Here is a 72,089-nt window from a genome sequence, read left to right as displayed (position 1 = left end):
CATCAGGATATGCAGGCTATACCCCAGCTCCCTTTGTATCATTGTCTAGAGGGAATTCACAACAGCCCAACTTTCAAACTGACCCAAAATGGGGAATCCAAAAACAGGCAGAGCCACAGAATAGTTTACACAAGAAAATGCCTACTTTCTAAAAGTGGCATTTTCAAACTAACAATCTGAAAACCACCTTCATTAAAATATGTATTTTTAAATTGTGAGTCCAGAGACCCTAACCTCCAATTTTCTATCTGCTCTCAAAGGGAAGCTGCACTCTAAAAATATTTAAAGGCAACCCCCATGTTAACCTATGAGAGAGATAGCCCTTGCAACAGTGAATTTGGCAGTATTTCACTGTTAGGACATGTAAAACTAACCAGTACATGTCCCAGCTTTAGCATACACTGCACCCTGCCCATGGGGCTACTTAGGGCCATCTGCCTTATATGTAGTAAAAGGGAAGGTTTGGGCCTGGCAAGTGGGTATACTTGCCAGGTCGAATTAGGAGTTTAAAGCTGAACACACAGACACTGCAATGGCAGGTCCGAGACAAGTTCACAGGGCTATTCATGTGGGTGGCACAACCAGTGCTGCAGGACCACTAGTAGCATTTGATTTACAAGCCCTGTGCACCTCTAGTGCACTTTAATAGGGACTTACCAGTAAATTAAATATGCCAATCATGAATAACCTAATCACCAATACAATCGTTGTAGGGAGCACTTGCACTTTAGCACTGATTAGCAGAGGTAAATTGTGCAGAGACAATAAACCAGCAAAAACAGAGTACCGTATATCATAAAAACATGAGGTCAGAAGGCAAAAAGACAGGGGAGCCATGCCAAAAAGCTGCCAGGTCTAACACATATTCCCTCCAGCTGAGAGTAGGGGGAACTACTCAACCCCTTGGGGGTTCTTCTCAATAAGGTAGAAGAACTTGGATAGACCATCAGCGTTGGCGTGTTCTGTGCCGGGACGGTGTTCCACCGTAAACTCCATCCCTGTAGGTAAATGGACCACCTCAACCCTCAACAGTTTGGGTTCTCACCCCTCATCTGCCTTAACCATCTGAGGGGCCTGTGGTCGGTCTGATCCAGGAAGTTAGACCCAAAAATCAATTGCACTCCACCTCTGTTCCCTGGGGAGTAGTCTCCTGCTAAGGAAGACCACAGGCTGGTCTAGGCCTTCTTCGTTCAGCTGTGAAAGTACAGCTTCCACACCATGCTCTTAAGCATCTGTCTGTTCCACAAACTTCTGGGAGACATCAGGGGTCAGCAGCACGGGTGCCTCCTTCAGGGTGTCAAACACAGTTTGGCATGCCTCAGCCCAGACCACCTGTCTAGGCTGCTTCTTAGAAGTCAGCTCTGTCAAGGGGGCAACAATGGTGCCATACCCCTTGACAAATCTCTTGTAGTATCCGGTGAGACCTAAAAAGGCTCTCACCTCAGTCTGGTTGTTGGGGGTGCCCAAGCCCAAATGGCACCAATTTTGGGTTTTAGGGGCGCCACGCGGCCTCTTCCTCCCTGGTGTCTCAAGTACACCACTGACCCCTGCTCTATCTGGCACTTACTGGCCTTGATAGTGAGGCTTCCGGCTTGCAGCGCCTTCAACACTTCCCAGAGGTGGTGCAAGTGGTCCTCCCAACTGGAGCTGAACACAGCAATGCCATCATGGTAGGCAGCACTGAAGCTTTCAAGTCCAGCCAGGACCTGAATGACCAACCTCTGGAAGGTGGCAGGGGCATTCTTAAACCCAAAGGGCATGACCCGGAACTAGAATAGCCACTCTGGTGTTGAGAACGCTGACCTTTCCTTCATCCCATCAGTTAAGGCAATCTGCCAGCACCCAGATGTTAAATCAAATGTGCTGAGGAACTTGGCTGCCCCCAACCGATCTATGAGCTCATCAGCTCTGGGGTTGGGGTGGGCATCTGTCTTGGTGACGGCATTGAGCCCCCGGTAGTCCACACAGAACTGGAGTTCTGGTGTGTCACCAGGTGTAGCAAGCGTGGGTACCAAAACCACTGGGATGGACCAGGAGCTGCTGGAGCGCTCAATCACCCCTAAAGCCAACATTTTGGAGACCTTTGTCAGCCAACTGGTAAAACTTGTTTTTCACAGGCAGGCTGACCCCAGTGTCCACATCATGCATGCATAAATGGGTGACAACTGGAGTGAGTGAAATTAGTGCGGCAAAGTGTTCCAGTAACTGGCAACACTCACTCTACTGCTCTAGAGTCAGAGTAGGGGAGAGGACCACGCCTTCTACTGACCCATCCTGTTACTTGGTAGACAAGAGGTCAGGGCGAGGTTCACTCTCCTCTTCCGCCCCAGGATCTGTAGCCAGAAGCATGCTGAACTCAGACTTCTCAAAGTGGGGTTTGAGGCGGTTCACATATAGGACCCTCAAGGGGTTCCTTGGAGTCTGCAAGTCCACTAAGTAAGTGGTGTCACCCTTGTGCTCCTTCACCTCAAATGGCCCTCTCCATTTGTCCTGTAGAGCACACAGGTCTACTGGGGCCAAGACCCAGACTTTCTGGCCATGCTGAAACTCAACCAGAGTGGTTTCTGGTCGTACCAGCGTCTCATGTCCTCCTGGCTTGCCTCTAGGTTCTCTTGTTTGAGCTTCCTGAAGCGTGCGGTTTGGTTTCTGAAGGCCATCATGTAGCTAAACACATCGTGGGATGGCTTCCTAGGAGCTTGCTCCCAGCCCTCTTTCACCAGACTCAGAGGTCCTTTGACCGGTGCCCATACAACAGCTTAAAGGGGCTAAAGCCAACCCACTTCTGTGGTATTTCCCAGTAGGCAAACAGAAGGCATGGTAAGAGGAAGTCCCACTTATAGCTCCTGGAGTCTCACAGACCCCCAATCATGCCTTTCGGGGTTCGGTTGAATCCCTCAACCAAACTGTTACTTTGGGGGTGATAAGGGGTGGTGAACTTGTAATTGACACCACACTCCTTCCACATGGCCTTTATGTACAAGGACATATAGTTGGTGCCCCGGTCAGATCTCACCTTTGTGGGAAATCTCACTCAGGTAAAGATCTCCATCAGTGCCCGGGCAACAATGGGTGCTGTCACAGTCCTCAGAGTAAAGACAGATACAAGGTGGTTGATGCTTACAAATCGCACATCTGAAAACACAAAGCAACAAAGTTAATGTGGAAGAGGCAAAGTTCTGAGGAAGGTGCCAGCCTGGTGTAGATACCCAACCACCATGGGTATCGAAGTGCACAGACCAAAGGAGGATAGCAAAAAGATACCTCCTCTGTGCCGTGCTGTATAGACAAAATGGAAACAAAACAGAACCAGGGCACTCCGAGTAATGAGTCCAAAATGAAGAAAGATGCAGATTTCTTTATTTCCTTATGTTGATAAACATTAAACATCAATGTTCAGAAACAGCAAAACAGCCAACACGTGTTTCGTCCAACATGGACTTTTTCAAGGCTGAAATAAGAGAAAGATGGTATCTCTTACAAATAACAAAAAAACATTATCTAATATGTACAAATTACGTCAAAACGACTGGTTAGTAAACCGTGAATAAAAGGATTATATTACAAAGGTATACGGCCAATTAAGAGTGCCGAGAAGTCTAAGAAAGAGATACTCTCATGCTAGATTGTGCTGAAAAAATATTAGTGTGTAGCCACAGAAAGTTCAGAAGAAAGATCGACGGAAAAGTGAGAAAAAGATATATATATATATACACTGGGTGGTTAGAGTCTAAAGAAAACCCTTTGGAAATACCATAGACGTAGGGAATAGTGAAGAATGAAAATATACAGATTCGTGCTGAAGAGGATACCTTGCCATAATGCCCGAAAAAGAATAATAAAAAATATAATATATATCCAGATCCAACCACTGCACAGAGTATGTGTGCAGAAAGGCCTGTGGTGGAAGTCAAAGAAAATCCCCAAAGAATGTTAAAAAGTGAGTAAACAGATGCCCACTGTGTGTAGGTAGTTACTTATGAACAAAAGACATGATAGAAATTGTTCCGTGCACGGGAGGGAAAGCAAATTAATTCAATCGTACCATAAAGATTGTTGAGAACTGTATATCCAATGTTGTCCCTTAAGGAACAGGGAATGGAGGTCCTCTATGGTAATAGGACTGTGTACATCCACCATCCGAAAGTTAGAGGATGGTGTAATAATAGGGCCCTGATAAGCCCACACCTATAGGACAAGGTAACTAAGAAAAATTAAATTAAAACAACATTAGGGGAGCCCAACCAAATGAACAATAAGTCAAGCAGGAGGATTATCTAGCGAGGATGGATGACCAAAATTGCACAGAAAGTGCACACATAAGGCCAAAGACGTGTAAATGATAAAAAGGTATAATATTATAACAATTATCATGTCTTAAGATTGGAACGCGCATTAAATAAAAGTCGCAAAAACAAGATATACTATAAATATGAAAAAAACTCCATAACCGATGGTCCTAACTATTGGCTATAGGTTCTCAAGCGGAGAAATACCCTGCTTGGTACCTAGCCATTAACGTGTACCCCAAGAGCTGCAGGGAAATTAACGTTAAATCACATAACATAATATGCTTACAAATGGAAATATCCCCTATAATTAGTGCCTACCTAGAATCCCTGCAAGCCATGATGACATGTAGAAAATGTAAGGGTATAGTATTGTGTTTTATTAAGAAAAAATGATGCTAGAAAACACTTAACAGCCAAAAACAGAACGACCCAAAATTATCCCCGTATGTGTGCCCAAATCGTATGTCAACAAAGGGGCTATTGATCGGTCCGTGAAAAAAGGTACTTCCGCGTGCACAAAATCATAACGACAAACCAATGTCCCTTACCTGACCTCTCCCAGTAGCGAGAGGCAGGGAAAACTGTCAGTAGCGGCGATCTGCCCAGGTTTTGCGAGTAAATATTGGGTGCCGCGCCAAGGCTCAAACTCCTGTATTTTATGGCCACTAGGCATAGAGAAAGGACTACGTATAGGAAGAGCATCAGACAATAGAAAAAGAGCCTACACGGCAAAAAAGAGGCGCCATTTTGGGCGTATTAGCTATTGTATTAAAAGAGAGTCTGATCGTAGCCAGAAGGTACGTAACGGGCCAAACAAATGGCTAGATTAGTATCCAAACCCATTGTAACTGAAAATTGAAACAAAAACAAGGGGGCTGGGGCGGAGACCAGCTGATATATATGAAAGAAAAGGAAAAGAGGCGAGTGCGTGTAAAGAAAAAAGGGGACAAAACATGCAAAAGTAAAGAGTCCCAACCAGGGAAGATAGCCATATAGGCAAATGAAAAAAGAACAGATTAATATGCAACAAAAGTGTCCACATACATAAACAGTTATAAACTTAAAAAGAAGGAATATATCCAAGAAAATATGGAAATAGAGCATATTCCCTTCATCTTAATATATGACATGTACAACGGGCGGCCCAAATGGCTAGCCTTGTTTAGGTCTAAATTTGTGACAAAATAGTTGTACATGCTACAGGCCAAAAACAGGACTTTAAACAATCAAACATGTTACAACAAAGTGTTATTAGGTATATTGTACTTCAAACTCTATGCAAGAGGTTTACATCCCAAATCAGAGTGTATATTCAAAAATAAGTGGATGTGCACATCCATCAAGGCACAGCATGTACATGAGACAGAAAGAAGGGAGGGAGAGAGCAGACATTTAAAGAAATACATGCAGATCCTTATGTACATTCAGGCCCATTTCCACAGCCCGTAGTTTGATAATCCATTTGCTTTCAAGGCGTCTCAAGGCCAAAGTCCTGTTGCCCCCTCGCGGTGTTTTGCTTAAAGAGTCAATTCCGTGAATAGTAATATCCACAACTTCCCTACGTCCATGCACTTCATTATAGTGTGTTGCAAATGTGTAGTTAATATTGGATGACCGAATAGCTCTGAGATGTTCCTGTATTCTCTCTTTTAACGGTCATATAGTACTTCCAACATATATGAGCCCACAGGTGCAAACAATACAATACACAACAAAACTTGTATTACAGTTGATAAAGTGTTTGATTTTGTGTGTAATTTGTGTGTTGTATTGAAAACTCGTTGTTTTGTCCTTAATGTAGCCACAGATGCTGCAATGGCCACATCTGAATGTTCCCGGTGGGGGTTTGGGCAGCCAGGTGTCTTTACTAACAGGTGGCAAGAAACTGTGGCATAGATGATCACGTAGGGTAGTTCCTCTCTTGTAAGTGATACTTGGTCTTGTTGTCAAACCGCCCCTCAGTATGTCATCTGTTAATAGTAGGGGCCAGTGTTTGCGCATAGTTTTGAAAATCTGGGAGCTGAGTCCACTATGGTTTATAACAAGAGAGAGTTGTTTGCGTGACTTGTCTTTTTTGGAATTGATGAGGAGGTCACGGCGTTTAATTTTCTTGATCCTGTTGCTAGCCTTTATGAGAGTATTTGGATGAAACCCCCTATGTTTAAAACGTAACTCCATGTTATGTAATTCTTCCTGGAAGACCCGGTCTTCACTACGGTTGCGACGAATCCTAGTGCTTTCCCCATAGGGGATAGATTCAATCTGAGACCTAGGGTGTGAGCTCGTGGCATGCAAGATCGAATTGCATGCTGTGGGTTTCCTGAAAAGTTTGGTACATATTTTGCCATGGTTAATATAGAGTGTAAGATCAAGAAAGTTTATGGAGGACTGGCTGGCTTCATGTGTGAAACTGATGTTAAAGGTATTCGTGTTAAGATGTTGAATGAAGAGCATTAAAGAAGGTGCATCTCCTGACCAGAAAACTAGGATGTCATCAATGTATCTTCCCCAATACAAAATGTGTTGTGTCAAAGTGGAAGGGCAAGTCTGCCACACATGCGTCTTTTCCAAGTACCCCATATACAAGTTCGCATAGGATGGAGAGAATTTGGCCCCCATAGCCACTCCCTTTACTTGCCGATACCAGGACCCATTGTGTATGAAGATGTTATTATCAAGGACAGTGCCAATAAAGTCCAGCAACATGTTGGTATGTTCGAGTAGGGAGGCATCTCTGGTATCAAGGTAGTGTTGAATAGCTAACAAACCCTCTGCTCTAGGGATGCTGGTATATAAAGAAGTGACATCCAGGGTTACTAAGTAGTGACCTTCCGTCCATTCAAAGTCTGCAACCTTACAAAGCAAATCCTTGGTGTCCCTGATATATGAGGGTAAGTTATGAACCAAGGGCTGGAGAAAAATATCAATGTATTCTGACAATTTCTCTGGGGGGGAGCCAATGCCAGAAATTATGGGTCTGCCTGGGGAGAAGGTGCCTGTTTTGTGTATCTTAGGTAAGATATATATACATGGTGAAGTGGGTGTACTGTTGTACAGATATTTAAACTCCATATCTGAAATGAGATCCAGGTTCAGGAATGTTTGCAATTTTTGTTGGATGCATCTATTAACACCCATCATGGGGTTATAGTTAAGTTTCTGATAAGCGGTACTAACCGATAATTGACAATCCAATTCTGAGATGTAGTCTACTCTGTCCATGATAACAATGTTCCCTCCCTTGTCAGCTTCCTTGATTACAAGGTCACTATAGGTCCCAAGAGAGTATAAGGCCTGTTTTTCTGCTTTAGTGATGTTGTGCATGGAGATAGTCTTTTGTCCTAGAAGGTATTGTTCCTCCATCTGATAGAGATCACTAGTCATTTTATTGTAGAAAAAATCAATTGCATAGTCCCTAGGGATAACTGGTGTGAATCTAGAAGTGGTTCTCAGGCCACTAAGTATCCTAGTATTAGAGACTATGTTAAGGTCATCAAGAATCTCCGAGAGAGGTGGGGGGAGACCCTCATTATGCTCAATCGACAGCAGAGTTTGGATGTCCTTAACATCTTTAATAGACATGGAATTTGAGGTATTCGACAGAGCATTAACAACCTGAGACTGAGTATTAGTGTCATAGAAATACTGATATAGTTTACACTTGCGTATGAACTTGAAGAGACTGATATGGAGTTGTGTAAAATCAGGCAGTGCGGTGGGTACAAACCCTAGGCCTTTCTTGAGGATATTGGTTTGGTCAGGATTCAAAATAACTGATGAGATGTTCACAATTGAAATAGTATCAGGGGTATGTCTCAAAGAGGCAGAATCGGCAATCATTGTTGTGAATTGCGGGTTGTCGAATGTGTGGTGACTCCCTCCAGTCTTTTGTTTGCATTTGGATTTGTGTTTACCCCGCCTGATGCTTTTGTGGGTGCTTCCTCCCTCTTCTGTAGTTGTTTTTGGCCCTTTCGATATCTCTCCAGTTCTAATAAAAAAGGTAACCTATGTGTGGGGGAGGGTAATTGTGCTTGTTTCCTCATATCCTCACTAGCACTAATAGAAATACTGGACAGGCCTGTATCGCTAGTCGTCATACTGGAAGTGGAAAGGTCTTTTTTTGTTGTAGACTCCCTATTGCTGTCCAATTTGGCATTGTCATATTTACGTGCAAAGGTGAAAACCCTGCCATTTTTATAATCATTATCATCTCTCCTGAGTTTGCGAAGTTTTTTATCTTTAATGTATAGTTGGTGTTTTTGTAGAACCTCCTTGAGGATATTGAAGTTTTTTACTTTGATATCAGGTGAATCTATACCATTGATATCCTTTTCAAGCAGTGCTATATCCTGTAATAGTTTGTCTCTTTTGGCCTTAGCATCACAAATAAGAATGTCCATCATACCGAGTGACTAGGTTATGAGGAGTTGTTCCCATTCTTTTAGTAGGTCAGGGCCCAGATCGTCAAATGAAGAGAACAACCGTGAAAGTTCCTGTTTCTTTAAGCGTTCAAGTTTGATAACAGAGTGACAGCTTCTAGTTACCGGGTGGCATGGTCCACCAAGACCAGGATGAACTTGTTGCGCAGGGCTGTCTTGGGGTCCAGAGGCCCTACAATGTCAATGCCCACTAGCTCGAAAGAGATGCTCACAACAGGAAAGGGTTGGAGGGGGGCTTTGCATTTCCCTCCACTTTTCCTACTTGCTTGGAAAGTCTGACAGGTCCTACAGAACGCATCTGAATTTTTCCTCATTTTGGGCCAGTAGAAGTGGGTGACAAGTCTGTCAAGGTCTGCCCTGTCCCAGTTGACCTGCCAGAGGCACATCATGAGCCAAACCCAGTAAGAAGGCTTTGAAGTGCTGGGGTACCAACATCACACGGACTGCCCCAAGGTCAGCAGCCTTTAGGCTCGCTATACAGGAGACCATTCTCCCAGTACATCAGGTGATCCTTGGGCTCAGTGCCAGCTGCCTGGTCCTCGGCCTGCTGCCTAAGACCTACGAGAGTAGGGCACACCTTCTGCTCTGCGCAGGACTCCTCCCTGGTCAGACCCCATTCTTGCTGCCAATGGGTCAACTCAGGTAGGTCCCCCGGTTCGCCCACATGTTCCCCTATAGCTGCTGGGTTGTCCCACTCGAGGTCAGCCTCCTCCCAGAACATGGGAATTTCTGGGGCGGTTTTCCCACGCCCCTTGCCCTTTCTTTTGGCAGTCACCTTGGCCACTGTTTCAGGCTTCAAGTCTGTCTAATCACCCTGACTGGCTGCTAAGGACAGAGGGGTCACACACGCCCACTCTAGCAACCCCAACATACCCAAGTGCGGCCTGAGCTCCACCTCCTTCCAGGCAGAAGTCTCCAGGACGTTGCCCAACAGCCAGTCACCAGACATGGCGGTACTCACAGCTACCCACAGGGAACCTGAGACCCCCCCACTCAAAGGGAACCTGCTCCACCCTACATTGGCACTTCAAGTTATCCACTGCAACTACTTGATGGAATGCACTGGGGACTATCTGCTCCTCATACACACGGTGACACCGGACTGTGGTCACACTGGCTCCAGGATCTCTGAGAGCCTCTGCCCAATGATGGTTAGCAACTGCCTGTATTTCTTAGTGTTATCAGGCATTATGTTTCGCTGGACCATCTCACCATCTCCTAGTGAGGCAAGGGTCATCTCCGCGGGCTCCCCCACCCACCTGGGACCAACTCCTCCCCAAGCGCTACGCTGGCAAACCCCTTGGCCTGCCCACCAGTGGGTGGTTGTCCACTCGGGACATTTGGTATCCCCCTTCATGTGACCCACCTGGTCACAAGCAAAGCACTTATGGGGTCCCGCTTCAGCAAGCTTTCCTGAAGAGGCCTATGGTTTCTTATCTCCTGGGGAGTGGGAATTTTTACCCGGGTTACTAGATTGGGGCCCTTTGGAGAATTCCTTTTGTTTACCCTTGTCCCTCCCCTCTCCCCGGTCTGCTGCTAGGAACCCTGCCCACCTTTGGTGGAGTCCTCCCCATAAGCCTTCTTGTGGACCCTGGTACTCACCCAGCGGTCCGCCTCCATAGCAAGCTTCCTGGGGTCAGTCAGCTTACTATCAGTCAAGTGCTGGCGCAGCTCAGCAAAACACAGACTAGACAAGTGCTCCCACGCCATCAAGTTGTACAGCCCCTGAAAATCTGTCACATTACTGCCCTTCACCCAACCATTTAGTGCTCTGTAAAACAAATCTACACATCCCAACCAGGTCTGCGACTCTAAACTGATCCCTGTACTTGTCAGGAGTGAGGCCCTACCTGGTGAGAAGGGCTTCCTTCATGTCAGCGTAGGCGAGGTTGTACCCTTTCCCCAAAGCTAGCAAGGTGTCCCTCCCCTCCTCTGTGAAGTGGTTGTACAATCCTGGCCCCCATTTCTTCTAGGGGACCCCATTCATGTGGATGGATGCCTCATATCCCTGAAATCACCTCTGGATGTTGTCTCCTTTCTTGTACTCTCGCCCTACATTCTTAGGAATGTGTATTATTCTCTCTGCCTGCGCTGAGGTATTGCTGCCACCATCATTGCTGGCTCTGCTAATCTGATCCAGCTCCTTTGCTCTAAGCTCATGATCCAAGAGCATTTTCATCTCCATTTTCAACTTCTCCATCTCAATCTGGTGCCTCCTGGCTCACCTCCTGTCCTCCAGCTCCTCTGGAGTCAAGCCTTTAGAACCACCACTGCTGCCTGACCTACGGGCTATTCCCCCCCCACCAGCAGCTTCTGCACCCTCAGCACATCTTCCCTAGGATTTAGCTCCATGGACTCCCCAATATGCTCCTCAGAGTGCCCACTGGCAGTTCTGGCTGCTACCCAGGCCCTCAGGGCCTTTTGTAGCTTCTCCTTCTTGGTGAGGCCTCTGACCTTGACTGTACAATTATTTATATCAGTAGCACCTATTGATCAGCGTTTAAAACATGGATTTGCATAAATTATTCTTAATGGTTTAGAGCAAACACATCAACGTTTTTATGGATTTCAAATTTACCAGCAAATAGCCCTCTAATTGGTCAAACTTCTTAAGCTGGGGGTCACATAACTAAGTGTGGAAACTTTGTTTAATATTGCTTTCATCAGATGCGCAGAGGGTCGCATAACTCCCCTGTCTGCCTTTGGGAGCAGAATTGTTCAGTCCTGATGATGACCCGTGAATGATTTAGGTCTTTACAAAGGGTCGAAACTTTGACTATATTATATGTGGATTAAATAGATAAGGTGACTTCAAGACACCTGGAATAAAGGTGTCTGTTTGAAGTTCACTTTTCTGTGTGTTCTTAAACCACATTTTGTATATATTGTATATAACACTCTGGCACTTTAATATTACACTAATCACTTTCACTGCACCGTTATTTTAGGAGCACCTATTTTTGAAATGTTCAAATTATGTTGTGTATTTTAAAAAATGATGTTATAGTCAAAAGAAATAAAAGAGATATGAACCGTACTAAGGATATTGTATTCAGACATAATTAGTTTTTAAACATTTATAAGTGTCATGGAAGTTTAGACTTTTACTTGCCCTGAGTGACCAAGTTTGCATTTATCATTTAACTACCCAGGACGAAGGGTTATTTGGGTCTGCCTTATTGTGTGCAACAACTTTCTAAATGTGGCATTTTCAAACAAACAATCTAAAAACCAACTTCACTGAAAGATGTAGTTTTAAATTGTGAGTCCAGAGACCCTAAACTCCATGTTTCATCTGCTCTCAAAGGGAAGCTAATATTTATGAATATTTAAAGGCAGCCCCCATGTTAACCTATGAAAGAGATAGGCCTTGCAACAGTGAAAACCGAATTTGGCAGTATTTCACTGTCAGGCCATGTAAAAACACAAAAACGTGCCCCACCTTTAACATACACTGCACCCTGCCCATGGGGCTACATAGGGCCAATATTAGGGCTGCCTTACATGTATGAAAAAAGGATGGTTTGGGCCTGGCAAATGGGCACACTTGCCAGGTCAAATTGGCAGTTTAAAGCTGCACACACAGACACTGCAGTGGCAGGTCTGAGACAAGTTCACAGGGCTGCTCATGTGGGTGGCACAACCAGTGCTGTAGGCCCACTAGTAGCATTTGATTTACAGGCCATGGGCACCTCTAGTACACTTTACTAGGGACTTACTAGCAAATCAAATATGCCAATCATGGATAACCTAATCACCAATACAATCTATATAGCGAGCACTTGCACTTTAGCACTGATTAGCAGTGGTAAAGTGTGCAGGGCAATAAACCAGCAAAAACAGAGTCCAGTATACCATAAAAACAAGAGGTCAGAAGGCAAAAAGACAGGGAAGGCACACCAAAAAGCTGCCAGGTCTAACAGAGGTATATTAAAGGGCCAGGTCTCTTCTTGTCATGGACATACACATTATGCCTGTCCCTTCCTAATAGACATGGGGGGCTTCAATTAGCATAATCTCGGACACTGTGTTTGCTCATCTCAGAAACTAACCACCTCCACACCTATGTTTCAAGAAAATCACTGGAGTGCAAATTGTGTTTTCAAACTCACCTCAAACATGGCAATCATGTAGCTGGTTATCACATGTATGCCATCAAATGGCTGTTTTTTTGTTGAAAGTCATCAGTATGGGTGCCCTCAAAATGCTGTGCCAAATACTTAACCACCTAACTAGAACTAAGCCAGATTCAAATGTTCTCGGAGCTCTTCAAAGGCTAAACACGGATGTATTCAACTTTACATTGACAATGCAGTTACATTCGTGGCTCACAATTGAAGAGGCATACCGCTCAATTTACAACACTAAGTGGAGGAGGAAACCAAAAATCTACTACAACAAGACATAATTAACCCTGTTGAGGGCCCACCAATCTATAATACAATGTGCGGCACACCATTTATGGACACAGTAATATAAATAAAACCCAAAATAAATAATCTTAAAGAAAACAAAGCAACCAATTTAATACAGTTCAAAATGTCCAATCCAATCCAATGGTCAAAATAACATCTTCAAGTATTTGGTAACCCATCCGTGGTAATACAAATCAAGCCGTAATACAATTCAAGCCTGTTGAGGGCCCACATCTACGGCGCCCCTTATTTTGCCTGCTTCCTAACACCATGCCAGTTTCTAAACACCAGGAGGAGGGCAAGAGTCTCATCTGTGTAGACATGCGCCACTCCAATGTGGCAATAAACAATAAAAGTCATACTGCTCCTCTAATTGAAGACATGATTCATCAACTTAATGACACTCATATCTAGACTAAACAAATTATACAATCAACTTAAAGTCGCTGAAGAATCTTGCTGTATCAGCACATTTGCCACACACTGTGGTCTTTTTCATTACACGCGCCTGCATTTTGGCAGTTCGTATGTGTTGAAGAAGACGTTTGCAGCGTTCGAAACTGTTTGCATTACAGAGGCAATAAAGGTCTTCTTTAGAAAATCTCAGGAAGAACACGACTCAAGTTTGCACAAGTCTGCCAAGTAGTTCACGTTAGAAGCCTCACACACAAAATAAAACTAGTGTCACATTGGGGTACTTCCTTCAGCTTTTTGACCATTTCTTCTCAAAGGATGGAAAGCGCCATGATCCCAATAAGATGGCTGTTTTGGTATGTGCAACATGTCAGCTCTTCGATCCTTCTTAGCTTGGCGAACTACTGCATTCGTAATACTCCTGAACCTGTCAATGTTAATGCGGTCGTGAGAGAGCACATGAACACAGGCAGTCCTGTAGGCTGCACTCAGGCTTGCCAATCTGCTTTTGACAGTGCACAACAGAAACTCACATATGCAGAGAATACAGCTTCATATTGCAAAACTTACCAGTCATCTCTAAAGCACTGAGCCAAAAACTGCGCAATTATGGAAATAGGCCACACACCAGTTCCTACATGGATATAGCAAAACTGACACCATTGTTTGTATTCTGGGAATCGCTAACTAACTGCTTTGGACAATTAGCAACAGCAGCTGGCGAAAACAGACATACATAATGGTTGTCCTCATTTGCACAAATAACCTGCTATGTAAACAATGAGTGATAACAGACAGTGGAGGTTTTAGTCTCCAGCTATTTAAACCTGTTGTGGTTGAAGCCGGGCCTCATGAGGTGTGTGGCAGCACATAAATAATTGGGCACACACAGGCAAGTAGTGAGTGGTTTTCCTACAGCGAGGAGCGCGGCACTACTATTCATTCCCCCCACGGCATCATGGCCGGCGCCATGAGTATCATTTCGGGAGGGTTGTAACATGGGAACACCCCTCCTGCCCTGTCACTCAGTGACATTCCTCCTTTACCCTAAACATGAACAAACAATCTAGAAACAGATCAGGTGTGATAACTGTCATGGTCTCTAGTCCTGGCTACAACATTATAGCAGGGGAAAGAGATACAGAGAGAAAGACCGAGAGAGAGAGAGAGATATGAAGAGCAGCAAATAATTCAGTTCAATACAAAGTCCCATATTTATACTTTTTGACCAAACCTGAGTCAAAAAGTTTAACGCCGGCTACCGGCATTCCAACGCTCCAGCCGGGCGTCATATTTAAGGAATGACGGTAGCAGACGCTGCGGCCTGGTTAGCGTAAAAATAAATGACTCTAACCAGGCAGCGGAGGCGTAGGGAAGACTGGGGGTTGTGCGTCAAAGAATGGTCAAGTCAGGTTAGAGTAAAACAAAAATGACTCTAACCTGACTAGTGTAATTTTTTGACGCACAACCCCCATGGAATTGACTCCTGTCTTAGCAAAGACAGGAGTCATGCCCCCCCCCTGCCCAATGGCCATGCCCAGGGGACTTCTGTCCCCTGGGCATGGCCATTGTGCATAGTGGCATGTGAGGGGGCCCAAGTTAGGCCCCCCTATGCCACCTAAATAAAAAAAAATGTACTTACCTCTACCTACCTTAGATGGGTCCCCCCATCCATGGGTGTCCTCCAGGGGTGGGTGAAGCTGGCAGGGGGCGTCCCTGGGGGCAGGGAAGGGCCTCTGTGGACTGCTTCCATGGTCAGAGACCATGGGAATGAGCCCACAGGTCCCTTAACGCCTGCCCTGACCCAGGCGTTAAAAAACGGCGCAAATCCAGCTGGGCGCCATTTTTTAAGGCCTGCCTCCTACTGTGTGCCAAAATGACGCAGGAGAATAAATAAGGCGCACATGCCTTAAAGTCATTTTTTGCACTGGAATACTACCTTGCATGTCATTAACGCAAGGTAGGTTTTCACGTACAGAAAGTGACCACACTCCAAATAAATATGGAGTTAAGTTTGCACCGGATTTGTGTAAAAAAAATGATGCAAATCCGGTGCAAACAAAGTATAAATATGCCCCAAAGTCTTTCAGACAAGAGGACCTTGTAGGACAGGGTCGTAGATGGTACCTCTTGGTTCCTTGACAAGTAACTTCCCTCGTCACATCTCACCCTGCCAGCCGTGGGGGTCTGCTGGAATTAGATGGCACCTCTGGGTCTGGCCTTGAGCAACAAGACCTCCTGGCTGCTTGGGGTAGCACGGCACAGGGAGACGGTTCCGCTGGTCTGGAGTGCTCGTTGGTAAGATAATTTCCTCATCGCTCTCCGTTCCATTTCCTTGGGATGCGGAACCCCGGTCTGTTCACAGGGGATGAGTAGTACTTGAAGAAAGATATATTCCTTGTGATGGCCTCTCCAGCTTTCTGAGGTGTGATCATGGTCCCCCTTATGGACTGTACCTTCCAGGGCTCCCGCTTGAACAGGAGCATAAACTTGCTCCGGGGATGTCTATTTTTTAACATTGGTGGGCCCCTACTGTGGCAGAACATCTTTTCAATCTGCGAGCCCGAGACTAGCGGTCATTCTTCATCTGGTGCTGTTGTAGCATGTCAGCAATGTGTTTGTGTATCGCTGATGGGCCTCCTATTTGGGTAATGACACCACCAACAGGTTGGTTTAAGCACAGGAAGCTGGATCTGACTTGCGTTATTGAATAAGGTGTCAGGCGATATTCTGTGAGAGAAGCATAAAGAGCACACTCCATATTTTGTCAATTGGCCAAAGCAATTCTAAGCATTTTATGCAACATACCCATGAACCGTTCTGCTTCTCCATTCACCTGAGGCCAGCATGGCGTAACCTTCCGGTGATGAATGCCGAGATTGTAGGTACTCTGTGAACTCCTGAATCAAGGATGGAAAGCCATTGGCTGTGCGTAATTCTCTGAGTAACCCATGGGTGACCATAATTTTCTCCAACCTCATTATCATTTGACATGCGGTCATCGAGTCCATGACCTCAAACTCAGGGTACTTTAAAAAAAGTAATCTATTGCAACTAACATGTGTCATCTGTCGGGAAGGCTTCCGAACTCTGCGCTGACTTTCTGCCACGGTAATGGCAGAATGTGCTCAATGATGATGGGTGTTGGCAGCTCTGCTAGGTCAGCAGCTTAGTACAGCGGGCAATGACGAACAGTGCATTCAACCAGGTTGTTTAGACTAAACCTTATACCTTAGCCGGGACTTTGTCTTGACAATCCCTTGATGCACTAGATGGGCAAGGTCAACTACTTGTTGCTGCAGAGACCTGGGAACCACCAGATAAGAGGCTCTCATAAGGCAACATTTAGGAGACACAGCCAGTTCTGTGCGGACAGTGTGCAGGTAGTTTAAAGTCACCCTTGCTTCTTCCAAGCGATATGGGGTTTTGTTGATTAGTGTGCACCATCTTCTTGATGCTACAGCCAGAACAGTCAGCGGGAGACACTCATCAGTAGCCGTGGCCTTGTTATCTCTGTGAGAGAAATTGGTAGTGGCCAGGAATGTTCCACCACTAGCCAAACATACTCTTCCACTTCTGCCTCTAATTCTTCCTTTGAGGTAGCCGGCCATGCATATCGCAACAGATAATCTGCTGGATTCTGGGTTGCAGGGTGATAGACAATGGTGAAGTGATATTACTGAAGTTCCAGGATCCATTTTTTGATTCTTGGAGGGGGTTTTGCAGATGACTCCATGAATAGTGGGATTAGGGGTTTGTGATCCGTATTAATAATGAAAGGCTGGCCATACAAGTATAGGTGGAAGTGACTGCAGCCCCAGTGCGCTGCAATGGCCTCCTTCTCAATGTGAGAATATCATTGCTCAATCTCTGTCAGCCAACGCTGGCGTATGCCACTGGAGCCCATTCTCCATTGTTATGTCTTTGTGACAATACCACCTCTAGGCCCGTGGGGCTTGCATCCACCAACAGTTTTGATTTTCTGGCTGGATCAGATTATACATGGGTTGTGTCAGCAGACAACACTAGCTTTGACACTTAGAAAGCCTTTTCTTGATCTGGTCCCCAATTCCAAACTGTATTAGTCTTTGTTAGTTCTCTTAAAGGGGCTGTGAGGTTGGTCAAATTTAGAATAAATCGCCCACAATACGTGACCATGCCTAAGAAACGTCTCACTCCTGTGATTGCGGTGGGTGCCACTGTAGGAAAGTACCATCTTGCCTGGCATGTTACCCCCATATTTCACTGTATGTATGTTGTTTTAGCCCTTGTGTCACTGGGATCCTGCCAGGCAGGACCCCAGTGCTCATAGTATGTGCCCTGTATGTGTTCCCTGTGTGGTGCCTAACTGTATCACTGAGGCTCTGCTAACCAGAACCTCAGTGTTTATGCTCTCTCTGCTTTCTAAATTTGTCACTGCAGGCTAGTGACTAAATTTACCAATTCTCATTGGCACACTGGTACACCCATATAATTCCCTTGTATATGGTACTGAGGTACCCAGGGTATTGGGGTTCCAGGAGATCCCTATGGGCTGCAGCATTTCTTTTGCCACCCATAGGGAGCTCTGACAATTCTTACACAGGCCTGCCACTGTAGCCTGAGGGAAATAACATCCACATTATTTCACAGCCATTTACCACTGCACATAAGTAACTTATAAGTCACTTATATGAGTCACCTATATGTGTATATATATTTATTTAGTGAAGGTTGGGTGCCAAGTTACTTAGTGTGTGGGCACCCTGGCACTAGCCAAGGTGCCCCCACATCGTCCAGGGCAAATTCCCTGAACTTTGTGATTGCGGGGACACCATTACATGCGTGCACTATACGTAGGTCACTACCTATGTATAGCGTCACAATGGTAACTCCGAACATGGCCATGTAACATGTCTAAGATCATGGAATTGTAACCCCAATACCATTCTGGTATTGGGGGGACAATTCCATGATCCCCCGGGTCTCTAGCACAGAACCTGGGTACTGCCAAACTGTCTTTCCGGGGTTTCCACTGCAGCTGCTGCCAACCCCTCAGACAGGTTTCTGCCCTCCTGGGGTCCAGGCAGCCCTGGCCCAGGAAGGCAGAACAAAGGATTTTCTCTGAGAGAGGATGTTACACCCTCTCCCTTTGGAAATAGGTGTGAAGGGCTGGGAAGGAGTAGCCTCCCCCAGCTTCTGGAAATGCTTTGATGGGCACAGATGGTGCCCATCTCTGCATAAGCCAGTCTACACCGGTTCAGGGATCCCCCAGCCCTGCTCTGGTGCGAAAGTGAACAAAGGAAAGGGGAATGACCACTCCCCTGACCAGTACCTCCCGGGGAAGGTGCCCAGAGCTCCTTCAGTGTGTCCCAGACCTCTGCCATCTTGGGGGCACACTGGACTGCTCTGAGTGTCCAGTGCCAGCAGGTGACGTCAGAGACCCCCTCTGATAGGCTCATACCTTTCTTGGTAGCCAATCCTCCTTTCTTGGTAGCCAAACCTCCTTTTCTGGCTATTTAGGGTCTCTGCTTGGGGAATTCTTCAGATAACGAATGCAAGAGCTCACCAGAGTTCCTCTGCATCTCCCTCTTCGACTTCTACCAAGGATCAACCGCTGACTGCTCCAGGACGCCTGCAAAACCGCAACAAAGTAGCAAGACGACTACCAGCAACATTGTAGCGCCTCGTCCTGCCGGCTTTCTCGACTGTTTCCTGGTGGTGCATGCTCTGGGGGTCGCCTGCCTTCACCCTGCACCAGAAGCACAGAAGAAATCTCCTGTGGGTCGACGGAATCTTCCACCTGCTAACGCAGGCACCAAAAGACTGCATCACCGGTCCTCTGGGTCCCCTCTCATCCTGACGAGCGTGGTCCCTAGAACACAGCAACTCTATCCAAGTGACTCCCACAGTCCAGTGACTCTTCAGTCCAAGTTTGGTGGAGGTAAGTCCTTGCCTCCACACGCTAGACTGCAAACCTGTGTACTGTATGATTTGCAGCTGCTCCGGCTTCTGTGCACTCTTCCAGGATTTCCTTCGTGCACAGCCTAGCCTGGGCCCCCAGCACTCCGTCCTGCAGTGCTCAACCTGCTGAGTTGGCTTCCGACGTTGTGGGACCCTCTTTTGTAACTCTGCGTGGACTCCGGTTCACAAATCTTTGAAGTGCCTGTTCAGGTACTTCTGCGGGTGCTGCCTGCTTCTGTGAGGGCTCTCTGAGTTGCTGAGTGCCCCTTCTGTCTCCTCCTCTAAGGGGCGACATCCTGGTCCTTCCTGGTCCTCAGCAGCACCCAAAAACCTCTACTGCAACCCTTGCAGCTAGCAAGGCTTGTTTGCGGTATTTCTGCGTGGGAACACTTCTGCAAGCTTCATCGCGACGTGCGACATCTTCCATCCAAAGGAGAAGTTCCTAGTCTTTCTTGCAGAACTCCAAGCTTCTTCCACCCGGAGGCAGCTTCCTTGCACCTTCATCCGGGGTTGTCTGGGCTCCTGCCCCCGCCCCGGACACTGTTGCGACTATTGGACTTTGTCCCCTTGCTTTGCAGGTCCTCAGGTCCAGGAATCCGTTTTCAGTGCAGTGCTGGTGTTTGCTGTTCTTGCAGAATCCCCCTATCACGACTATAGTGCTCTTTTGGGGTAGTAGGTGTACTTTAGTCCTACTTTTCAGGGTCTTGGGGTGGGGTATCTTGGACACCCTGACTGTTTTCTTACAGTCCCAGCGACCCTCTACAAGCTCCCATAGGTCTGGGGTCCATTCGTGATTCGCATTCCACGTTTGGAGTATATAGTTTGTGTTGTTACTAGACCTATGTTCACCTATTGCAACCTATTGTAATTCTACACTGTTTGCATTACTTTTCTGACTCTTACTTACCTATTTTGGGTTTGTGCACATATAACTTGTGCATATTACTTACCTTCTTACTGAGGGTACTCACTGGGATACTTATGGCATATTGTCATACTGTATTGTCATACTATTGTGCAACTCTGTGTATTGTGTTTTCTTATGATATTGTGCATATGATTTAAGTGGTATAGTAGGAGCTTTGCATGTCTCCTAGTTCAGCCTACGCTTCTTCGCCATAGCTACCTTCTATCAGTCTAAGCTGCTAGAAACACCTCTATTCTACTAATAAGGGATAACTGGACCTGGCACAATGTGTAAGTACCTTTGGTACCCACTACAAGCCAGGCCAGCCTCCCACAGCCACTGTAGACTGGATATCCAGGATTTTGACTGGGTCAGGTAGAACTACTCTCTGGGAGAATCGTTATGCAGCGAATGCTATTTTCTTTTGGCTTTTGGAGAAAGGCGCACTTTTCTCTGTAAAGCTTAAGACCACTATCATGCAGTCATTGGAATGTGGCTCTCAGGTGGTCCATGTGTTCTAGTGTGGGGACATGAACTAGTATGTCATCACTGACATTGAGAACTCATTTTAGGCCAGCCAGCATGCTCCTGATAGTGTCCTGAAATACCTCTGCAGCACTGGAGACTCCAAAACTGAGGCGCTTGTATCTCCTTAAGCCCACATGGGTGGAGAATGTAGTGATAGCTCAAGACTCTTGATCAAACATTAACTGGTGGTAGCCGTCTCTCAAATCCTTCTTGGAGAACCATTTTGTTATAACCTTGATTAAATGTAATGTCTCTTCCTGTTGTTTATATTGTCGTATAAACTGAGCATCTTAAGAAACTATATTGTAAATAAGTTCTTGAAAAATTGACGTTCAATTTGGGTTATTGGTTGTGCATTAACAAAATGAGTTTACAGCTTCTAGACAGTATGAACTCCCAAATGGTATACTCCAGTGTCTCCATAGAATGTAAAGACAATGGATCAACCGGGAGCTTACCTTGGAATGTTGATGAGGGTTTGCTCGGGCGACTGTTCTGGATGGCAAGTGAGGAGTTCACTGAATAAAGACTACGGGGGTCATTCTGACCTCGGCGGTAAAAGGCCCTTTCCGCCGGTCAGAAGTCCGCCATTATACCGCCGCGGCCGCGGTAAACCGCCACGGTCATTCTGACCTCCAACTGGCAAACCGCCAAAAACCCGACATCCACGGAAGGCCGCCTCATCAGCGGGCAGCGATAAACTGGAGATGACCAAACCTCCACCGTCACGCCAACACAAACACGCCCATGCCATTACGACCCACGAATCCACGCGGCGGTCTTACAACCGCGGTATTCCATTGGCGGTACACACCGCCGCGGTCAAAATACACACACACATACAAAACACAGCCACATTGGACAATTTGAAATACACACACCTGATACACATACACACACCACTCCCACACACCCATCACCATATAAAACACACACCCACATCACCCACAAACCCCTACGACCAGAAATTCTGAGAGAAGGCGCAATACACAGAGAGAGAGCACAGGCATCGCAAACCACAACACACACAGGAACCCAACATCATCACCCACACCACATCTACGCACACATCACCACACACCACCACTCACATCACCACTAACACCACCCCACACCTCATCCACACCACCCCATGGCACCCCAAAGACACCCCAGGTTCTCGGACCAAGAACTCAGGGTCATGGTGGAGGAAATAATAAGGGTAGAGCCCCAGCTCTTCGGCACACAGGTGCAGCACACCACAATAGCCAGGAAGGCGGAGCTATGGCAACGGATCATCGACAGGGTCAACGCTGTGGGACAGCATCCCAGAAATCGGGAAGACATCCGAAAGCGCTGGAACGACCTACGGGGGAAGGTGCGCTCGATGGTCTCAAGACACAACATCGCTGTGCAGAAGACTGGCGGCGGACCCCCACCCACTCCACCCGAATTCACAGCATGGGAGCAAGAGGTCTTCAACATCCTGCATCCTGACGGCCTCGCTTGAGTAGCCGGAGGAATGGACTCTGATAAGTCGAATCTCAACTACTTCACCCCCCCCCAACCACCAGCATGCCAACCCACACCCCCACCCTCACCCCCAACCCCCAGCACACATCCTCCCTGCCAATGTCTCACCAGCACAACCCACCCAACCCAACACCAAACCCTGAATGCAAACACAAACCATGGACACCCATCACCTATGCATGACCACTGCACATACCCATCCCCCCCCACAAACCACCCTTACAACTCCTCCCACAAGGGAATGCCAGCACTGGGGGACAAGGGCACCCACAAATCGCACGCCATGGCACACACAATAGCAATAACCATACTCTTTTACCCCTGCAGGGCCTGAACACCAACACACCGCCACGGAGGGTCCAGATTTGTCCATCCCACCCCCAGAACAGGCCCCCAGTGAGGACAGCAGCTCTGTCGACCTAGAACCTGATGACCAGCCCAGACCATCGGGGACCTCTGGACAGTCGGTTCCCCACACACAGACACAGGCCACAGCAGACCTAACCCCCTCTGGGAATATCAGCACAGCTCCCACCCAGCGGCCCATGCCTCTGTCTCCAGGACGCGTCAATCAGCGGTGTGTCCGCCACTACAGGGCACCCAGGCTGACCCACCACCCCAACAACAACAGGGACCTGGGGGCAGTGGTAGTGGGCACACCGTCCAGGGGACAGAGGCCCGGGGAAACAGGGGAACTGGGAGGGCTGCAGTGCGACAGGGGGGGGAGGACAGGCCCAGGGAACCCACTCTCCAAGAGGCCCTCACCACCATCATGGGAGCATACCACCACTCCCAGGAGACGATGGCGACGGTACTGGCCAGGTTCCAGGAGATCCAGGCACAGCAGGAGGAGCGGTACATGGGGTTCAGCAACGAACTCAGGATCATCGGATCCGCTATGGGGAACATAGTTCTGGCCCTCAACCAGATAGTCACCACATTGCGGGACCATGTGGCACCACAAAGGGCCCCTATCACTAGCCTGGACCACGAACAGCCTACCACCCCAGCCGGCGCTAGTGGACAGGAGGCCCCCACACAACGACAGGCCGCCAGAACCCCACCTCCTGCTGAAGAACAACCACCCCGCAAGAGGAACCTGAGATCAAAAAAAAGAAGACAGAGTAGGATGCCAAGACCCCGCCAGCATAAGATACCCCCTGATGTCATCCCACTGTCCCACATTGTCACCCTGTCCAACCTTAAACAGCCCCTGCTCCATCCTTCCACAGGCATATGGACAATGCACCTGTGAAACTGAGAACTGGACTCTGCCATGGACATTACTCCACCCCCACCCATCACCTTTTGACTATCATGGACCTATATGTAGCACTAAAAATAAATCACTAATTGCACTTCAAAAATCAGGAGTCTGCTTGTATTCTTAAGAAATGTATTACACATAGTTCAATAATGTTCAGTTACATTGTGATGACAACATACCAATGTCAATGAGCTTTAGTCCATGGGCAAACAAAGCTGAAGTCATGCAGTTGGTCAAACAGCTCTGAAAAGGGAAGGGAAAGTCATAATTCAGTGAAAAGGAAATGGTGGGGAACACAGAAAGTAGAAATGCAGGAGGCCAGAAGTAAATGTAAAATGGCGTGGGTGATTCTCACCTGTGTGCTACTGAAAATACTGTTGTATAACTGTGTCCCTGTTGTCCGTGTCGTCCCCGTCGTCTTCCTCCTCTTCACTCTCCACAGGCTCCACAGCTGCTACAACACCACCATCTGGACCATCCTCCTGCAGGAAAGGCACCTGGCGTCGCAATGCAAGATTGTGAAGCATACAACAGGCCACGATGATATGGCACACCTTCTTTGGTGAGTACATTAGGGATCCACCTGTCATATCCAGGCACCTGAACCTGGCCTTCAGGAGCCCTAAGGTCCTTTCTATGATCCTCCTAGTTCGCCCATGGGCCTCATTGTACCGTTCCTCTGCCCTGGTCCGGGGATTCCTCACTGGGGTCAATAGCCAAGGCAGGTTGGGGTAACCAGAGTCACCTATTAGCCACACACGTTGTCTCTGTAGCTGTTCCATCACATAAGGGATGCTGCTATTTCGCATAACATACGCGTCATGCACTGACCCAGGGAACTTGGCATTTACATGGGAGATGTACTGGTCAGCCAAACAGACCACCTGCACATTCATCGAATGGTAATTTTTTCTGTTTCTGTACACCTGCTCATTGTCTTTTGGGGGTACTAAAGCCACATGGGTCCCATCAATGGCACCAATGATGTTGGGGATATGTCCAAGGGCATAGAAATCACCCTTCACAGTGGCCAAATCACCCTCCTCTGGGAAAACAATGTAGCTCCGCATGTATTTCATCAGGGCAGACAACACTCTGGACAAAATCTTAGAAAACATAGGCTGAGACATCCCTGATGACATGGCCACTGTTGTCTGAAAAGACCCACTTGCCAAAAAATGGAGGACTGACAGAACCTGTACCAGAGGGGGAATTCCTGTGGGTTGGCGGATGGGGGACATCAGGGCTGGCTCCAGCTGGGCACACAGTTCATGTATAGTGGCTCGGTCAAGTCAGTATCGAAGTATGATATGGCGTTCTTCCATTGTCGACAGGTCCACCAGCGGTCTGTACACGGGAGGATTCCTCCTTCTCCTCGCAAGTCCCAGCGGACGGTGCCTAGGAAGGACAACATGGAGTACAGAGTCAAGCAACCCACAGGTACGTAACCACAGCTTACACAGTACACGAATCGCTATGCATTGAATGGCTTGTATGAGTGGCAATGCAAGGCCTAGGCCTGTGTGACGCAGTACAAATTAAGCCATGTGGGCCCTTGAAATGGCGGCTGCCTGACCTGAGAAGTGTGACAGTGGGATGTGAGGTCAATGCGCTGGCGTGTCACACCGTGGCGGTAGGCGGTCGAAGACCGCTGTGCGAAGCCGCATTGGTTAACATTGAACCCTATGGGTTTCAGTAGCCAATGACGAGGTGCGCCGGCGGTCGCGGTACGCACCGCGGCGGCACGCACCGCCGCAGGCGTGACCGCCATTTTCTATCTGAATAATCACTCGAGACCTGATCATCCACAGGAGAGGACCTATACTGCAAGTGCTGCTGTGACCTCGGTCTGGAAGAGACAATGGCTGCTGCGACTGGGGAAAGAGCCCCTGCCTTCACTTCTGAAGAGTTGGAGAAACTTGTGGATGCGGTCCTCCCCCAGTATGCGCTACTCTACGGTCCTCCAGACCAATAGGTAAGTACACTGGATGCTTGTGAATGGGCTATGCCTGGGTTGTGTATGGTGGATGTAAGATGGTGGGGTGGGGAGAGAATGAGGAGTGCAAGGCTCGACAGATGAGAGCATGTGCCACATGGCAAGGTTGGGGAGGGGGGGGCATTCACATCTAACATACAGAAAAATTATGATATTTCATATTCCACCCTGTACATGTCAAATAGGTCAGCGCCCATCAGAAAGTCGACATTTGGCGTGCCATCGCCAAGGAAGTCCGGGCCCTGGGGGTCCACAACAGACGGGGCACCCACTGCCGCAAGAGGTGAGAGGACATCCGCCGCGGGACCAGGAAGACCGCCGAGTCTCTGCTGGGAATGGCCTCCCAACGTAGGAGGGGTGCCAGTCGTACCTTGACCCCCCTGATGTCCCGGATCCTGGCGGTGGCCTACCCCGATTTGGATGGGCGCGTGAGGACATCACAGCAGACACAAGGGGGTGAGTACCAGCACATTCTGCTATCTTTACACGCAGTGGAGTCGTCTGGGTGGGGGAGGAGGGCTGTGGGTGACATTAGGCCAGGGCGCTTTCTGTAGTGTAGTCCCCTCCTTTAGGCATGGCCCTGTGCCCCCGCCCCCCACCTCTGTAGGGTGACAAGTACAGCAATCGATGGTCCAGCATCACCCATGTGCGCATTTGTTGTCCATAGACCTGTTGGCCTAGTCACAAGTACTGAGTAGTGTACCCCGATTGCGCGGCTTAGTGCATGAGGCTCCTGTGTCTGTCCTCTCCGCCAACGGTGTTGACAATGCATGCACTCAACCTGTTTTTATTTCTCCCCCCACCCTTTTTCTTTATCGTCTTGTGCATGTGTGCATTAGCATCATCAGGCGGAGGAGAATTGGCATCGGAGCACGAGGGAGCTGCGACTCACAAGGCCCCGGTGGGCCATGGTACAGACACCGAGGCCACCAGTGATACGGAGGGCGAGGGGAGCACCACAACGGGGACCCGTGGTGACACCAGCGACACCGACACGTCCTCGGATGGGAGCTCCCTAGCGGTGGCGGCAACATCCGGGCCCCCCGCCTCTACAGGTACAGCCGCCACCCAGCGCACCAGCTCCGCCCTCCCAGCAGCCCCTCAGCCTTCGCTCCGTGCCCGCTCGCCCAAGAAGGCGGGCATCTCCTTCGCCCCAGGCACCTCAGGCCCTGCCCCAGTTACCCCTGCTGCCCTCAGTGAGGAGGTCATTGACCTCCTACAGACCATCATTGTTGGGCAGTCTACCCTTTTGAATGCCATCCAGGGTGTAGAGAGGGAGGTGCATCGGAGCAATGCATACCTGGAGGGCATTCATTCGGGTCAGGCTGTCCATCAACGATCGTTCAATACTCTGGCCTCAGCACTGACGGCAGCCATTGTCCCTGTTTCCAGCCTCCCTCTTCTGACTGCCTCCACCCTGTCTCTGTCTCCTGTTCCTCAGCCTATCCCATCCACACCATCAGACCAGCCTGCACACACCTCAACACCCAAGGGCAGCTCATCCAGACATAAGCACCACAGATCCCACAAGCATTCACCCAAGCAACACCCAGATGCAGACATGCCAACAGTCACTACCACCTCTGTGTCCCCCTCCTCCTTATCTCCCTCCTTCCTCCCTGTGACGTCTCCACTCACACCTGCATGCACACCACCATCAGCCAGTGCTTCCATCACCACCACACCCTCCAGTACAGTCCGCACACGTGCAGTCACCACCCCCACTGCCATTTACACGTCCCCTGTGTCCTCTCCCACTGTGTCTGTCACCCCCTCTTCCAAGACACACAAACGCAGGCAGCCACCCACCCAACACCCATCCACCTCACGACAGCCTACGTCACAAGCACCTGCACCCAAAGACAGCACACCTGACTCTCCTACAACCACATCCTCTTCCTCCACTCCCATTCCCACTGCACCTACCCTTTACATTGGTCCTAAAAAACGTTACCTCTCTAAACTTAACCTCTTTGCCCCACCTGACCCACCCCCTCCATCTGGTAAGAGTCCCTTGAGCACCTCAGCCCCCACCAGCCCTGCTTCAAGTGTCACCATTGTGCACAGGTTTTGGAGTCCACCCTTTCCCAGCACTGATACATCGGCCAGCAGCAAGGGGACAGCCAGCCCCCCCCCTGGAAAGAGGACCCGTAAAATCAAGGGCCGCCGCGAGAAGACTGACACGGCTGCCCCCAAGGAGCAAAGTCCTGGGCCGTCACCTGCCACAACATCCAGGGGAGGCAAGACCCAGAGAGCCTCATCGAAGGAGGGCAAGGGCAGCAGGGCGGAGAAGTCAGCCAGCAGGGTCGCGGACCAGGAGGGCCCCACAAGCCCCATCCCGGGTGTGACGGAGGACACCCACGGGCCCAGGACTCCGTCACAGAAGGGTCCAGCAACTGCACGGTCGGAGGGCGACTAAGCAGGGAGTCCTGGCCAGGTCTGGCTCCCTTGAATGACTGGACAAGCACCGCTGAAGAGGTCCCCGCCGTGCTGGAATGCACCGCTGAACAGGGCCCCGCCGTGAAGAAAGGCACCGCTGAACAGGGCCCCGCCGTGAAGAAAGGCACCGCTGAACAGGGCCCCGCCGTGAAGAAAGGCACCACTGAACAGGGCCCCGCCGTGAAGAAAGGCACAGCTGAACAGGGCCCCGCCGTGAAGAAAGGCACCGCTGAACAGGGCCCCGGCGTGAAGAAAGGCACCTCTGAACAGGGCCCCGCCGTGCTGGAAGGCACCGCTGAACAGGGCCCCGCCGTGAAGAAAGGCACCGCTAAACAGGGCCCCGCCGTGAAGAAAGGCACCGCTGAACAGGGCCCCGCCGTGCTGGAATGCACTGCTGAACAGGGCCCCGCCGTGAAGAAAGGCACCGCTGAACAGGGCCCCGCCGCAAAGAAAGGCACCACTGAACAGGGCCCCGCCGTGAAGAAAGGCACCGCTGAACAGGGCCCCGCTGTGCTGGAATGCACCGCTGAACAGGGCCCCGCCGTGAAGAAAGGCACCGCTGAACAGGGCCCCGCTGTCTCAAGCACCGCTCCGCTGGGCCCTTCATCTCAAGCACCGCACCGCTGGGCCCTTCATCTCAAGCACCGCTCCGCTGGGCCCTTCATCTCAAGCACCGCTCCGCTGGGCCCTTCATCTCAAGCACCGCTCCGCTGGGCCCTTCATCTCAAGCACCGCACCGCTGGGCCCTTCATCTCAAGCACCGCTCCGCTGGGCCCTTCATCTCAAGCACCGCACCGCTGGGCCCTTCATCTCAAGCACCGCACCGCTGGGCCCTTCATCTCATGCACCGCTCCGCTGGGCCCTTCATCTCAAGCACCGCTCCGCTGGGCCCTTCATCTCAAGCACCGCTCCGCTGGGCCCTTCATCTCAAGCACCGCTCCGCTGGGCCCTTCATCTCAAGCACCGCACCGCTGGGCCCTTCATCTCAAGCACCGCTCCGCTGGGCCCTTCATCTCAAGCACCGCTCCGCTGGTCCCTTCATCTCAAGCTCCGCTCCGCTGGGCCCTTCATCTCAAGCACCGCTCCGCTGGGCCCTTCATCTCAAGCACCGCACCGCTGGGCCCTTCATCTCAAGCACCGCTCCGCTGGGCCCCGCCGTCTCAAGCACCGCTCCGCTGGGCCCTTCATCTCAAGCACCGCTCCGCTGGGCCCTTCATCTGAAGCACCGCTCCGCTGGGCCCTTCATCTCAAGCACTGCACCGCTGGGCCCTTCCTCTCAAGCACCGCTCCGCTGGGCCCTTCCTCTCAAGCACCGCTCCGGTGGGCCCTTCATCTCAAGCACCGCTCCGCTGGGCCCTTCATCTCAAGCACCGCTCCGCTGGGCCCTTCATCTCAAGCACCGCACCGCTGGGCCCTTCATCTCAAGCACCGCTCCGCTGGGCCCTTCATCTCAAGCACCGCTCCGCTGGGCCCTTCGTCTCAAGCACCGCTCCGCTGGGCCCTTCATCTCAAGCACCGCTCCGCTGGGCCCTTCGTCTCAAGCACCGCTCCGCTGGGCCCTTCCTGTCAAGCACCGCTGGCCCATTGACAGTGCCGGTTCTGTCTCGAGCTAGTGTTCACGCTGCACTCTGGGCACCCTGCCTCCTCCAGAACCAGTGGAGACTGTTATCCACTTGTGAGACTGTGGCTTTGCACTCCCCAGGATGGCACAGTGGGCAACCCACCCACTGTAGAGACTTGAGAGACTGTGGCTTTGCACTCCCCAGGATGGGACAGTGGGCATGGTGGCCCCTTCGTGGTTCTGGCGTCGTGGACTCATGTGGCTGAGGTGCCCCCCCTTGCCTTCCCCCTGAGGTGCCTGTCGTTTTGTCATCTGATGCCCCAGCAGTGTTCTCTCCAACGGACTCAGGTCTCCTGTGTGGGCTTTGCCCATGTGTTTGGTGGACATTGGCCCACGGACTGTGGATATTCGAAAAACTGAGCTGGACTTATTGACTTTGTACATAGCTTTCGCACTGTTCATTATTTATGGTTTGATAATTTATTTTGTAAATTTTCCATGACTTCAATGAACCTAATTTTAACATAAATTTAATGTAACATTTTTATTATGTCTTTGCATTTTTCAGGGGGGTTTGGGGGGTGTCACTCAGTTGTTGCTCTGCATTGGTGTGTTGATGGTTGGGGGGGTGTATGTGTGTGCCCGTAACCTTTTCTCCTCCCCCCTCCCCTGTGTCGTAGGTGCAGTACTCACCGTTGTCTTCTGCGCCGGAGTTCGTACTCGTGGTAGATGAGCAGGTAGACAATAGCTGGTAGGATGTTTAATTCGGGCTCCATGCTGTCCTCCGTCCTCATGGAATGCGTAGAGGTGAGCGTTTTCCCGTTCGTAGTCTGTTTCCGCCGTGTTTTTATCGGCGGTGCTCCCGCCCCGGAAAAGGTGGCGGATTGGTGAGTTGTGATAGGGTGGGCGTTACATTGTCTGCCGCCTGCCTGTTGGCGGTGACCGCCGCGCTGTTTGTGTGTCCCGCCGTGGTGGTCGGAGTGTTAAAGTGGCGGTCTGTGTTGGCGGTTCCCGCCAGGGTCAGAATTCCATTTTTTGGACCGCCAGCCTGTTGGCGGGTTGGCCGCCGCTTTAACACCGACCACCAGGGTTGGAATCACCCCCTACGTCTTCTTCTACTACTTCAGCAGTGTTGGTCGTCCTTTATCACAACTTAAATATTGGCGACGAGGATGGGGTGCTGTGCAGGGGACAGTGGAACTCTTCACTCCTGAATTATTTGCCATTTCTGCTTTCCAGGAATCACCTTGAGGCCCCGGTAGTCGCTCTGCAGTGTTGACCATCAAAGGTGTTTTCGGCTCCGGTATTACAAGTCCCTGGGGACTAAAGGAAGCTCTTCGGTGGAAACGGGGAGGTTGTTCGGCCTGATTCGTCTTCCCCGTTAGAGTTCAGATCCAGATTCACCACAGGTTCTTGGTGGTCCACTCCTGTTACGGTCCTGTACATAACCTGGGTCAGAGACGTCCTCTTCCACGTTAGGGTTCAGATCCAGATTCACAACAGGTTCTTGGTGGTCCACAATTCGGTCCATGCTCCAAGTCCTTCCATCCACCAACTTAACTAAATTTTTACGAACATCTATGATTTTCAACGGCCTGGAAAACTTGCTATTCGTACTCCTAGTGGGAACGGGAAGCTTAACCTTGACCCATTGCCCGACCACCCACGACCTGTTCACAGTACTGTGTTTATCATTGTACCACCTTCTGTATTTCTCCTGATTCTGTCTGACACATTCTGGCACAAGTTTTTTAGTAGGACACAGGGCAAGGAAGAGAAAGTATCTAGCTATATCGCATGCTTAAAGGGGTTGGCCACCATCTGTGAATTTGGTAACCTCGAAGACTCATTAGTTAGGGATCAGTTAGTGAGATGCACCAACAATCTCAAAATACAGGAAAAACTCTTGATCCTAAATCCTGCCCTAAAGGAAGCTGTGGATGTTGCAAAGAGTACTGAGCACACAGCAGAATGTATGAAGTTAATCAAACACACTTCTGTAGAAGATGAAGTGAAAGAAACCAGATTGTGTTCCACAGAACCTAAAAAGGAGGATGATGCAAGGGTCCATGAAGTCTTACTTAAAGAAAATAATCCTGAGGGTGGTAAGAACAGATGTTTCAGGTGTGGTAATATTAGACATCTAGCTAACAACCCTGTGTGCCCTGCCCGTTACTGTATATGCCGGAAATGTGGGGCAGGAGGACACTATGCTCGTGTATGTAAGAGTGACAAAAGTCAACCTAATGAAAGGAAAGAGGTCCATAAAGTTGAAGATTCCCAAGATTTACAGGGAAAATTTGTTTTGCAAGTGAAAAATGCAGATGAAGTCAAGCGTGGAAATTAATTATACCCCACTTGTGACATTACCCTGGATGGTGAGCGGGTGAGAGTGTTTGCGGATTCTCGTTCCCCGTTCACATTCATTGATTATAGTGTTTCTGAAAAGAGTTTTCGTGAGAAGTGGTATGTGTTACAACCTGCAGACATTTCTCCTGGGGGGTATAATAACAATCCTATACCATTGAAGGGTATGTTATGTATACAAATAACATTTAAGGACAGGCAAGCCACGGGCAAGGTATACTTTACTTGGAAAGGATCCAATCTGTTAGGCTGGAGACATCAGAGAGAATTAGGCATTAAGCTAGACCCTAACAAGGAAGAACCAGTCCTATTGGTAGATGCTTCTAGTTGTGAGAATGGTGTGTGTAAGGAATTCCCTGAATTATTCAAAGATAAATTGGGATTGTTGAAAGCCTACCAACATAAAAGTGAAGGAAAATGCTGTCCCAGTGGCCCACAAGGTCAGACCAATACTGTATCTGATGCAGGAACCTTTAAGACAAGAGTTAAACAGGCTTGAGCAATTGGGTGTCATTGAACCCACTGAAAGCTTATTATGGCTGGCTCCCATTGTCGTGGCCCGTAAACCTGGTGGCAAGGGGAAATGCGTGTGTGTGAACCTGATGGACCTAAATGCTAGTATTTGGGTGGATAGGTTTCCCTTGTTCAGGATTAACAAAATGTTGAGCACCATGGGCCCAGCCACGTTTTTTAGCATGATAGACTTATCCTCGGCCTACCACCAAGTTGAGATGCATCCATCCTCTCGTTCACTTACCTCCTTCATCACACCGTTTGGCGCTTTTAGATTCTGTAGGATGCCTTTTGGCCTGGCTTCTGGAGCGGCAGTGTTCCATTGTATTATGCAGAGCATTTTGCAAGACATTAACCAAGTGATGTGTTTTCAGGATGATGTACTGATATATGGCATAACTGAAGAACAGCATGATGACACTTTAAGAAAAGTATTCAGGGCACTAGGTCAAGCGGGGATGACGATCAAAAGAGAGAAATGTCAAATCTGTGTGGAATCAGTAGAATATCTGGGTCACAAAATCACTAGAGAGGTGGTCAACCAAAACATGACTTGGCAGTGGCAGTGAAAGAGGCGCCGACACCCACTAACAAGCAGTAGCTCAAATTGTTTTTAGGACTAGCTGAATACATGGCAAAATTTGTGCAGAATTTAGCTATTACTACGGCCCCTATGAGAACTCTGTTAAAGAAAGATGTTTCTTTTGAGTGGACTCAGGAATGCCAATCAGCTTACAATAAGGTGAAGAAGGCAATTGCTAATTCTCCATATTTGGGTAGTTTTGATTCAAAGAAGAAAACGTGGGTAACAACTGATGCTTGTTGCCTAGGTCTTGGGGCAATGCAGTCTCAGAGTGTGGATGGACAGGAAGGAATTGTAGCATTTGCATCTAGATCCCTGAGTGGAGCAGAAATGAACTATTCCACAATAGAAAGAGAAACCCTAGCGTGTTATTGGGCCATCAATCATTTCAAATATTTCTTGTGGGGTTTACCTTTTACGATCAGGACAGATCATAAACCTCTCACCAACATTTTCACCACCAAGGGGAGAGATCATGCCACTCCACGCATAGCCAAGTGGATGATGGGCCTTAAAGGGTACAATTTCGGGTGGAGTATGTTCCTGGAAATAAGAATATTGTAGCTGATTATTTGTCCAGCTCTCCAAGGGAAGGTCTGACAGAGGTGGAGAGTGAGACCCTAGAGTTAGGGAATTATGCACTAGAACCTGTATTGCTAGTGGAACTAACAGGTCTCACAAAAGAGGAATGGGTGGAAGAAACCAGGAAACACTGTGTGTTGTAGTTGCTCAAGGATAAAATAATGAATGGGTGGCCAGATAACCCTAAAGGTATAGAAGATTTGAAGGGGTATTGGGATGTCAGATCGGAGCTGCACATCTCTAATGATATGGTAATGAGAAGTGAGAGAGCAGTACCTCCCTGCATATTGTGGGACAAACTGGTGGGGTTAGCGCACGAAGGGCACTTAGGACGAAGTCTTACAAAAAATAAGTTATGAGCCACATACTGGTTTCCCACAATGGATCGATTAGTGGAGAATGTGGTAAGAGATTGTGTCACGTGTGCCATGAGCGACAAGACAGGAAGGCTTCTTTGTCACCTGTGAGTGTCCCCGCAAAACCTTGGGATAAGCTAGGATTAGACATCTTGGGATCAATTAATCATTTAGGAGGCAGGGGGCGTTATAATGTTGTACTGGTAGACTACCATTCGCATTGGAAAATGACCAAAATTGTGAGTCAAATAACTACCCAGGATGCAATTGACTTCTTGTCGGAAGAATTCATGAGAGAAGGGATTCCCAGCACGATTGTCACCGACAATGGGGTGCAACTCACCTCCGAAGCCATGAAGAAGTTCCTCAAGGGATGGGGTGTTCATCATTTTAGAACTGCTTTGTACAATCCCCGTGCAAAGGGGCTTGTTCAAAGGGCTAATAGAATGATTAAGGAGTGTCTCCAAATGGCATCCGTTTCGGAGGTGTCAGGAGAATCAGCACTAAAACAAATGTTATGGTCTTACCATACTACTCCTAATCTAGTTACAGGTGTGTCACCTTTCCAGTCTCTCAAAGGAAGGCATCCTGGAACCAAACTCAACCCTAATTGGATGAAAGGAGGGGAAATGGTTTGTGAGAAGAGGGAGGAGGTGGAAGAATATGTCTGACAGAATCAGGAGAAATACAGAAGATGGTACAATGATAAACACAGTATTATGAACAGGTCGTGGGTGGTCGGGCTATGGGTCAAGGTCAAGCTTCCCGTTCCCACTATGAGTACAAATAGCAAGTTTTCCAGGCCATTGAGAATCATAGATGTTCGTAAAAATGTAGTTAAGTTGGAGGATGGAAGGATTTGGAGCATGGACCGAATTGTGGACCACCAAGAACCTGTTGTGAATCTGGATCTGAACCCTAACGTGGAAGAGGACGTCTCTGACCCAGGTTATGTACAGGACCGTAACAGGAGTGCCAGGACCATAAAACGTCCACCATGGCACAAGGACCTTGTGTTTAAACATTAAGGAAGGGAGATATGTTATAACCTTGATTACATGTAATGTCTCTTCCTGTTGTTTATATTGTCGTATAAACTGAGCATATTAAGTAACTATATTGTAAATAAGTTCATGAGAAATTGACGTTCAATTTGGGTCATTGTACGTGTATTAACAAAATGAGTTTACAGCTTCTAGACAGTATGAACTCCCAAATGGAACACTCCAGTGTCTCCTTAGAATATAAAGACAATGGATCAACCGAGAGCTTACCTTGGAATGTTGATGAGGGCTTGCTCGGGTGACTGTTCTGGATGGCAAGTGAGGAGTTCACTGAATAAAGACTACGTCTTCTTCTACTACTTCAGCAGTGTTGGTCGTCCTTTATAATACATTTGGACCGACTCACTTCTACCACAATGTCATCCACAGTGGGTGTCAAATGACATTCACGCTTGATGGCCAAATTGGGTAAGCGCATGTTGACGCATATCTGAACCTCCTCATGCTTGATGGCCAAATTGGCTAAGTGCATGTCAATGCAGATACGAACCTCCCCAGGTTGTTTGGGCTTGCACGGTACTACAATTGGGGACACCCATGGAGTCGGACCGTCGACCTTCTCAATTATATCAGCCCCGTTCCATCTTTTTCACCTCCTCTTCTACTTTCAGTCTCAGGTGGAAGGCCTCTCTGCGGTGTTTTAGGGTGACAGATTGGATCGAGTTGTTGACATTGAGATTTAGATGACCTCCGAGGCACCCTATACCATCAAACAAAGATGCAAACTCTGTCACCAGATCCTTCACACTTACCTGGTGCACACTGAAGGTGAAGGGGACACGTTGAAGATGCTCTGCCGTCTGGCAGCTTAGTAACATTCCTGAACCGCCTTTTGTGATGTATACCTTAGCCCGAGTGGAGTGAGCCTTGTGTGTAATCTCTGCTGTGAATACCCCGGCCAATGAGAGTGGAGTTGTCCACCCATATGCAAATACCTATGTGGAGGTAGGGTGCAGGGTAGGCTGCAAGGGAAGTGTCTGCATCACTGACTGCGCCACAATGTTCATGAATGCTACATTGGTAATCAGTGCCTGCACTTGGTGACTAGCCAGCAGCACATTGCATTTAGGGATGCGTTTCCGGGGGTGTCCTCCTGGTTGCATAGCATGTATAACGTGAACCGCTCCTTCAATGTCACCATCATCCATGTCCTCTTTGTCATCTGGAATGTTTGAGGTGTGCAGAACATTGACAGATTTTGCTTTCTGGCTTTTCTGTGACTTTGAGGAACAGCATAGCTTTGCAAAGTGGTTCAGTTTATTGCCAGCCGAGCACCTCTTTCCTTGTGCAGGACATGGTCCTTGGTGTTGGTATGAACCCCCGCACCCATAACATGTTTTGGGCGTTGATTGGTCCTGGTGTGCGTCTTCCTCTTTTCAGGGATTCTGTTGGTAACTGCTTTGACAGGTTCTGTTTTCCCTTGGCGTTTCAACCTTGGATAGTTCTTTATACCTACCCATCATCAGCATGTCTGCCATGTGCATGCCTGGAACCTGAACAATACTTTCTCTCAGCTTTACTGAGGAAAAACCCTGGATGAATTGGGCATTTATTTCATAATTTGCATCAGGTAGCATGCAGGATGGGAGACTGGCTTCCCATGGACAAAGGGAGGAAGGCCACAGTCAGGTGTATTGAGAATACAATCTCACCGGTGTGGTAGGCATAGCTCAGGGAGTCAGGGCACCTCCTTTGTGGGCTGATGCATGTAGAGGGCTCCGACTGGAAAACAAGAGCTGAAGGAGGTGCGTAACTCTAAAGTGACAGCAGGAGGCCGCCTCAGCACTCTGCTAAGACAGTCAGTGTTGCAGAGTTGATGCAGGCGATGGGCTACACATAGTGCAGCTGGAGAACACTGAAGGCTGTGGACCAGCTCGTTGGGCTGTATGTTGAGGAGCACAGAGGTGTGGCTCAGCAGCACATTGGGAGAGGCAGCGTGGTCTGTCCGCCTTGTCCCATTTGTTGCGGTTGAGGCCGGGCCTCCTGAGGTGTGGGGCGGCCTGTAAATAATTGGGCACACACACAGTGCATCGGGAACTTTTATTCATTCCACCCCCATGACATCACGGCCGGCGCCATAAATATCATTTCAGGAAGGTTGTCACACAGGAACACCTCTCCTGCTCCGTCACTCAGTGGGCTTGCCCACCGACATAACATAATAAAACCCACCCTATTTATTATTCTGTGCCCCATTCACAAACAGCCCCTTCAGTTGTGGCCGAGACTTCACAGTTGTGGCGGAGTCTCCTGATTCATGGCAGAATCTCCACATTGCAGTTTCTCATTGCGGACATTCCACCATGAGTGCGTAGCTGTCATTTAATCTACCAAAGGCCCTGGACTGAGGACAGTCATCCTCAGATGAAGCTATATACAACCTTTCTGTCCCACCTGTGCTCGCCAGATGGACCCTGACCATTATTCTCTGTCAGGGACACATCTGCAGACACTGCTGCTGGGGCAAATAACAAGTCATCCGCTTTTGAAAAGGAGCGTGTCAGACACATAGGGCACAATGTCAACATTGTGCTTTTGGGTTTGTGTGTGAAAATGTGTGCATGTGTGCATTAGGGTATGCTCCGGTGCGCATGTCTCTGGTGTGTGCTTGTATCTCGCTGACAGTCTTCTTTTGATTGTCTCCACATCCTGCATGTACATTTGCACACCTGTTGGAGCATATAAGCTAAGCTTGTCTGTAATTGTATGTGTATCTGTGAGTGAACCAGGGTTCTGTGTCTTTATTTCTGTACCTCTCAATGTGCATATATTTTTTCTAAGCATTTGTGTCTAAAATACTAAAGAGTACTTACCTTACCTGTCGGCGCTCATTCAGCGTCTGGGAGCCTGTGCCTTTTCTCCACCCAGCTGTGCACTGCAGCTCAGGTTGGAGACTACTTAGGCCCTGATTTATACTTTTGGTGCAAACGCAGTTTTGCACCAAAATGTTTTGCACCGGTTTGCACCATTTCTGTGTACCAGCCGAGCATCGTATTTATGGAATGGTGGAAGCCGGTGCAAAGGGTAGGCTAGCGTAAAAAAAATGACTTTAGTCGGGTGGGGCTGGCAGTATGGAAGAAGGGGGTTTTGCACCAAAAGATGATGTACGGCAGGTTAGAGTAAAGAAAAATGACTCTAACCTGCCTAGAGTCATTTTCTGATGCAAAAACATCCATACTACATGACTCCTGTCTTACAAAAGACAGGAGTCATGCCCACCACCACAATGGCCAGCACAGGGGACCGGGGTCCCCTGGGCATGGCCATTGCACCCAGTGCCATGTATGGTGGTCCATTTCAGGGCCCGGAATGGCACTTTAAAAAATACAATAAAGTACTTACCTGTACTTACCTATACTTACCTGGGATGGGGTCCTCTATCCTCCGCTGTCCCTCTGGTGTGGGTGGGGTTGTCCCTGGGGACTGGGAAGGGCAGCCACCATGGAAATAGGCCCACATGTCCCTTAACGTCTGCCCTGACCCAGGTGTTAGAAAATGGTGCAAATCTCCCATGCGTGATTTTATCACGGGGGATAAATATGGCGCTACGGTCATAGAGTCATTTTTTGCACAGGAACGCCTACTTTGCATCTCATTGACGCAAAGTAGGTTTCTATGTCCAAAAAATTACTTTAACTCCATAGATTTGGTGCTAGAAGGGTCTAGCGCCAAAGTATAAATATGGAGTTAGTTTTGCACAAAATTTGCGTAAAAAAATGACGGAAATTTGGCGCAAAACAAATATAAATATGCCCCTCAGTGTGCTGTCGGTTTGGCCTTCCCAAGACAGACAGCTAGTCAAACCGACATACGTACTTACAGTGCCCACCACTCCTTCTTCCTGCTGGAGCTGCTGTCCATCAGGATGGCCCTGCTATAAGACTCAGCTCAGTTGCTTGGGTGGCAGCCTGCAGGTCAGATGAAAAGTAAAATGATAATAAAATTGTTTATTATCATTGTATTTTTCATGTTTGAAACTGCTGTCTCTCAGCAGTGGGGCGATGCTCCTCCGCCATAATGGAGGAGCCGCCATTGCTTTTTCATTTCTTTGGAGGACCCTTTGCCATACATGACAAGGGCCACTTAACAGCTATGCACATGGCTGAAAATGTAAAACAAAATCTTTTAATAACAATATAACAAGTTTATGTTTTCCTGCTTTAAATTTTTATGTTTTTTTGGGTGTCCTGTATTCTGTATTGTCCAGTGCATACATACATAAAGGGCCCTGACCCATACCCACCCAGTTAGTAGCTGTGGTCTATTGTGAGTCTAAGATTTTAGGCCTGATTACGAGTTTAGGTGTTATTTATCACACCTGATAAATAATGATACCATGGGGCATGTTATTTATCAAGTGTGATAAATCAAACATATTATGAGTTTGTGGGGAATAACATGCAGGTTTTGGTGTTTAACACACCAAAGTCCACATGGTACTGGTATTACTGTATGATTGTTGTAGGAAAGTACCCTCTTTTGGCATGGTTACCCCCCCATTTTGCTTGATTGACCAGGACCCCAGTGACTGTGCTCTCTCCCTCTAAATATGGTTGCTTAGGACTTCACACACCCCACATTTGGCATACTGGTACCCAAAATATAAGTCCATAGTATGTGGTACCCAAGGACCCAGGGCATTGGGGCACCAGGGGGTCCCCATGGGCTACAGCATGTATCATGTCACCCATGGAAGCCCATGTAAAATGTGGCTGCAGGCCTGTCATTGCAACCTGCATGAAAGGGTGCATGCACCCTTTCAATTCAGGTCACTGCACCAGATCACTGTAAGTCAGGCCCTCCTAGCCCAGAGGGCAGGGAGCAGGTACCTGTGTGTGAGGGCACCTCTGCATGAGTAGAGGTACCCCTACAAACTCCAGCTCCATTTTCCTGGACTTCGTAAGTGCAGGGAAGACATTTTACCTGTGTACTGGACCTGTGTCCAGCTACATAATGGTAGCTCAGAACCTGGGCATGTTTGGTATCAAACATGTTAGAATCATACCCCAATACTGTTGCCAGTACTGGTTGTAGAAGTCCATGCACTCTGGGGGCACCTTAGAGGACCCCCAACTTTGCTCATACCAGTTTGCAGGGTTTTCCCAGGCAGCCCGTGCTGCTGCCTTTCTACAAGCAGGTTTCTGCCCTCCTGCTGCTTGACCAGCTCAAGCCCAGGAAGGCAGAACAGAGGAGTTCCTTTGGGAGAGGGAGGCAACACCCTCTCCCTTTGGAAATAGGTGTTACATGGCTTGGGAGGGGTACCCTCCTTAAGCCACTGGTATGCTTTGAAGGGCACATTTGGTGCCCTCTTTGCATAAACCAGTTTGCACCAGTCCATGGATCCCCGGTCCCTGCTATGGCACGAAACTGCACAATGGAAAGGGGATTAACCACTCCCCTGTCCATCACCACCCCAGTGGTGGTGGTCAGTGCTCCTCCAGGTGGCCACTTGATTCTGCCAACTTGAATCCAAGATGGGCAGAGGCCTCTGGAAGCATCTGAGTGGGGCCAGGACAGGCAGGTGACATCACAGCCCCCTCCTGATATGTGGGCACCCTGCTATATGGCCAATCCCCCTTCTGGGGCTAGTTAGGGTCTCCCTCTTGAGTCGGTCCTCAGATTCGACGTGCAAGATTCCAGCAGATTTCCTCTGCATTGTTTACTTCAACGTCTGGCCACTGGAACTGCAACTGGACCCTCCAAGAACCGACAATCTGCAACTACAACGACGACTCTGCTCCGCAACATTGTTTCTTTGGCTTCTTCCAGCAACTGCAACATTTCCCTGGCTGTGCATCCTCTGAGAATGACAAGTCTTCAGTCTGCACAAAAAGCAAGAAGGAATCTCCCTTGGAGTGAACGAGTCACTCCCCTGCATCCAAAGGCACCAACTGCAACGATGACCGGCTACATGGATCTCCTCTCCTCCAGAGCTGAATGACCCGGCCTCACGGGTGGTAGTCTGGAGTGGTCCTGTTGGTTTTCTCTACTAGCTGTCCAACTTGGAAGACAGAAATCCCTTGCCTTTCCATGCAGAACAGTATCCCCATGCACTGCATCCCTTGCAGCCACTGAGGCTTGTTGGCATCTCCTCCAAGGCATCTTCAGGCTTCTTGTAGCCCCAGCCCCCAGCACTTTCCCCTGTGATGCATAGCCCTCTGTGTGCTTCTCTAGCAACGTGGAACTCCTGTCTAGATGTGCTGCATGGACGTCATCGTGACTCCTGTGCTTGCTGCATGTAGGTCACCTGTGGGGGCTGCCTCCTCTTCCTGTGACTCTCCTCACTGCTAAGCATCACCCAGGACTCCCTTCCATGGGTTGAGTCCGGGTGGACCTTGCTGGTCCCCGACAGCTCTACATTTCTTTTTCAACAACATTTGCCTTTGCAAGGCTTGTTGGTGTTTTTTCCACACCACTGGCTGACTGTAATCCTTTTTCTAAGGTGGAACGTCAACTGCAACACTCCAGAAACTCTTCAGATGCTCCAGTGCTGCACTGCTGATTGTCTTCATTCACCATAGACCTAGTCCTGCATCCACAGATTGGTGGGTAGCGGCTCCTGCAACAGCTGGACACTCCAACATGAACTGGACTTGGTCCCCTTCCTTTACAGGTTTTCCTCTATCAGGATCCACCTTTGGTTTCTTGCAGTCTCGTCTGGGTCTTGCTAAATCATCTTCTGAAGTCCTTTTGGTGGGTTTGGGGAAAACCAGGTACTCACCTCTTTTCTCCAGGTCACTGGGGGGCACTCTGGTACTTACCTTTTGGGGTTCCTAGTTCTTCCAGCTCCCCTCTACCGATTCCACTTCCTTAGGTGGGGGCCCGACTTTCGCATTCCACTTTCTTAGTATATGGGTTGGTTACCCCACAGGGTCTTCAGTACTTACTATTGTTTTCACTGTTTTTCTATAGCCTTTTATGCTAATCACTGACTCCTAATGTGTATATAATAGTGTAGGGAAATGCCCCCCTTGGCATGGTTACCCCCTAACTTTTTGCCTAAGCCAAACCTTAGACTTTGTAAGTGCAGGGTAGCCACAAAGAGTATATGGTCTGGGAGTCTGTCAGTTACAAACTCCACAGTTCCATAATGGCTACACTGAAATCTGGGAAGTTTGGTATCAAACTTCTCAGCAAAATAAATCCACACTGATGCCAGTGTGAGATTTATTGAAAAATGCATCCAGAGGGCATCTTAGAGATGCCCCCTGAATACCAGTCTGACTCCTAGTGCTAGGCTGACCAGTTCCTGCCAGCCTGCCACAACCAGACAAGTTTCTGGACACATGGGGTGAGTGCCTTTGTCATTCTGTGGCCAGGAACAAAGCCTGCACTGGGTGGAGGTGCTTCTCACCTCCTCCTGTATGAACTGTAACACCTGGCGGTGAGCCTCAAAGGCTCATGCCTGTTGTTACAGCACCCCAGGGCATCCCAGCTAGTGGAGATGCCCGCCCCTCTGGACACAGCCCCCACTTTTGACGGCAATTCCAGAGGAGATAATGAGAAAAACAAGGAGGAGTCACCTACCAGTCAGGACAACCCCTAAGATGCCCTGAGCTGAGGTGACCCCTGTCTTTAGAAGTCCTCCATCTTGGTTTTGGAGGATTCCCCCAATAGAAATAGGGATGTACCACCCTTCCTTCAGGGAGGAGGCACAAAGAGGGCGTAGCCACCCTCAAGGACAGTAGCCATTGGCTACTGTCTACCCAGACCTAAACACACCCCTAAATTAAGTATTAAGGGGCGACCCTGAACCCAGGAAATCAGATTTCTGCAACCTACAACAGGAAGAAGGACTGCTGACCTGGAAGCACCGCAGAGACGACGGAGATGACAACTGCCTTTGCCGCAGCCCTACCGGCCTGACTCCAGACTCAAGGAACCTGCACATCGACGCATCCAGCGGGACCAGTGACCTCTGAGGACTCAGAGGACTTCCCTGCACCCAAAGGACCAAGAACTTCCCGAGAACAGCGGCCCTGTTCAGAAATGGCAACAAACTTGCAACAAAGAAGCAACTTTAAAGACACTCTCACTTCCCACCAGAAGCATGAGTCTTCCCCCGGCTCGAGTCCAGGACAACCAACACCGCAGAGAGGACTCCCAGCTGACTCCAACGATGTGGACCCCCTGAGTCGATCTCCCTGCACCCCCACGGCGATGCCTGCATAGAGGATCCAGAGGCTCCCTGTTAGACCTGACAGCCTTAGGGTGGTCACCCCTAACTTTTTGCCTGCCTCTCTCCACTTTTTAGATACTGTTTTTGCTGGTTTTAAGACTCTGCACACTTTACCACTGCTAACTAGTGCTAAAGTGCATATGCTCTCTCCCTTTAAACATGGTAACATTGGATCATACCCAAATGGACTATTTAATTTACTTATAAGTCCCTAGTAAAATGCACTATATGTGCCCAGGGCCTGTAGATTAAATGATACAAGTGGGCCTGCAGCACTGATTGTGCCACCCACTTCAGTAGCTCCTTAACCTTGTCTCAGGCCTGCTATTGCAAGGCCTGGTGGGCAGTTTCACTGCCAATTCCACTTGGCATTTAAAAGTACTTACCAAGCCTAAAACTCCCCTTTTTCTACATATAAGTCACCCCTAAGGTATGCCCTAGGTAACCCATAGGGCAGGGTGCTGTGTAGGCAAAAGGCAGGACATGTACCTGGGTAGTTTACATGTTCTGGTAGTGTAAAGCTCCTAAATCTGTTTTTCTACTGCTGTGAGGCCAGCTCCCTTAATAAGCTAACATTGGGGCTGCCCTCATACATTGTTTGAGTGGTAGCTGCTGATCTGAAAGGAGTAGGAAGGTCATATTTAGTATGGCCAGAATGGTAATATAAAACCCTGCTGGCTGGTGAAGTTGGATTTAATATTACTATTTTAGAAATATCACTTTTAGAAAGTGAGCATTTCTCTGCACTTAAATCTTTCTGTGTTTTACAATCCACGTCTGGCTGGGTTTAGTTGACAACTCCTTGTGCATTCACTCAGACACACCCCAAGCAAAGGGTACTCAGCCTCACTTGCCTAGCTCTGCATTTTTAATGGGTTTTCCTGGGCTGGGAGGGTGGAGGGCCTGCCTTCACACAAAGGACTGCCACACCCCCTACTGGGACCCTGGCAGACAGGATTGAACTGAAAGGGGACCTGGTGCACTTATAAGCCACTTTTTGAAGTCTCCCCCACTTCAAAGGCACATTTGGGTATATAAACAGGGCCTCTGCCCCTACTAACGCAGACACTTCCTGAGAAGAAACTTGAACCAGAACCTGCATCCTGCTAAGGAAAACTGCCTGGCTGTTCAAAGGATTCACCTGTCTGCTTTCTGTGAAGGACTGCTGCCTTCCTGTCGCCCTGCTGCCTTGCTGCTCTCTAGCTGTGGTGAAGAAGTGCTCTCTAAGGGCTTGGATGGAGCTTGCCTCCTGTTCCCTGTAGTCTCAGGACCAAAAAGACTTAGAGGGTCATTCTGACCCTGGCGGCCGGTGGCCGCCAGGGCCACCGACCACGGGAGCACCGCCAACAGGCTGGCGGTGCTCCAACGAGCATTCTGACCGCGGCGGTTCAGCCGCGGAAAGTCAGCGGTCTCCCGCTGACTTTCCGCTGCTCGTGTGAATCCTCCATGGCTGCGGAGCGTGCTCCGCAGCCATGAGGATTCTGACCCCCCCTACCGCCATCCTGTTCATGGCGGGAAAGCCGCCATGAACAGGATGGCGGTAGGGGGGGTCGCGGGGCCCCTGGGGGCCCCTGCCGTGCCCATGCCAATGGCATGGGCACGGCAGGGGCCCCCGTAAGAGGGCCCCGCAAAGTATTTCAGTGTCTGCCTTGCAGACACTGAAATACGCGACGGGTGCCACTGCACCCGTCGCACCTTCCCACTCCGCCGGCTCGATTACGAGCCGGCATCCTCGTGGGAAGGTCGTTTTCCCCTGGGCTGGCGGGCGGTTTTTCAGCAACCGCCCGCCAGCCCAGGGGAAAACTTGTAATACCCGCCGTGGTCTTTTGACCGCGGCGCGGTATTTTGGAGGGCGGCATCCTGGCGGGTGGCCTCCGCCGCCCGCCAGGGTCATAATGAGGCCCTTAATCTCTACAAGAAGGACTTCTTGTGTGGCGAAATTCGATGCAAAGCCTGCTTGAAACGACTCACAGCCTGCACCGCAGTGAAAATTTCATAGCACGCCGAACCGGAACTGCGCTGCCCGACTTTGCAATGAGAAGATTAACGCTGCGCCAGCGTAGCAGCCGGAAAGTCAACGCATGGCCCACTGGATCGACGCACAGCTGAGCCGGAATGAAGCAGCCCGACTTCCAGAGAGGAATCTACGCAGTGCCTGCCGTGCAGTTGAAAAGTTGACGCAATGCCCACCGGATCGACGCAGCTCCACGCATCTTTCCCGGGGTGCCCGAAAACCCCGCAACCCGAAGAGGATCCAAGACTGAGCGAAAAAAATCAATGCACAGCCGTCCCTGCGTGAAAACTAAATGACGCATCGCTGTGTGCGGCCGGAGAAATCGATGCACACCCCTTTGTTTCCACGCATCTCCTCCTCTGAGGTTCTTTGTGGAGAATTTTCACGCAAACCAGGTACTTTGTGCTTGAAAGAGACTTTGGTTGTTTTTAAAAGACTTAAGACACTTTGGGGGTGATTCTGACCCCGGCGGTCTTAGACCGCCGGGGCCAGGGTCGGCGGGAGCACCGCCGACAGGCCGGCGGTGCCCCGCAGGGCATTCTGACCGCGGCGGTAAAGCCGCGGTCAGACCGGCAACACTGGCGGGCTCCCGCCAGTGTACCGCTGCCCTGTTGAATCCTCCAAGGCGGCGCAGCTAGCTGCGCCGCCGAGGGGATTCCGACCCCCCCTACCGCCATCCAGTTCCCGGCGGTCCGCCCGCCGGGAACCGGATGGCGGTAGGGGGGGTCGCGGGGCCCCTGGGGGCCCCTGCAGTGCCCATGCCACTGGCATGGGCACTGCAGGGGCCCCCGTAAGAGGGCCCCTACAAGTATTTCACTGTCTGCTTGGCAGACAGTGAAATACGCGACGGGTGCAAATGCACCCGTCGCACCTTCCCACTCCGCCGGCTCGATTACGAGCCGGCATCCTCGTGGGAAGGTTGTTTTCCCCTGGGCTGGCGGGCGGCCTTTTGGCGGCTGCCCGCCAGCCCAGGGGAAAACTTGAAATACCCGCCGCGGTCTTTTGACCGCGGCGCGGTATTTTGGGGGCGGAATTCTGGCGGGCGGCCTCCGCCGCCCGCCAGAATCAGAATCACCCCCTTTATATCACTTTTCAGTGATATCTCAACATTTCCTTATTGCATTTTAATCATTTTGATCTGCATTTATCCAGATAAATATTATATACTTTTCTAAACACTGTGTGGTGTATTTTTGTGGTGCTATATTGTATTGTATTGTATTGTATTTTATTGTAATCGTATTTATATAGCGCTTACTACCCCTGACGAGGCGTTGAAGTGATTTTCGATGAGTAGCATGCTACTCTGGAACCCAACAAGAATTAGTGATGGATTAGTATCATTAAATAATGAGTGCAGTTTTAGTATTATTATGAGTTAATTTGAGCCGCGGTTTGTTAGTTAGATTGACTGGAGTAATGGAGGGGTGGAGGAGAAAAGAAATCCAGAAGTGTTAATTGGGAGTATACCCTTCATTTACTCAACCCAAAGGCTTGGGGTGAGTAAAGGGGAGTGTGGGGGGAAGAGTATGTGGAAGGGTTAGGGAGAGCATAGTAGCAGGGTGAGATAAATGCAGAAGAATTTAGTAGGGTTGTGTGGGAGGTCACAGTAGTAGAGTGAGGTTTGGTGAGTTAGATGTGGAAGCGGAGGGAAGAGCTTAGGCAGAGTTATTTAGGAGATGAAAGTAGTAGAAGGGATTTGGGATGAGTCAGAGTGAGAATGGAGGATAGTTTGATAGAGACATGACATATGATGATGAGTAGATAAGTGTGATAACATGAGAGCAGGAATTCATAGATATCTAGTATAACAACCCGCCCAGGAGTCATGCAGTAATCCACGAACATGCAGAGAACAGAAACAACATATACACATACATATATATATATATATACATGTGTGTGTGTATATATATATATATACACATACACATATGCACATACAATACATAATTAGAACCATGGGTAAAAAATACTTAGTCAAACAGGTTTAAAGAGTGTGTGTGTATTTTATTGTTATGACATAGTAGCAATACATATATTATAAAGAAACTATAAATAAATAGAAATATACAAATAATCTGAAAAAATATTTATCAACATAGGCATATACAGTTCATAGTTGTTTGAAAATGGTGGTTATGAAGGAAAGAGCCAACTCTTGAGTAGTTTTCTGAAGACAAGAAAGTTATCTGTGGCTCTTATAGTTGGGGGTAATGAATTCCATAGTTTGGCTGCTTGGACAGAGAAGGATGTACCACCTATAGTCTTTTTCTTGTATGGTGGTGTTCTAAGGCGGGGTGCCAATCTTGAGCGGAGGGTTCTTTGTTGGATGTATTTGGTTATTTTCTTTCTGATAAAAAGCGGTCCTGTTCCATGTATAGCTTTGTGGGTGATACAAAGCAGCTTCAAAGTGCATCTTCTGGCAACGGGTAACCAATGTAGTGCTCTCAAGGCAGGGGAGATGTGGGTTTGCGGCTTTATATGTAATAGTAGCCTGGCTGCGGAATTCTGGATACGTTATAGTTTTTTCATAACAGATAGAGATGATCCATGGTAGAGGCTATTGACATAATCAAGTTTGGATAGTACAAGCAAGATAGTAGCTTGCACCTTGTGTGGAAATCCGAGGTGGGGGAAGATGCGTTGTAAAGTCTTCAAGGTGATGAAGCTTGTTCGTGCTAATTTGTCCACTTGGGCATTCATAGTTAACTTGGAATCCATGGTGATTCCTAGGTTTTTAACTTCCTTGGATAATTGAGGAGGTGGTCCGAGATCGTCAGGCCAGATGCACAGAGGGTCATAATTTTTCCAGTCACCACATATGAGTATTTCTGTTTTGGAGGTATTTAGTTTGAGATGGCTCCAGGTCATCCACTGACCAATGGGTCTGAGGCGACTGAAGATTTGTGAGTTTTCAATGTTTTTGGGGCATTCTAATTTAAGTAGTATTTGTGTGTCATCTGCATAGTTGTAGCATGTGAGATGGAAATCATTGATCAGTTCTGGTAAAGATATAATGTAGATGTTGAAAAGCAAAGTCGAGATGATTGACCCTTGGGGGACCCCTGCTTTTGTGAGGTAGGGTTCGGATGAGAAGGGGGGCGAGTGGATGATATTAGATCTTTTTTTAAGATAATCCAGTCGAGAACAATCCCTTGTATGCCGGCTTCGTGGAGTCTTTGAGTTACGGTGTCATGGTCAACCGTATCAAAGGCAGCTGAGAGGTCCAAGAGAAGTAGTGCAGCAACTCCATTTCGGTCGACTGTGATTTTAATATCGTCCCAGATTGCCATGAGTGCCGATTCAGTGCTTCTTCCTGGGCGGAATCCAGTTTGGAAGTCTGAAAGTATAGAATTGTCTTCAATGAATTGTGACATCTGGGCGAATGCTGCTCTTTCTATCAATTTGCCCAGGAAAGGTCCATTTGTGATTGGTCTGTAGTTGTTGGGGTTTTGCAGGTCTAGGTTTGTTTTCTTTAATAAAGGTCGTATGTAGGCCTTTTTCAGGTCTACAGGAAAAGTTCCTGAAGTTAAAGAGTTGTTGATGATTCTTCTTACAGGTGTGGCAGCAGAAGTAGATAGAAGAATGTTCTTGAAGATTTGTGGTGGGCAAGGGTCAGAAGGGCAACCAGAAGGTCTGGTTGCTTTCACCAAATCCATAAATTCATCCTGGGATATTTGTTTGAAGGACTGTAGAGGTTGGGTTGGTTTATTCTTAAAGGGTATTTTAGGAAAGGGGTTGGTGCTGATGGTTTTCTTCTGTTTTAAATAGGAGTCCAATGTGTCTGCCTTGGTTGTGTAGTGAGTTGCCAATTTGTTTGTGAAATCTTGAGTAGTGGGATGACTTCCTTCCATGCATGTCGGTTTTCGAAATTCATTGAGAATTTTATAAAATTCCCTGGTTGTAGATTGAGCATTTTGCATTCTGTCTGAGTAGTATCTTTTTTTTAGCTTTTTTGATTGATGATTTGTATATCCTGTTAAGTTTGTGTAGCTGCAGTTTGTCTTGACTGTTGTTTGTTTTGAGCCAGGTCCGCTGAAACTTTTTGATTTGTTGCTTTATCTTTTTAAGTTCTGTGTTTCTCCAAGGTGTTGGTTTTCTTTTGTCGTGTTTAGTTTTTCTGAGTGGTATTAGGACATCAAAAGCTTCCTGTAGCCACTCATAAAGTTTTGGCACAGAATTAATTGTATCTAGATCTGTGTTTGCTGTTAGTTGTGTTTCTAAGTGATCCAAATTGAGTTTGCTCCATGGTCGATAGGTGTATGTATGTAAGTAGTTGTGGGGTGTGTTGATTTGTGGAGTTGTATATCGGAAAGTTATCATATGGTGGTCTGACCAGGTGATTGGCGTGATGGTATGAATAGTAACTAGTTCAGGCTTAGCAAAAATGACATCTAGGATATGACCAGCGATGTGTGTGGGATTGTGTACAATCTGATGTAGGTTCAATGCGACTGGGCCAGTGGTGATAGCTTTTGGTTGGGGCATATTGGGTTTGTCAAACCAAATGTTTAGATCCCCAAGAATGCATAGATTGGAGTATAGTGTGATAAGGTTTGAGACTGTGTCTAGAAAAGCATCTGGGAAAGTGGAGTTGTTAGGTGGAGGTCTATAAAGGAGGAGAAAGTTACAGGAGGAAGTTGAAGTACGGTGGCATTTGGTAAGGAGGGCTTCACATCCTTGTATGGAGATGTCTGTTTTACTGAGGTTCATTGCCTGTTTGAATATAATAGCTAGTCCACCTCCTCTCTTGCCTATACGGTTTTGAGTGATGGTTTGATATCCTGGAGGAACGGCTTTGTGCAACACTGGTGCCATGTCATCTCCCAACCAGGATTCAGTTATGAATAGTAAGTCAGGTTGTGTGTCTGTGAGCAGGTCGTAGATGTGGTTCTTGTTTTTTTAGAGTGATCGAGCATTTATGAGCTGGCAGTTTAGAAAAGGTGTTTTAGTGGTAGTGTTGTTTTGTTTAGGAGAAGGGTAAGTAGTGTAATGTGAGCTTGAAGCAGGAGTGTTGCTAGTTGTGTTAACTGTTTGAGGCTCACAATAGTCTTGCTTTTCAACATAGTGTTCCTCTTCCAGCAGGTTAAGGAGGCATTTTGTTGGGTCTGTGTGTGTGGGTGGTGGACTTGGTGGCTGAGAGAGCCATGAAGAGTGTACTGTTTTTTGTAGGGTAGTTTTATTATGTAACAGACAAGGGGATGTGAGGTTGCTATGAGTGGCATGTTTTTATTTTGTTTGCGTTTGTTTAGTGTGGATGGAGTATGGGTTAGGGGTGGTGGAGGAGCATGTGGATCATGATGTAAGGCTCTAAATTGTACAATGGAGGAGAGGCGAGTGAATGAAAGTTGCTGGGTTGGGTGTGCTTGTGGTAGGTGTTTGTGAAGAGTGGGGCGGTAGGGGTGAAGATAGGATGGAATTTGTATTCTTTGTGTAGTCCTGGGGGTGGGAGTGGGTATGACGATAAGTGTAATGTACGTTTGTGTTGATTTGATGTGCTGATGTTTGTGGTCGTGTAGTGCTTCTGTTCTTATCTCGTTTTCAGCACTTACATAACATATCAAGAATGCACTTCTGAGTTCAAAGAAGACTTTTATTGTTGTTAATTCTTCCCCAACCGCAAGTTCGTAAGAGACGAATCAATAGATTTCAAGCACACGTTTTAATGAAAACAAAATATATCACAGTTTGCAATATACACAGCAGGTTATATTTGTAAGATATTGAATGCAAAGCAAAACAAATACTTCACCGTGTGAGAAACTATTTACAGCTTCATCTTTCTGGGGTCTGCAAGTTGATGACTCCTGGTCAACTGCGAGAAAGAGATAATCTACCCACACGGGAGGCTGGCAACTGGCGCCAAGTTCCAGTCCGAAGTCAGGCAGATTCGAATCTAATTCTCTGAAGCCCTGAGACATCCATTACAAAGGTGTGCCCCCTCCTCTCAGACTCGGGAAAACTATGCAAGCCTTTGGAGACTGGCCAGATCTCCTAGACTGCTCCTCTTCCCAAGCTCGAGCAGAGAGAAAAACACTCAATGTACCCTCTCTTATCAGGTCTAGTCTACTGTGAGAAGAAAACAGCTTGGTTCATCTTGTGCAAAAACACAGCTTGGAAAAATACAGCTTGGATCCTCAACTGCAATGTCTAACTCCACGTTAAAGGCAATAGGCAGCTAACCTAAATATCAAATGCAATGTCTAATGTCATGTCAAAGCCAATAGGCAGCTGAGCTGAATACAAAATGTAATGTATAATATCATGTCAAAGCCAATAGGCAGCTAAACTGAATACAAAATGCAATGTCTAATATCATGTCAAAGCCAATAGGCAGCTGAACTGAATACAAAATGCAATGTATAATATCATGTCAAAGCCAATAGGCAGCTAAGCTGGATACAAAATGTAATATCTAATAGCATGTCAAAGCCAATAGGCAGCTAAACTGAATACATCATGTCAAAGCCAATAGGCAGAATACAGAATGTAATGGCTAAGGCAATGTCAAAGCCAATAGGCGGCTAAACTGAACAAAACATACAATGTGCTACTGATGAACATTGAACAACTAATATGCGCAGTGGTGAAACACAAAGTCATTGGTCAAACTTAATCAAATAGCAGGACATTCCACCCTTTGACCAATTAATTTTTGTTTCACATATCTCTTGTTTCAAACAAAAACAAAAAACAAAAAACATCAGCACAAAAAAATATTATCAGCAAGTCAGATTTGAATGATAAAAGCAATCCCTGTAAAGCAATAGAAGTGGATTAACATATAGATCTCATAACCTTTCACATCAGATACGTCTACACAGAAAAGACTGAAACATTTGTACTCTGAATGAGATTATAGTGTCTCTAATTCAACAGTGTTAGCAATTTGATGTGGCATGAGTTCTACTCATGTAAAGGTGCACGGTCCACCCGAAAGGTTTGCTGGAAGGTAAGCAAAAGTCAGAGTTCCATACGAAAAAACAGACAGTTAGCTGTTAAGGTTGATTAGTTCCAGTGAAAGAATGCAATCAAACAAGTTGAACTTGAACTGAAGGCGCCATATGCGCAAAATCAATCCATGGTGCTGGCACTTTACTCAGCCAGGTTCAGGTTGGGAGTTTGGTCCCTTCCCCGACCCCACACGCACACACCCGAAGGGGGACCACACAGCACACTCAGGGACAGTGGCGAAACGTGGTAGGATCTGCAAAAGAAACAAGTATGACTTTTCTTGCAAATAACATTTGTCATTTGAAATGTACCCTTCCTCTTTCTTTCCCTGTTTTATAATCAGCAGGACGTTTTTGGGGCCCTTTGTTATATTTTCTGCAGATTCTGGAGGATTATCTGGGACTTTAACCCACACCTCAGCACAGAGGTTTTTATCTGCTGCACCACAGCTTCCCTTTTCTTGCACTGTCAGAAGGGCTGGGGCAGACTCCTTCTTTACCAAACCTCCATTCACTGCACTTTTGACAAGTTGGGCCATTCTGTCTCCAATTTGTATGAATGAATCAGATTCTTTTCTAGGTATCAGCATAATTTCGATTTCTCCTTGGTAATCTGCAGCAATCACTCCCCCTAAAACCTGATCAATTTGCCATTTCTGTTCTGGTAACTTTCCTCTCCCCAACTGCTCTGTGACTGCTTGCATGACAGATTGCTTTTGTGCGTGCTGCACAGTTTTTATCAAATCTAGGGGAATGTGCATCTCTCTCATCTCTGCCCACCTGTAAGTGGCTTTTTCTCCCAGCTGTTCACATTTCTGGGGCACCCACTTAGCCATCCCCACTAAGGCAGAATTCTGGGTGAACACTTCTCTCTCTGAATTTTTCTCCTTAACATCTGCAAGGAAATTGAACCAGTTAGGTGCAAGCCATGTGGAAAACCAGACGGCTAAAGCATTGGCAATGAACCAAGAATCAGTGTAAAAATGACACATCTCACGTAGCTCTTGCTTTAAAATCTGACACAAATTGTACAACGCTGTTCCTTCTCCTGTGCCATAAAACAACATTTCAGTCAATGAATCATTAGTAAAACAAACATGCTTTTTATCTTCAGTGGACACAAATTCAAATGGTGCACTCAATTTCACTAGTGACTCTTTTACCTGTGGTACTCTAGCCCTGTCTTGCATGTACCTGATCCAGTGTACGATTCTAGCTAGGGGCACTATTTTCTTCCCTTGTTCTTGATTTACATGTACATCAGTGTTTGCACTCAATTTCATTGCGCAGAAACCTAAAGTCTGCATTATTTCATTTGCCAAATCACAAGCGTGCAGCTGCATATTATTTTTCACAGTGACCATATACCAAAGTGTTAGGATTTCACTCAGATGAGGGCTATTCTGTTTCCAAAAATCAAACAAGCTAATGAAACTCGGTGTCTCTTGCTTAGTGCAAACAGTAAGAAGCTCTAAAATCTTTCGTTTTACTTCATTTTGCAAGGGTAACTCGTAAATCACATTCTGAGCTCTCTCGTTCTCGTCCGTGTTATCAGTTAAGGAATGCACTTTGACTGCCAAAAAACCTGGCTCACACGGAGGCTCAGAGCAGCTGGAAGCTGTCTTAACCCCCTCATTACTGGAATGGGAAAAGAAAGATTATTCTAAAACAGCATTTGTATAACTTTCAGCATTATCTTGAATTAATGTATTCTGGCTAATTTGCTCACGTAAATTCTCATTTTCATGTTCCAACTGCCTACATTTCTCCTGCATTTCTCTGTAAGCAGATAAAGGTATCCAAACCTTTCTGTCATCATTGCTTCCAAAAGGCACATTTTCTAAATATGCTTCTTCACAACAAAAAATATTTCTCAAAGCACCATCAGGCAGTTTAGCTACACATGCATTTTCAAACATGGTCTGCCGTGCTTCTGTAATTCTCCAAACAACAGAAACCAATCCACAGTTTTTCATATCACCATCGGGCAGTTTAACTACACATGCATTTTCAAACATGGTCTGCCGTGCTTCTGTGATTCTCCAAACAACAAAAAAACAATTTCTGTAATTCTCCAAACAACAAAAACAATTACACTTTTAAAGTGTGCACGTAGAAATCTATTAATTCGTCAACACCCCACTTCTGGTACCAAATGTAGTGCTTCTGTTCTTATCTCGTTTTCAGCACTTACATAACATATCAAGAATGCACTTCTGAGTTCAAAGAAGACTTTTATTGTTGTTAATTCTTCCCCAACCGCAAGTTCGTAAGAGACGAATCAATAGATTTCAAGCACACGTTTTAATGAAAACAAAATATATCACAGTTTGCAATATACACAGCAGGTTATATTTATAAGATATTGAATGCAAAGCAAAACAAATACTTCACTGTGTGAGAAACTATTTACAGCTTCATCTTTCTGGTGTCTGCAAGTTGATGACTCCTGGTCAACTGCAGTAAAGAGATAATCTACCCACCCGGGAGGCTGGCAACTGGCGCCAAGTTCCAGTCCGAAGTCAGGCAGATTCGAATCTAATTCTCTGAAGCCCTGAGACATCCGTTACAAAGGTGTGCCCACTCCTCTCAGACTCGGGAAAACTACGCAAGCCTTTGGAGACTGGCCAGATCTCCTAGACTGCTCCTCTTCCCAAGCTCGAGCAGAGAGAAAAACACTCAATGTACCCTCTCTTATCAGGTCTAGTCTACTGTGAGAAGAAAACAGCTTGGTTCATCTTGTGCAAAAACACAGCTTGGAAAAATACAGCTTGGATCCTCAACTGCAATGTCTAACTCCACGGTGAAGGCAATAGGCAGCTAACCTAAATATCAAATGCAATGTCTAATGTCATGTCAAAGCCAATAGGCAGCTGAGCTGAATACAAAATGTAATGTATAATATCATGTCAAAGCCAATAGGCAGCTAAACTGAATACAAAATGCAATGTCTAATATCATGTCAAAGCCAATAGGCAGCTGAACTGAATACAAAATGCAATGTATAATATCATGTCAAAGCCAATAGGCAGCTAAGCTGGATACAAAATGTAATATCTAATAGCATGTCAAAGCCAATAGGCAGCTAAACTGAATACATCATGTCAAAGCCAATAGGCAGAATACAGAATGTAATGGCTAAGGCAATGTCAAAGCCAATAGGCGGCTAAACTGAACAAAACATACAATGTGCTACTGATGAACATTGAGCAACTAATATGCGCAGTGGTGAAACACAAAGTCATTGGTCAAACTTAATCAAATAGCAGGACAGGTCGGTATTGTTTTTGTGGAATAGTGAGAGGGGATATTGGCGTAGTTGTTTTTGGTGAGGGATTTGTATGTGAGTTAGTGCTGGTAAGTGGAATTTGAGTGTTAGATGGGGTGTTGATGTGTTTTGGAGATGAATGTATGAGGTGTGCAAGAGGTGATGGATGTGTGTCTGGGGAGTTAGTATTAGTTGCGATGACTGGAAGAGGTAATATTTGTAGTGGAGTGAAATGTGGGGATTGTATGGTTGTGTGTACTTGGTGAAGAGAGGGGAAGAGTGTTTGTAGATGATGTGTTTGAAGGCAGGCATTGTTATGATGATAGGTGGTCTGTGTGGAGCAAACAGCGGATAGTGTTGGTTAGTATGAGCAGAGAGTGTGTATCTGGGAGCCTGAGACTGAGAGAAATGTATGCTGTAGTTTTGTATTATGTGGGTGATGGCAGGTTGTGTTAGTGGGAGAGGACAGAGTAGTGTTGGCTGTGAGAATGCAGGTGTTTGACTGTAGTAGTTGTGGGGGATATGTGCATATGTGTTGTATATTATGTATTGTGTTGGGTGATGGGGCAATGCAATCTGTCTGTGGTCAGTTTGTGATGCATGAGTTGGATGTCTTTGTAGAATATGTGTTTGCATGTTGAGGGATGTGTAGGGGCTGAAACCATTCATGGTCAAATGTGAATTGGGCAGCATTTCTGGCCCTAGTCCCTACCTGTCCCGAACAGGCCCAAACAGACAACTGCCCTTTGCCTCGACGCCCAGGCTGAGACGCCCTGAGTCCTAGGCTTTTATAGCCCTACTGGCCAATAAGAAGCTGGTCCTAACCCTAGCCAATCCAATTTCAAGCCCTGGTTCAAACAACTAATGGGAGACCCAGCCCTAATCACCAATTATAGCCCTATTCCTGACCCCCAATCACAGCCCCAGCCCTAAAACCAGCAACCAATCAGGATCCCAGCCCTATCCACCAATCACAGCCCTAGAACCAGCAGCCAATCAGAATATCAGCCCTATCCACTAATCACAGCCCTAGAACCAACAGCCAATCAGAATCTCAGCCCCATCCACCAATCACAGCCCTAGAACCAGCAGCCAATCAGATTCTCAGACCTAAAGCCAACAGCCAATCAGATTTCCAGCCCTAGCCACCAATCATAACTGCAGCCCTGGAGCCAGCAACCAATGAAAGACCATCTCCCAACAACCTGTCACAACAGCATATGCAACAACCAATAGGAACTTATATAAGGAGCAAGTTAACTGAACTCCAGGCCCTGTGGTCAGGGGGAAAGGCAACTGCTGCTCTATTCAGAATCTCCTTGGATACAGACAGACTGAATCCACACTTCCAAGCTAGCAGAGTCTACTTTCCAGGTAAGGGAGAGATTGTTTAAGAAACAAACACTGCAATAGTGCTGGGTGCGCACTCTAAAATTGGGCTTTTTTAAAGGCAAAAATACAGGGGGGTAGACAGTTTTTAAGCACAATTTAAATCACATAAACAGATTAAAACAGTCTCCTAAAAACACACTCTGCAAGATGTATGTAGCCTTTTTACTTGGAAGAGAAAAAAAGGGGGGGCACAAACTAGCAAGGCAATTCACACAGTCACGGCAAAAACAAATTTAAAAAAAAAAAAACCTTTGGAAGAGGCCAGGCTGCCTGAAACACAGAGAGTCAACAGTAAAACAAAAACAGATAGCTGAAACAAACACTTTTGAACAAATAATACTATTTACCCAGAAAAATCTCAGGGCTCCTCACCTAGGTCTTTTTGCAATCCTTGAACACTGGGCTGTATCATGACACAGGGGAGATGCACCGAGGCTCACAAAAAGGAGGTGGCTGTCTTGGGCTTCCCTCCACAAACTTAAGGGGCCAGAGCAGGTGGGGGGGGGGGGGGTCTCAGGTGCAGCAGGGACTCAGGGAGCCAATCAGCTAAGTCCAGTCCCTGTGGTCAGGGGGAAAGGCAACTGCTGCTCTATTCAGAATCTCCTTGGATACAGACAGGCTGAATCCACACTTCCAAGCTAGCAGATTCTACTTTTCAGGTAAGGGAGAGATTGTTTAAGAAACAAACACTGCAATAGTGCTGGGTGCGCACTCTAAAATTGGGCTTTTTTAAAGGCACAAATACAGGGGGGCAGACAGTTTTTAAGCACAATTTAAATCACACAAACAGATTAAAACAGTCATATATTGTGTTATTGTATGATTCATTGCACAAATACTTTACACATTCCTTTCTAAGTTAAGCCTGACTGCTCAGTGCCAAGCTATCCGAGGGTGGGCAAAGGATAATTTGGATTGTGTGTGACTTACCCTGACTAGAGTGAGTGCCCTTGCTTGGACATGGGGTAACCTGACTGCAAACCAAACACCCCATTTCTAACACTCCCCCTGACCGTGACTGCCTGGTAACAAAGGAACCCGACGCCTGGACCAGGCACTGCACCCGCAGCCCCCAGGACCGAGAGGAACCACCTACCCGTGCAGGAGTGACCAGCAGGAGGCCCTCATCCTAGCCCAGTCAGTGGCTGGCCCGAGAAGCACCCCTGTGCCCTGCCTGCATTGCCAGAGTGACCCCCAGGTCCCTCCATTGCTTTCAATAGCAAACCCGATTCCTACTTTGCACACTGCACCCGGCCGCCCCTGTGCCTCTGAGGGTGTGTTTTGTGTGCTTGTGTGTGTCCCCCCCCCAGTGTTCTACAAAAACCTCCATGGTGTGCTCCCGGAGGATGCAGGTACTTAACTGCTAGCAGACTGGAACCGGAGCACCCCTGTTCTTCATAGGCACCTATGTGTTTTGGGCCCTCCTTTGACCTCTGTACCTGACCAGCCCTGTGTTGCTGGTGCTGTGGCTTTGGGGTTGCCTTGAACCCCCAACAGAGGGCTGCCTATGGCCAGGAGACCGACTGTGTAAGCGCTTTACTTACCTGAGAAAACTAACCAAACTTACCTCCCCCAGGAACTGTTGATTTTTGCACTGTGTCCACTTTTAAAATAGCTTATTGCCATTTTAACCAAAACTATGTGTACTACTGTTTTAAATCAAAATTCTATACTTACCTGTGTGAAGTACCTTGCATTTTATGCACTTACCTCAAATCTTGAATCTTGTGGTATTAAAATAAATTAAGAAAATATATTTATCTATATAAAAACCTATTGGCCTGGAGTTAAGTCTTTGAGTGTGTGTTCCTCATTCATTGCCTGTGTGTGTACAACAAATTCTTAACACTACCCTCTGATAAGTCTACTGCTCGACCACAGTACCACAAAATAGAGCATTAGTATTATCTAATTTTGCCACTATCAACCTCCAAGGGGAACCCTTAGACTCTGCGCACACTATCTCTCACTTTGAGATAGTATATACAGAGGCAACTTCCTACAAATAGTGTGTTTACTTACCTCCGTTTGTGGCATTGTCTATACAGTATTTTGGTATTTGTGTTACAATAATAAAGTATCTTTATTTTTGTAACACTGTGAGGTTCTTTCATGTGTGTAGGTGATGTGTGACTACAGTGTTATTGCCTAATCTTTGTATAACTTATAGCTACGTCTTGGCTGCGCATCCACATCTACTTCTAGAGAGCCCTGGCTTCCTAGACACTGTCTACACCTCACTAATAGGGGATACCTGGTATCAGGTAATAACACCACAGGTGCTCACCACACACCAGACCAGCTTCCTACAATTTTCATTGTTAAATTAATGAATGTGTTAAGTACCCTAAAACTCGTGATTACAACCAACATGTAAACAGCATGGGTTCGAATATAATCAGCAAATCATAATCATGGCCTATGAGTATGGCATTTATTTCCACTTGTGCTGGGTAGGACCTTCTTTCCTAATCGATTCAAATGTTTACTGTGATGAGATGCAACTACCAAACAAGTGAAGACAGTGACAGCCACAAATATACCCAAAAATTCAGAGGTTCGACTAACTGGAAGTCATGACAGAAAAACATACAATCGAACATAAAAAGTACGTTCTGTTTTTTAATTCACATTACATTGAAACTATTGGTTAGAAAACTCGTAGTTCTGTATTTTTAAGCCAAATCATATTTCACCCCATACATGGTACTCAGGCCTGTGGCTTTTTCAAGGCACATCTGGGTGGGATTTCCAATGTTTTAGATGTTTCTTCAGAAGGATGGTAGTTGTGCCTTCCTGTCATTATGTTCGAGTTTTCGTATGAACACAGTAGTGATGTAACCTCGATTGCTCGATGGGATTAGGAAAGCGCCTTGTCAAATGCTACTGAGGGCGACGGGGATCGGCGTGTGGAGCGGGGCCGCACCGCGACCAGCGCAGCGGAGCAGTTCGCCATCTGCCTTACAGTGGCAGAGGCCTGATGCGATCTGGTTATTGCTGTGTGCCTTAACTAATGTTTTCACATAGTTTAGTGTGTTCTTGTGAAATCTTTTCCAGTCGGTATTTACATGTATCTCTAAAACAAAGGGTGTCATCAATAATTAACTGTAGTGGAATATGACAAAGGTAACCAAGACTCTCCGAACTCTTTCCTCTTCGAGCTTAACTCTACCTGACTTACCTAAATGATTACTGCGAAGAATGTATTATCTACCAGTGCCAAACAAGAGAAGTCAGTGGCAACGACTATCTTTCTCACTATTCCAGTTCTTATTTGCTGCCTGTTTTGGCTTTGCCAAGGAATGTCTAATTGCAGCGCTAGTACTGGAAACGTGAGCCCGTGATGACCATGTAACAAGTATACAAAATAACACTCAAGCTGGCTGCAGGCCACTATTGGAATTCTCAATGCTTACAGTTCAATTTTAGAAGACCGGAGCAAGAAACAAGAACTGAAAAAGCAAAACTCACTAACTTTGACAGGGCTTTTTTTGTCAATCCCTTCTCCTAAGCATACCTCTTTTAGTTGGAAGATGTGCCCTTCCACCTACATTGTAATCCAGACATTATTTGAAAGCCTGAGCAAACACATCAGAAAATATGGCTCGCTTTCCTGGCGCTAGATGAAAACAAAATTGTGTAATATTTTCAGTATTCTTATGTAACACGGCAATTATCCATCGGTTTGCTTTAATAAGCATGTTGAAATAATTGAGATAGCCTTCGAATAAATTGATGTCTTTAAGTGTTTGCAACTTTAGGTATTGTACGGAAATGGCTCCCTGTTGCAGTTACCCCCCACTTTTTGCCTGATACTGATGCTGACTTGACTGAGAAGTGTGCTGGGACCCTGCTAACCAGGCACTAGCACCAGTGTTCTTTCACCTAAAATGTACCATTGTTTCCACAAATGGCACACCCCTGGCACACAGATAAGTCCCTTGTAAAACGTACTCTAACTACGTGTGGATGTATTGTACTGGGAGAAAACTAGGCGCTCTGGGTAGCGAGGTGAATATCAATGAAGAATGTCGAATCTCGAAATGGTGTACTCTCGAAAGACCACACCCAAAAGGTCTTGATAGATGCTAAAAGCACTATTGCAAATATAAAGTACAAGAGGCACTCATTATAACATGAAAAATAATAGTACTCATGAGTCAGTATACATAGGCAATGTTTTGTCATATATTTCTGAAAATCAATAGGATTATTTCCAACAACATTTCTGCACTCAAAACACACACATCTCCAAAACACCACCACATTGGACAATTCGAAATACACACACCTGATACACATACACACACCACTCCTACACACCCAATACAATATAAAGCACATACCCACATCACCCACAAACCCCTAAGACCACAATTCATGACCGAAGGCCAGAGAGAGACACCACCATCAACAAACTAGCATCCACAGGCACACAACACCATCACCCACACAACTTCCACGCACCTCACACAACACACCACAACAAATCACCACACTTATCACCACACACGCCACCCCACACATCACCTACACCCCCCCATGTCACGGCAAAGACACCCCAGGTTCTCGGAGGAGGAGCTCAGGGTCATGGTGGAGGAAATCGTCCGGGTAGAGCCACAGCTATTTGGATCACAGGTGCAGCACACCTCAATTGCAAGGAAGATGGAGCTATGGCGAACGATAGTCGACAGGGTCAACGCAGTGGGACAACACCCAAGAAATCGGGAGGACATCAGGAAGAGGTGGAACGACCTATGGGGGAAGGTGCGTTCTGTGGTCTCAAGACACCACCGGGTGGTTCAGCGGACTGGCGGCGGACCCCCACCTCCCCACCCACAACTAACAACATGGGAGGAGCAGGTCTTGGCGATTCTGCATCCTGAGGGCCTCGCAGGAGTCGGTGGAGGAATGGACTCTGGTAAGTCAAATCTTAACTATTACATCCCCCACCCTACCTGCATGCCATCACATACCCTCACCCTCGCCCTCACCCCTATCACTCCAACTCCTCACAAATGTACCAATATCACAAACCACACATCCCAACACCAAGCCCTGCATGCAACAACAACGCATGGACACCCATCACTAAAGCATGCCCAATGCACATACCCATACACCCCCCTAAACCATCATCACACAAGCTCACACACAGGAATGCCAGCACTGGGGTACACGGTCACCCACCCATTGCACTCCATGGCACACACAGATGCAATAATCATGCCTTTCCACCCCTGCAGGACCACTACCCAACGTCACCAGACAGGAGGGTCCAGACATGTCCACTCCACCCACAGAAGAGGCCCACAGTGATGACAGCACCTCTGTCCACCTGGATCTAGATGACCAGCCCGGACCATCGGGGGCCTCGGGACAGTCGGTTCCCCTCACACAGGCACAGGCCACCACAGACCTTCCCCCCTCAGGAAACACCAGCACAGCACCCACCCACGGGCCCATACCTCCGTCCCCAGGACACGTCAATCAGCTGTGTGTCCACCACTACAGGGAACCCGGATAACCCACCACCCCAACAACAATAGGGACCCGGGGGCAGTGGCAGTGGGCACACGGTCCAGGGGACTGAGGCCCAGGAACACAGGGGAACTGGGTGGGCTGCTGTGCGACAGGGGGCGGACATGCCAAGGGAACCCACTCTCCACGAGGCCCTCTCCTCCATCATGAGAGCCTACCACCACTCCCAGGAGACAATGGCAACTGTACTGGCCAAGTTTTAGGAGACCCAGCGCATGCAGGAGGAACAGTATTTGGGCTTCAGGGAGGAACTCAGAACCATCAGCTCCACCCTGGGCACCATCGTAGGGGTGCTGAAGGAAGTACTCAACACCAGGAGGGACACTGTGGCACAACAAGGGGCCCCTGACACTAGCATGGATGATGAACTGCCCACCACCTCCGCCGGCGCTACAGGACAGGAGGCACCGCCACAGGACCACCACACCAGCACCACAGCCCCTGCAGACGGAGAACCACCCCGCAAACGGTCCCTGAGATCCAGGAACAAGACAAGCACGATGCCAAGACCCCAGCCAAGAAATTAGACCACCCTGATTGTCATCCCACTGTCCCACTTTGTCACCCTGTCCATAATTAAACTGCCCCAGCTCCACTTCCTATGCCCATATGGGCAATGCACCTGTGAGACTAATAGACTGGACTCTGCCATGGGCACTCCTCCGCCATCACCCCTCACCATTTAACTTCCCCCTCCAATATTTTGAATTTAACTAAACACACCTAAAGCACCAAAAGATCTGGAGTCTGTCTGTGATTTCGAAATAGTGTATTTGAAATTACAGTGACAAAATGTTCTTGAAATTGTAATGTCAACATACCTATGTCACACAGGTCTAGTCCATGAGGATTCTAAGCAGATGAGACACGTTGGGACCCACACCTGTGAAACCGTAAGGGAAAGTGACAACTCAGTGACCATACACTGGGTGAAAACGACAGACAGGATAGAGGTAGAAGTGTAAAAGTACATGTAGTAGGCAGGAATGTATTTTCACCTGTGTTTCACTGGAAATATTGCTGGATCACTGAGTCCCTGTTCTGCATGTCTTCTTCCTCTGCTTCCTCCTCATCACTGTCCACAGGCTCCACAGCTGCCACAACACTGCCACCTGGACCATCCTCCTGCAGAAAAGGCACCTGTTGTTGCAAAGCCAAGTTGTGAAGCATACAGCAGGCCACGATGATCTGGCACACTTTCTTTAGTGAGTTGAATAGGGATCCACCTGTCATATGCAGACACCTGAACCTGGCCTTCAGGAGGCCGAAGGCCTGCTCGATCACCCTCCTAGTTCGCCCATGGGCCTCATTGTAGTGTTCCTCTGCCCTTGTCCTGGGATTCCTCACTGGGGTCAGTAGCCATGACAGGTTGGGGTAACCAGAGTCACCTAATAGCCACACACAGTGCCTCTGGAGTTGACCCATCACATAAGGGATGCTGCTATTCTGCAGGATGTAGGCGTCATGCACTGAGCCAGGGAGCATGGCATTTACATGGGAGATGTACTGGTCTGCCAAACATACGATCTGTACATTCATGGAATGATAACTCTTCTGGTTCCTGTACACCTGTTCACTCCTGTGGGAGGGGACCAAAGCCACATGGGTCCCATCAATGGCACCTATGATGTTGGGGATATGTCCAAGGGCATAGAAGTCACCTTTCACTGTAGGCAAATCCTCCACCTGAGGGAAAACGATGTAGCTCCGCATGTGTTTCAGCAGGGCAGACAACACTCTGGACAATACGTTGGAAAACATAGGCTGGGACATCCCTGATGCCATGGCCACAGTTGTTTGAAATGACCCACTTGCAAAGAAATGGAGCACTGACAGCACCTGCACTTAAGGGGGTATTCCTGTAGGATGGTGGATAGCTGACATCAGGTCTGGCTCCAGCTGGGTACACAGTTCCTGGATTGTGGCACGGTCAAACCTGTAGGTGATAATCACATTTCTTTCCTCCATTGTCGACAGGTCCACCAGCGGTCGGTACACCGGAGGATTCTGCCACCTCCTCACATGTCCCAGCGGACGGTGCCTATGAAGGACAACAGCGACCACAGAGTCGAACAACTCAGAGGTATGTACCCACAGTCTACACAGAACACCAATCATACACAAAATGTGGCCTGTATGTGTGTTGAGACTAGGCCTAGGTATGTGTGACGCAGTTGGAAATTAGGCCATGTCGGCCCCTGAAATGGCGGCTGCCAGACCACTAAAGTGGGACAATGCGATGTGAGGTAACTGCGCTGGCGTTGTACACCGTCGCGATAGGCGGTCGAAGACCGCGGTGCAATGCTGCATTGGTTAACATTGGACCCTATGGGTCCCAGGAGCCAATGACGATGTACGCCGGCGGTGATGGTACGCACGTGACCGCCATTTTCTATCTGTATAATCACTCAATACCTAATCTTCGACAGGAGAGGACCTACACTGCAAGTGCTGCTCTGACCTCGGTCTGGAAGAGACAATGGCTCGTGTGTCTTGGGAAAGGGCCCCTGCCTTCGCATCGGAGGAGTTGGAGAAGCTCGTCGATGGGGTCCTCCCCCAGTACACGCTACTCTACGGTCCTCCAGACCAACAGGTAAGTACACAGGGAGCATGTTGTATGGGTTATGCCTGTGTGGAGAGGGCTGGTTGTAAGAAGGAAGGGGGCAGAGTTCTGCGTGCATGAAAGACGGTGGGTGCATGTGCCACATGGCAAGGGTAGGGATGGGGGCCACTCACTTTGACGGCGCAGTTGGTAATGACTTCTCTTCTTCCCCTGTACATTTCATGTAGGTCAGCGCCCACCAGAAGAAGGATATTTGGCGTGCCATCGCCAAGGACGTCCGGACCCTGGGGTCTACCACAGATGGAGCACCCACTGCCGGAAAAGATGGGAGGACATTCGCCGCTGGAGCAAGAAGACGGCGAAGGCTCAGTTGGGGATGGCCTCCCAACGTGGGAGGGGTGCCCGTCAAACCATGACCCCCCTGATGTTCAGGATCCTGGCGGTGGCCTACCCGGAGTTGGATGGGCACTTGAGGGCATCACAGCAGACACAAGGGGGTGAGTACACTCTCATTCAGCTGACTGCGCACAGTGGAGGTGTCTGGGTGGGGGAGGAGGGCTGTGGGTTTCCCTAGGTCAGGGCGAGCTCCGTAGGCTAGGCCCCTCCGTAAGACATGGCCCTGTGGCCCCCCCACCCCACCACTGTAGAGTGCCAAGTACTATTCATGCACCTGTGTCATCTATGTGTGCGGATGTCGTCCATAGCCTTGTAGGCCATTTCCCATGAATTGCACTGTAGAGCCCAAGAGCGCGACGTAGATCAGGGGGGTGTCTGTCTTGTCCGCCAACGGTAGCGGTAATCCATGCACTCAACATGTCTATCTTCTGTTCCCCCCCACCTTTTTTGTGGTCTCCCGGTTCATGTGTGCATTAGCATCATCAGGCGGAGGAGCTGTGGCACCGGAGCACGAGGGAGCTGCATCCCACATGGCTATGGATGGCCACACTACGGACTCAGAATACACCAGTGGGACGGAGGGCGAGGGGAGCACCACGGCGGGGACAGGAGCTGAAACCAGCGACACGGACTCGTCCTCCGATGGGAGCTCCCTTGTGGTGGCGGCAACATCTGTGCCCCCCACATCTACAGGTACAGTCGCCACCCCCCCTACCAGCACCGTCCTCCCAGCAGCCCCTCAGCCTTCGCCCGTGCCCGCTCACCCAGGAGGGTGGGCATCACCTTCGCCCCAGGTACCTCAGCCCCTGCCCCAGTCACCCCTGCTGCCCTTGACCTCCTCAGGTCCCTCACTGTTGGGCAGTCTACCATTTTGAATGCCATCCAGGGTGTAGAAAGGCAGTTGCAACAAACAAATGCATTCCTGGAGGGCATTCATTCTGGTCAGACGGCCCTTCACCGAGCCTTTCAAACACTGGCCTCAGCACTGATGGCAGCCATTGTCCCTGTGTCTAGCCTCCCCCCTCCAACTTCCTCCAACCAGACCCAATCCCCTGTACCTCTGCCTATCCTAAGCACACCGTCAGACCAGCCTGCACACCCCTCACCACACAAGGGAAGCTCAGGCAAATATAAGCACCACACATCCCGCAGGCACTCACGCAAGCATCACACACATACAGACACACCAACATCCACTGCCTCCACTGTGTCCCCCTCGTCGTCGTCTCCCTCCTCCCTCCCAGTCTCGTCTACACTCACACCTGCATGCACTACCTCTACAGCCACTACATCCCACACCAGCACACCCACCAGCACACCCCGCTCACTTGCAGTCACCACCCCCACTACCACACACACGTCCCCTGTGTCCTCTCCCAGTGTGTTTGTGACACCCCCTCTCTAGATACACAAACACAGGCACACACCCCCCCAACAGCCATCCACCTCACGACAGCCTCCAGCGCATGCACCTGCACCCAAAGCCACCAAACGTACACCTCCTACAACCACCACCTCTTCCTCCACTCCCAAACCCCCTCCAGCTACCCGTCCCAGTGTGTCCAAATAACTTTTCCTGTCCAGCCTTGACCTATTTCCCCCCATAGGTCCCGAACTTGCACCTCGGCCACAACATCTCTGGGACCAGTGTTGCCTGTAGTCACAGGTATGTGGAGTGCACCGGCCACCAGGACAGCCAGCGTGGCACGGAGCCACAGCACAGCCAGTCCCCCCCCCTGTGAAGCACCAGAAGTTGGCCAGTGTCCGGCGGGAAAGGGGGAAGACTCCAGCCACCCAAGTCGCTCCCAGGGGTCCCGGTGGGAGTGTGGACTCAGCTGTGACTCCTCCCAAGGTGGGGAAGGGCCACAAGAAACCCGGCAAGTCTGGGAGGAGCAGCACGGCGGAGAAGACCGCCATCATCCCCGCTGCCCAGGAGGGCCCCGCCAGCCCCATCCTCACTGCCCAGGAGGCCACCACCAGCCCCATCCTCGCTGCACAGGAGGGCACCGCCAGCCCCATCCTCACTGCCCAGGAGGCCACCGCCAGCCCCATCCTCGCTGCACAGGAGGCCACCGCCAGTCCCATCCTCGCTGCACAGGAGGCCTCCGCCAGCCCCATCCTCGCTGCCCAGGAGCGCCCCGCCAGCCACAGCCCAGTTGCCCAGGAGGGCCCCGCCAGCCACAGCCCAGTTGCCCAGGAGGGCCCCGCCAGCCACAGCCCAGCTGCCCAGGAGGGCAACCAGCCACAGCCCAGCTGCCCAAGAGGGCCCAGCCAGCCACAGCCCAGCTGCCCAGGAGAGCCCCGTCAGCCACAGCCCAGCTGCCCAATGAAGGACCGCCAGCCTCAGCCCAGCTGGGCAATGAAGGACCGCCAACTCAGGCACCGCTGAACAGGGCACCGCCAACTCAAGCACCGCTGAACAGGGCACCGCCAACTCAAGTACCGCTGAACAGGGCACCGCCAACTCAAGCACCGCTAGCCCATGAGCGGCAGGGGCACTGATGCAACTGGGACCATCACGGGGTGCGTGATGCACTCTGGGCACCAGTCCCCCTCCAGAACCAGTGGAGACATGCATCCACTCCGTCTGTCATTCACAGGATGAAGCACTCTGGGCACCAGTCCCCCTCCAGAACCAGTGGAGACATGCATCCACTACCTCTGTCCTTCACAGGATAAAGCACTCTGGGCACCAGTCCCCCTCCAGAACCAGTGGAGACTGTTATCCACTTGAGATACTGTGGCTTTGCACTCCCCAGGATTGAACAGTGGGCAACCCACCCACCGTAGAGACTTGAGAGACTGTGGCTTTGCACTCCCCAGGATTGAACAGTGGACAAACCACCCACTGTAGAGACTTGAGAGACTGTGGCTTTGCAATCCCCAGGATTGAACAGTGGGCAAACCACCCACTGTAGAGACTTGAGAGACTATGGCTTTGCACTCCCCAGGATTGAACAGTGGGCAAACCACCCACTGTATGGACTTGAGAGACTGTGGCTTTGCGCTCCCCAGGATACATCATTGGGCATAGAGCCCCCTCGTTGATCTGGCGTCGTGCCCTCATCCGGCTGAGGTGCCCCCCCTTCCCTTCCCCCTGAGGTGCCTGTTGTATTTCTATCTGATGCCCCTGCAGTGTTCTCTCTGTTTTGATCTGGTATTGTGTGTGGGCCTCGCCCATGCATTTTGGGCCCAGTGGTCCACGGACTACAAATGGTGCAATACCTGGACTACTATTCTTGGTGTATATTTTGTTAATAGTGGATATATGCATATTTTTGCGTACTGCATTTTAATATATTACAATGGTTACACTAATTTCCTTTTGTCTTTGCATTCTTCCGGGGGGCTGGGGGGTGTTACTATAATGTATAGATATGTATTAGTGTGTGTGTTGTAGTGGGTGAAGGTGGGGGTGGGGGTGTTGCGTGTATGTGTCCCTGTTTTTTGCCTCCCCCCTCCCCTGTGTCGTAGGTGCAGTACTCACCATGGTCTTCGCCGCCGGCGTTGGTGCTCCTGGTACAGGAGCAACAAGACTATCGCAGGTAGGATTTGGAGTTCCGGGTCCATGGTGTCGTCGTTCCTCGTGAAGTGTGTAGAGGTGAGCGTTTTCCCTTCGAAATTCCTGTTTCCGCCGTGTTTTTATCCACGGTGAATCCGCCCCGGAAAAGGTGGCGGATTGGTAGGTTGTGATACTGTGGGCGGTACTTTGTCTTCCGCCTGTCTGTTGGCGGTGATCGCCAAGCTGTTTGTCTGTACCGCTGTGGCGGTCGGAGTGTTAAAGTGGCTGTCTTCGTTGCCAGTTTCTGCCACGGTCGTAATTCCAATTTTTTTAACGCCGGCCTGTTGGCGGTCTTACCGCTGCTTTAACACCGACCGCCAGGGTTGTAATGACCACCTGTGTGTGTTGGTGGGGAGAAAAAGGCAAAGTCGACATGGCATCCCCCTCAGGATGCCATGCACACAAAATACTGCGTGTGGCATAGGTAAGTCACCCCTCTAGCAGGCCTTACAGCCCTAAGGCAGGGTGCACTATACCACAGGTGAGGGCATAGCTGCATGAGCAATATGCCCCTACAGTGTCTAAGTCTAATCTTAGACATTGTAAGTACAGTTGTGGCCATATTAAGTATATGGTCTGAGAGTTTGTCAAAAACGAACTCCAAAGCTCTATAATGGCTACACTGAATAATGGGAAGTTTGGTATCAAACTTCTCAGAATAATAAACCCACATTGATGCCACTGTTGGATTTATTAAAAAATGCACACCGAGGGCATCTTGGAGATGCCCCCTGTATTTTACCCAATTGTTCAGTGCAGGACTGACTGGTCTGTGCCAGCCTGCTGCTGAGAGACGAGTTTCTGACCCCATGTGGTGAGGGCCTTTGTGCTCTCTGAGGACAGAAACAGAAGCCTGCTCTGGGTGGAGGTGCTTCACACCTCCCACTGCAGGAACTGTAATACCTAGCAGTGAGCCTCAAAGGCTCAGGTTTTGTGTTACAATGCCCCAGGGCACTCCAGCTAGTGGAGATGCCCGCCCCCTGGACACAGCCCCCACTTTTGGCAGCAAGTCTAGGGGAGATAATGAGAAAACAAGGAGGAGTCACCCACCAGTCAGGACAGCCCCTAAGGTGTCCTGAGCTGAGGTGACCCCTGCCTTTAGAAATCCTCCATCTTGATTTTGGAGGATTCCCCCAATAAGAATAGGGATGTGCCCCCCTCCCCTCAGGGAGGAGACACAAAGAGGGTGTAGCCACCCTCAAGGAGAGTAGCCATTGGCTACTGCCCTCCCAGACCTAAACACCCCCCAAATTCTTAATTTAGGGGCTCCCCAGAACCTAGGAAACTAGATTCCTGCAACCTGAAGACGAAGAAGGACTGCTGACCCGAAGCCCTGCATAGAAGACGGAGACAACAACTGCTTTGGCGCCAGCCCTACCGGCCTGTCTCCCCACTTCAAGAAAAACTGCAACAGCGACGCGTCCCCCAGTGTCCAGCGACCTCTGAAGCCTCAGAGGACTACCCTGCATCTAAAAGGACCAAGAAACTCCAGAGGACAGCAGCCCTGTTCCACAAAGACTGCAACTTTGCAACAAAGAAGAAACTTTTAAAGACCTCACGTTTCCTGCCGGAAGCGTGAGACTTTCCACTCTGCACCCGATGCCCCTGGCTCGACCTGCGGAAAACTAACTCTACAGGGAGGACTCCCCGGCAACTGCGAGCCCGTGAGTAGCCAGAGTTAACCACCCTGAGCTCCCACAGCGACACCTGCAGAGGGAATCCAGAGGCTCCCCCTGACCCTGACTGCCTGCTTCAAAGAACCTGACGGCTGGGAAACACACTGCACCCGCAGCCCCCAGGACCTGAAGGATCCGAACTCCAGTGCAGGAGTGACACCCAGACGGCCCTCTTCCTAGCCCAGGTGGTGGCTACCCCAAGGAGCCCCCCCACCCTTGCCTGCCTGCATCGCTGAAGAGACCCCCGGGTCTCCCATTGAATCCTATTGCAAACCCGACACCTGTTTGCACACTGCACCCGGCCGCCCCTGTGCCGCTGAGGATGTACTTTCTGTGACTACTTGTGTCCCCCCCGGTGCCCTACAAACCCCCCCTTGTCTGCCCTCTGAAGTCACGGGTACTTACCTGCTGGCAGACTGGAACTGGGGCCCCCCTATTTCCATTGAAGCCTATGTGTTTTGGGCACCACTTTGACCTCTGCACCTGACCGGCCCTGAGCTGCTGGTGTGGTAACTTTGGGGTTGCCTTGAACCCCAAATGGTGGGCTACCTTGGACAGAACTTTGAACCTTGTAAGTGCTTTACTTACCTGTGAACCTAACAAATACTTACCTCCCCCAGGAACTGTTGTTTTTTGCACTGTGTCCAATTTTAAAATAGCTTATTGCCATTTTTGCCAAAACTGTACATGCTATTGTGATGATTCAAAGTTCCTAAGATACCTGAGTGAAATACCTTTGATTTAAAGTATTGTTTGAAAATCGTGAACCTGTGGTTCTTAAAATAAACTAAGAAAATATATTTTTCTATATAAAAACCTATTGGCCAGGAATTGTCTTTGAGTGTGTGTTCCTCAGTTATTGCCTGTGTGTGTACAACAAATGCTTAACACTACCCTCTGATAAGCCTACTGCTGGACCACACTACCACAAAATAGAGCATTAGAATGATCTCTTTTAGCCACTATCTTACCTCTAAGGGGCATATAAATAAACGCCAGCATTTTGTAGAAATCACTAGTATCATGTCATGGATTATAGGGCCAGAATTATGCCATGGGCTGACACCATTATGAAAAGGTTGTCCACAGTGAGTCAATTACCACTATTATGCCAAGGGACAACATTAGCCATAACTGTCCACCTCATACCATGGTGACAAGATCATATCAGAAAATAACATAATTACGGCATAGCCAGCATTTTGGCAGAGGTGGGCATTATCATTCTGTGTAAGCCCATGATATGCCAAAAAATACTACCACTATGCCAAACCCAGCACTACGACAGAAATTGGTGCTTCTTTACCCGTGGTGTTCATTGTATGCCAAGAATTACCAATATTATGCCAGAGTCAATAATATATTAA

This window comes from Pleurodeles waltl, chromosome 1_1, assembly GCF_031143425.1.
Source record: "Pleurodeles waltl isolate 20211129_DDA chromosome 1_1, aPleWal1.hap1.20221129, whole genome shotgun sequence".
Classification (NCBI taxonomy): domain Eukaryota; kingdom Metazoa; phylum Chordata; class Amphibia; order Caudata; family Salamandridae; genus Pleurodeles; species Pleurodeles waltl.
This window is presented reverse-complemented; position numbering follows the sequence as displayed.